The sequence below is a fragment of the Panicum virgatum genome, chromosome 9K (genome assembly GCF_016808335.1).
Source record: "Panicum virgatum strain AP13 chromosome 9K, P.virgatum_v5, whole genome shotgun sequence".
NCBI classification, from domain to species: Eukaryota; Viridiplantae; Streptophyta; class Magnoliopsida; order Poales; family Poaceae; genus Panicum; species Panicum virgatum.
In genome coordinates, this window is record NC_053144.1 from 1929764 (window position 1) to 1987442 (window position 57679).

At 46.8% G+C, this 57679-nt stretch overlaps 4 protein-coding genes across 4 annotated transcripts; 1 reads left to right on the plus strand and 3 right to left on the minus strand.

The window, feature by feature from the left end:
• The first annotated feature begins 7115 nt into the window (after positions 1-7115).
• Positions 7116-9966, plus strand: LOC120648458 (cation/H(+) antiporter 19-like). Its single transcript, XM_039925237.1, has 2 exons — positions 7116-7295; positions 8301-9966. Exons 1-2 carry the CDS (start codon positions 7137-7139, stop codon positions 9747-9749), a joined length of 1608 nt encoding a protein of 535 aa, XP_039781171.1. The 5' UTR covers positions 7116-7136; the 3' UTR covers positions 9750-9966.
• A 4506-nt stretch (positions 9967-14472) lies between these two features.
• LOC120649220 lies at positions 14473-15496 on the minus strand. Its single transcript, XM_039925953.1, has one exon. The coding sequence runs from the start codon at positions 15201-15203 to the stop codon at positions 14829-14831; it is 375 nt and encodes a 124-aa protein (XP_039781887.1). The 5' UTR covers positions 15204-15496; the 3' UTR covers positions 14473-14828.
• Positions 15497-21067: 5571 nt separating this feature from the next.
• On the minus strand, positions 21068-25933 carry LOC120649221 (pyruvate dehydrogenase E1 component subunit alpha-3, chloroplastic-like). The gene is made up of 3 exons (XM_039925954.1): positions 25397-25933; positions 23867-24653; positions 21068-21639 (listed from the first exon to the last, which is right to left on the minus strand). The coding sequence occupies exons 1-3, from the start codon at positions 25607-25609 to the stop codon at positions 21362-21364; spliced, it is 1278 nt and encodes a 425-aa protein (XP_039781888.1). The 5' UTR covers positions 25610-25933; the 3' UTR covers positions 21068-21361.
• A 599-nt stretch (positions 25934-26532) lies between these two features.
• LOC120649222 (DEAD-box ATP-dependent RNA helicase 3B, chloroplastic) lies at positions 26533-33585 on the minus strand. The gene is made up of 10 exons (XM_039925956.1): positions 33187-33585; positions 32541-32674; positions 32025-32436; positions 31295-31393; positions 30278-30502; positions 29335-29712; positions 28847-28990; positions 28221-28316; positions 27653-27972; positions 26533-27198 (listed from the first exon to the last, which is right to left on the minus strand). The coding sequence occupies exons 1-10, from the start codon at positions 33544-33546 to the stop codon at positions 27123-27125; spliced, it is 2244 nt and encodes a 747-aa protein (XP_039781890.1). The 5' UTR covers positions 33547-33585; the 3' UTR covers positions 26533-27122.
• Positions 33586-57679: the final 24094 nt, after the last annotated feature.

A 57679-nucleotide genomic window follows, 5' to 3' on the forward strand; every position in this document is an offset into this window, starting at 1 on the left:
GAACTTATTATGTTTGTGGGTTCCATAATGCTCGTGAAATAAGGGAAGTTCTTGCGATTTTTTTTCGTGATTTAATGAAGGACAAGTAACGTGCGGTAGGAGTTAGCGGCCGAGATCTTGCCGACGATGATGACGAATACACGCTCGAATAGCTCAAAATAGGTCCCTGCAAAAATAAAAGTCCGAGAAAAAAAAGGGGGGGCCTGTCGCCCCCCCAATGGGCGACAGGGGCCTGTCGCCCGAGGGGAGGGCGACAGGCCCCTGTCGCCCGTTCGGGGGGCGACAGGTCCCCCGCCTTTTTTTTCTCTCCAGGGACTTCGTTGCAAATTTGAAAAAAAAAATTACACATTGGGCCTGTCGCCCTATGGGAGGGCGACCGGGGTATATTTTTGAAATATTTGAAAATGGACATATATTTTTGAAATTTTAATTTTTAAAAAATATAAAAAAGAAAAAAGTCCCTTTCTTTCAGGACAACTATTTGGGCCCAAAGGACAACTTGTTTTTTTTTTGAGAATATCAAAGGACAACGGTTGTACAGCCGATATATACTGTACAAAGGATTACTCCTCTTAACTCTGTGATGGCCCTTAAAAGGAATTGTATCAATTAACTCTGTGATCGACTGCGAATTGCGGAATTAATACACGGCAATTCTTCAGATTTTCTGGGTACTAGTTATTTTATTTTGGATTCTGGACAAAATAAAATAGTGCAAACTGCAAACACTGCATTGGCAGCTGTATAGCACTAATGCTCGTTAGAGTTCTCTTTGGACTACAAATGCGACAGCATGTAGTTTGCACTGAAGAATGGGCTGCTGGTGCAATCCTTTCCATCATCAGATATTCAGATCTCGCTATGTGTTAATGTGAAATGTAAGGTCTCACCGCAGATCAAGGCATGGAAATGATGAACCATGTAGGAGTACTTTAGAGAGAGGTTTCAGAGTTTCCTGCTTGCAGTCTGAATATCTTTGGTCTGAATACCAAGAGTAAGAGTAAGTAACAATGCTGTGTGATGGTTGGATTGTGGTGAGCATGTCATGAGAATCCACCCGTAGACGGCCGGCGGGTCGCCCTGCAAATAGGCTCAAAACCAAGCTATACCTACTCCATTCTATTCTCATAAGAGAAATTAATATTAACCACTTCACTTCAAATCACCACCACCACACACTAGCCCAATCCAAATATTTCAGCTCATAATATAACAAACTATTAGCCAAATTATGGTTACAACCCAATAAGAACTCGTTTCCCAAAAGAATTTTATAGTGTAGGTCTTACCACACTGTTTTGCATTGAGTAGCTGTTAGTCATATTGAGCCATCTCCAAAAAATTTCAATCAATTTCGACAAGATTTTATAGTGTGAACGCGAAGTTTTATTTCTAGGGTCCGGATCTTGATGTGGGGCCCACATGTAGGTCTAGCCACACTGCTTTGCACGGAGTAGCTGCCAGTCATACTGAGTTATCTCCAATAAATTTCGGTCAATTTCGTTAAAATTTTATAGTGTGAACGCGAGGTTTTATTTTCAGGGTCCGACTTTTGACGTGGGGCATACGTGTAGATCTAACCACACTACTTTACACAAAGTAGCTGCTCGTCATACTGAGTCATCTCCACCAAATTTCGGTCAATTTTGATAAAATTTTATAGTGTGAACGTGAGGTTTTATTTCTAGGGTCCGGATTTTGACTTGGGGTCCATATGTAGTTCTAGCCATACTGATTTGCACAGAGTAGCTGTTAGTCGTACTGAGTCATCTCCAATAGATTTCGGTCAATTTTGACAAAATTTTATAGTGTGAACGCGATGTTTTATTTCTAGAGTCCGGCTCTCAACGCAGAATCCACATTTATATATAGTCATATTATTTTGTACAAAGTATTCATTTCAACCCACTCCAATCCATATTTACGTAGAACCCACTCCGCCCCACCCTATTATCTAATACTCTCTCCGTTCCAAATTGTAGGTCGTTTTAGTAAATATAGATACATAGATTTTGTCATGTATCTAGACATAGTGTTTATTTATATGTATAGCAAAAATTATGCATCTAGATTTTTCAAAACGACCTACAATTTAGAACGTAAGGAGTACAATCCATTTTAACCCATCTAAACACAATTCATATTAAAATCCAATCCATAAAACTCATTTTAACCCAACCCATTTGCAGGGCGACCGGCGGGCGCCGCTGCTATATTTGTCCACGAATATCTCGCTCCGTCCGTCAGGTACAGTGATCATCTCCAGGCCTGGAATTAGATAGATTATATAGCCAGCTATCTAATACCACCTCTAATCCATCCATCAGATAACCAACCTACTGACTTGATCTCCTAACAACTCAAACCACAATAGCCTATCTCAGACTGATGCTTTCTTGCGCTGATGACCGCTCTTTTTTTTCCTGAGCCTTCTTATCTTCTGATAATTTTTTCCAGGAACAGGGAGATACTGCGCCAATGACACACTGAAAAACTGCAATAGTATAAAGAAATGAGTGGTATAGATAGCAAAATTTCAACAGTCAAGGCCACTAGAACATCACATACCACTGCTGAGAAACTCACGAGAAAGCTCACAGCTTGAATCAAAGCTCTCCTGAGGAGTGGTCAAGGCACCCCTGGTCGTTGAATCGAAAGTCGGATTATCGAGGACCGCATTAACGAAGACCCGTAAATGTCTCTTAACCCCAGACTCTTCAACGTCGTAGTTGTGCTTGTTACAGATCCTCACAAGACCGGCAGCAATCTTTTGTGACACATAATCTACATGAGTCCCCCCTTCAGTAGTTGCAAATTTGTTTACAAAGCTGACCTGGAACAAAAAAAAATGTTTTTGTAACTGTAAACACATCATGATACGCTACTTGCTCATAGACCCACCAACCCGCATTTACCTGCTGGAAAGTTCCTTCACTTCGAGCCACACACACCTCCAACTGATCATTAAACCGTTGGTGGACACTGAAAGAAAGAAAAGCCCAAATGATTAGACATATTTGTATGAGTTTCAACTTGCAGACATAACAACATTCAAACTGAAGTTTGTTTGAAAAATTATCACCGAACCTTGGGCGTCCATATCTGACTGTGGAACCAGTGCAGAGATATGGATAAACGGAATATGGAAATCTCTCACACCAAATCCTCTGGCCATTAAACATAACCCGTACGGTCATGCCTAGAAAGCCTACCATATCAACAACTCTCTTTCTCATGAGGGCCATGACATCATCATCAAGGTGGGTCATGTGAAACTTGGTAAGGTCAGGCCTGAATGTTATCATTGTCCAATTAGCCCCCAGCAAGCTAGTTGTGATCTCAGGCTCTGACTTCTTTCCCATATTCTTTGAGAAAATCTGCAAAATATCCAAAAGTGACACTATGCCCTGTATGTGAACCTAAACGGTAAAAATATTGAATCACATAAGTCTGCTCCGTACTACTTTCCAATGGTTGAGATTATTAATCTGCCTGCGCCTATGAACCATGGATTCCTCCAGCCGCATCTAGCCCACATGATTGTTCTAATGTCATAAATAAGTTTAGATGGGAAGGTTTGCTGAATTTTGGGCAAAAGTTGATGACACCCTCAACAAAAAAAGGGGTCAATATGCACACTGAACTATAAATTCAGCACCTAACTAACTGGTCTACCAGAGCAGAGCAAAGTTCATTTGGCGTGGCTTCAGCATGAAAATATGTGCAGGTGCATGAAGGAAAGTGGCATTGATGATGACCTTTACTGTGCCGCGCACTCTCACACCATGGGTGATCAGGTGATCTTGGTGCACCCAGCCTCGTGACCCTAGGCATCAGCTAGGTCCTCGCATTCTCTTGGCTGAGGACCAGATCTTTTGTGAACATAAACTATGCTGCTGGTTCTAATACCATATCTTTTATGATCAATAATTCTACTGAAAAACATATCTCACTCTCTCAACTGCTGGACTGAAAGAACTCTAAGAGATCTCCAGCAGATTACTCATATCAATTACCTAAGGTAATACCAAAAACATGTTCTACTGACAAGGTTCTAAATAACCGGCTATAGCCACCGCTATAGCCTTCGGAAGAGGAGAAAGCTACAATATTCATCTCTTAGCTCTAAAAGGCAAAATCCGCTAATAGCTGGCTATATCTCGTTATAGCCGCTAAATTAAGGTTTATTTAGCCAGCTAAATCATATAATTAATCTCTATTTATTGTTAGTTTAGTATTGAACTTCGCATTTACAAAATTTAGTATTTCGTCAATGATGTAACAAGGGAATGAAGCCCAAGGCATACTTAAGTATATGAAAATTTCTTGATTTTATATTTATATGTAAAATTACTTATAGATTTATACATGGTGGAGTAGAAATGCATAATTGTGAGAAGCTTCTAGAGCATTAGAGAGTATACATAAACTATGGTTACCATGCTTCATGGTGAAATATGAAATACTCTAGAAATTAGATATTTGTATGGTTAGATAAGTATGAGAAAAATTCTAGAGTTAGATATTTTGTAAAGAAGTGTGTAGAAGATGAATACATGGCAAAATCATATGAGTCGTGGAGTTCTATAAATAGGGGTGCTTTCCTCCCCTCTTGCCATACCATGGATAAGAGGTCTCAAGTAGGAGATGGCAAGGTTGGCATGTAGTGTAATAGTGTCATGGTATGGTAGCTACATAAAGAATGCAAGAGTTCTGTGTTGTATTAAGTTATGGTGAGTTAGGTTCCCATATAGAGTTAGCTATGGTCGTCAATTTCTCCACACATGGTATTTACAGAACCGCTAAATGAGTTAGCTAGGATATAGCCCGCTATAGCCTTTCATAGCCTCTACAAACACCAGCCGCTAAATGTTTTAGCCCACTATTTTAAACACTGTCTACTGATGATGGGAGTGCTTCAGCAGATTACCAATCCCATCACCAATACCAAAATGTTTAGCGTGATCACCAAAACACACCTTCCTCTCACCCAAATGAAGGGGGTCACTCTCTCTACCCTAATCGACAGTATTTTTGGTAGTCTGGTGTAGCGTTGACCCTTAAAAACCAAAAAACTGATATTGGTGAGGGATAGAGGATATGTATAGTTCTCATTCTGTTCTTTTTAGTGTTTTCTGAACCCAGGAAATACTGGAAAAAGGAATACTGGTGGATAGATTGTGAAATATAAGAAAAAATAGAAGCCTTTGGAATTCAGGTGCGATTCTAGTATCCAAAACTAAGAAAAAGAATGTGATGAAAGCTAAAGGGGACAACCGAAGTATGTTACCTGCTTGTACTTGTTCTGAAGGCGACTGTCGACGGTCTCGATGATGAACTCCGTGGAGAATAAGTTGGCCAGGATGACCCCGTAGCTGTTTCTCCCGCCGGCGATATCTTGGCAGTTGCTGAGGTCGCCGAAGATCATCTTCGCCATGTATGCGCCATCCTCCAGGTGACACTCAATTGGGACGCCCTGACCACTATAGTAGACGCAGATGCGGCAGTCAGAGACGTCGATCCCCACAGAGAGGGAGTCCATGCGCGGGTCGCGCTGCTTATTGTCGGCAACGTAGACGAGGATCTCATCGAAGATGTTGTTGAGGCCTGGTACATATGTGACCTCGCGGTGCGTCATTGACCTGCCCTCGAGAACCCACATCTTTCGCGTACACTTGTCGACCGAGACGATGTAGTCCTGCGGTTGCAGGAGGATGCGCTACCGCGGAGTCTTGCTGCCTCCGGACATGGTGACGCCTGGGGTAACAGCGGCTAGGGTTCCTGGCGCGACGCACGCAGGGCCTTGTGACTCCTCTCCGAAACTCCCTTGTCTGAAGCCTCCGGCTAGTCGCGGCAGCAGCGGTGGGCGGCGCGGCTAAGGTTAGTCGCTCGCCGGCCGTCGAAGCGAGAGCGAGGCAGCGGGTGATTTGTGCCGAAGCAGGAGAATGCCTAGGAAGAGGGTGGGGGATGGAGAGAGTTACCCATTTGGGGCTTGGGCCTTTGCATTCTATTGGGCTTGGGCCAAGCCGGCCTTATTGTTGTGGTGCGTGTGGGTGAAACATTGTTGCTTTCAGGACAACTGTTTGGGCCCAAGGACCACTGTTTGAGAAGGCTACTAAAAATGATTATCTCCTTAAAAAAATGGCTATCTCTGGTCAATAAAATAAATGTGAGCACGCTGTTACGATTGTGCAAACAAATAGTATATGAAGGAGGTGAAACCTGGCAGAGATCCATTGCCGAACTTGTATTAATTAATAGAGAAGAGTTACAATCGGCCTAGCCCCAAAACAAAAATAAAAGCTGTACAGCCAATATATACAAAGGATTACTCCTCTAACTCTGTCATGGACCTCAAAAGGACTCGTATTAATTAACTCTGTAATCTACTGTGAATTACGCCATTAATTAATTCTTCAGTTTGCTGGTACTAGATGTTTTGTTTTGGATTCTGGACAAAATGAAATGAAATATATAGTGCAAACTGCAAACACTGCATTGGCAGTTGTAGCACTAACGATCGTTAGAGTTGTATTTGGACTGCAAATGCGACAGATCAAGGCATGGAAATCTGATGAACCATGTACTTTAGAGAGGTTTCAGAGTTTCCTGCTTGTAGTCTGATTATCTTTGGTGTGAATACCAAGAGTAAGTAACAATGCTGTGTGATGGTTGGATTGTGGTGAGCATGTCCATGAGAATCCACCCGTAGACGGCCGGGCGCCGCTGCTATATTTGTCCACGAATATCTCGCTCCGTCCGCCAGGTACTGAGGTGAGAGAATTTTCACCAACGAAGCTTATGCACAGTCCATCCACCCATCGCTCGCTCGTACAGTGATCACACGTGTGCACGCTTGCTGCATTGGTTATATTTGAACACGCACGCCTCACCCGCGAGAGAAGACAGCTTGCTTTCTTCTTCCTCGCGCTCTCACCACCGGCAATAATCTTGGCCGGCCGGCCGGCCCGCCTTGCGGCCGCGCTTGCATTGGCGACTAGCAGAGGCCACCGTGCGGGGTGCGTCTGTGTTTCAGATTGCTTGGACTCGCCATTATATTGGGAGGGGAGGGAGAGGGATCGGATATGGTGGCCGCGGCCGGCGGGGAGGAGGCGTCGTCGGCGCTGTCGGTGCCGATGAAGGCGACGTCGGAGGGGGCGTGGCAGGGGGACAGCCCGCTGCACTTCGCGCTGCCGCTCATCACCCTGCAGGTCTGCCTCGTCCTCGTCCTCACCCGCGGCCTCGCCGTCGTGCTCCGCCCGCTCCGACAGCCGCGCGTCATCGCCGAGATCATCGTAAGCTGGCTCCTCATCGATCTGCTTGTTCCTCTTCATCAGCATCAGGATTATTGCAACCGAATAATTAAATTGTATACGACGTGTATGCAGCGCTAGCTCTCGATCAAGATCTGCACGTGTTTTATTCCACAAAATTAAATTGTCTTGCAATTCGATTATGTCATTTTTTTTTATCAAAATGACATTTTAGAACTGGGATTTTCCTTATTCGAAAATGTCGTTTTGATATAAAAAAAATTAAAAAGAAAGCATAGGTGTATATCTGTATTTCCTAGTACTTGTCCATTACGTTCCTCATAACGTTTCATAGAGACTGGAGTATTGCAATGCGTTGTCAAGACCCAGAAAAAATGCTGTCTGTAACTGTGCAGTGACTGAACTAGTCAAGCTTTATTTGCAAAATAATTAATTTTTATTTTTAGAAAACTACAGTCAAGCTTTGGGCCCCACGGTAACTGCGAGTTGCTAGGAAATAATCTCGGTTAGCCATCTTCTACTTTTACCTTTGCCTACTTTTGGAACCGTAATACCCCTGCACCATAGTCTGCCGGTCACCCAAATGCATGCCCTCTGTCAGTACACCATTTGTGGCATGCAATTGACAAGCCTGTATCATGATTCATAGTTGTAAACTTTTTTCAGACAAAAATCCAGTCAGGATTCAAGTTATAGTTCAACATATGTTTTTTTGGCAGCATAATGAATTTGATTTAGAATACAACTGAATAAGAATTACGGAATAATTTAAATCATGACCTACATATTTGCACACAGAAAGACCCTACAAGTCTAGAACAGCTTGAAGTGCAGATGATTTTTCTTCAGCAACAGTGGCACCACTTACTTCATGCTGAGTCTTGCTATTTAAATCCATGCATGCAAATCTGAATGTTGGTGCCACTGACTGACTGATGATGCTCCTGTTACTGCTCGAATTCAAGTGTGGGAGCAAACGATAGTTTGTGCGCTCACAGCTGCAATAATGAATCGATAGCAATGCAGAGCGGCATCCTCCTCGGCCCGTCGGCGCTCGGCCGGAGCAAGGTCTTCCTCAACCACGTCTTCCCGCCGGAGAGCCTCACCGTGCTCAACACGCTCGCCAACATCGGCCTGCTCTTCTTCCTCTTCCTCGTCGGCCTCGAGCTCGACCCGGCCTCGCTCCGGCGCACGGGCCGCAGCGCGCTCGCCATCGTCGTGGCCGGCATCTCCCTCCCCTTCGCGTTCGGCGTCGGCTCCTCCCTCGCCCTGCGCGCCGCCATCGCGCCCGACGCGCCGCGCGGCCCGCTCATCGTCTTCATGGGCGTCGCGCTCTCCATCACCGCGTTCCCAGTGCTCGCCCGCATCCTCGCCGAGCTCAAGCTCCTGACCACCGACCTGGGCCGCATGGCCATGTCGGCCGCGGCTGTCAACGACATCACGGCGTGGATACTCCTCGCGCTGGCCATTGCGCTGTCAGGCTCCGGGTCGCCGTTCGTGTCCATCTACGTCCTCCTCTGCGCCGTCGGCTTCGTCGTCGCCGCCATCTTCCTCGTGCCGCCGGTGCTCGTCTACATGGCGCGCCGGTCCCCCGCCGGCGAGCCTGTGAAGGAGTCGTTCATCTGCTCGACGGTGGTCATCGTTCTCGCCGCCGGCCTGACCACAGACGCCATCGGCATCCACGCGCTGTTCGGTGGGTTCGTCATCGGCGTCCTGATCCCGAAGGAAGGAGCCTACTCCGACGCGCTCACGGAGAAGATGGAGGACCTGGTGTCGTCTCTGTTCCTGCCCCTCTACTTCGCGTCGAGCGGGCTCAAGACCAACGTGGCCACCATCACGGGGGCCAAGTCGTGGGGCTTCCTGGTGCTGGTGATCACGACGGCCTGCGCCGGCAAGATCGGCGGCACGGTGGCGGCGGCGCTGCTGATGCGCGTGCCGGCGCGCGAGGCGCTCGCGCTGGGGCTGCTGATGAACACCAAGGGGCTCGTGGAGCTCATCGTGCTCAACATCGGGCACGACCGCAAGGTGCTCAACGAGGAGGCGTTCGCCATCCTGGTGCTCATGGCGCTCCTCACCACCTTCATGACCACCCCGGCGGTGACCGCGGTGTACCAGCCGGCGCGGCGCGGGCGCGGAGCGTCGTCGTACAGGCACCGGACCGTGGAGCGGCCGGACGCCGACAGCGAGCTGCGGGTGCTGGCGTGCTTCCACGCCAGCCGCGGCATCCCGACGCTGATCAACCTGGTGGAGGCGTCGCGCGGCACGCGGCGGAGCAAGCTGACCATGTACGCGATGCACCTGGTGGAGCTCTCGGAGCGGTCGTCGGCCATCTCCATGGTGCAGCGCGCGCGCCGGAACGGGCTGCCCTTCTCGAGCCGGCGCGGGCGCGACGGCGGCGGGGAGGTGGTGGTGGCGTTCGAGGCGTTCCAGCGGCTGAGCGCCGTGCAGGAGTCGCGGCAGCACAGCGGCACGTGAGGGTTTAGCTAGCTTGCTTGTGGCTGCTAGTACGTATAGTAGTAGTGAACCTGCAGTGATGATGTACATACGCGCAGATTAAAAAGGCAGGAAAAGAAGTATAGTAGTAGAGCATAGCGTACACGGTACACAGATATAGATAAACGTATACAGAACTGATAGGTTAAGGTAGCATCGGGGTTTCTTAAAGAAAGCTGCTCCTCCTCGCTTGTCCGCATTTCACGCCTCATGAGGCCCTCCGCATGGGGACGCGTGGCACAAGAGGGCTGGGAGAGCTGCGCGCAACTTGGAACCGCGCTCTATCCACTCTCCCTTCTCTATCCTCCTGTCTGAACCAATAGTGCCTCACTGTTCTCTCTTCCCTCTCTCTCTTTCCTCTCTGAACCTGTAGTGGTGCTAGCAAACCATGTTTGGTTGACACCACAAAGTTTTTTCATAAAAAGACAAATGCATGTATGGAGTACTAAATAAAATTTATTTGCGAAATCTTTTCACGGATTGGTGTAATTTTTCGAGACGAATCTAATGACAATAATTAATCCACGATTTTGCTACAGTGATGCTACAGTACCAAGGGTCATGCAGGTGGTTTTGTAATTAGACTTTATTTAATACTCTAAATTAGTGGTCAAAGGTACAAAAAGTTTTCATGAAATTTTTTTCAGCCCAAACCAAACACGACTCCAGCGCAGCTATTTCAGTCTCCATTATATAGAACAAAATTAAGTCAACTACTAAAAATTTATTCACCATGGTGAATGTGCACTAGGAAAATTTATTGTCTCTTCACCCCTGAAGATGCCCAAGAGTTTCATCTAGACCTGTAGTAGAAATTATGTATTTGCTTTCTTCAAACAATTGAGCCCACGTATGAGTTGTATTCTAATTTGTGGGAGATCTGAATGAATATGTTTTGGCCTGATGTGAGTTTGAGATGACTAGCATAATGCCATTGCTATCGAAATGGTGATGATTTTGTGTTTGATTGCAGAAGATGCAACGACAAAGAGATAAATATAGTCAAACAAATTCAGATATACACATATTCATAGGCTAATTTTGATAAATTGCAAATATTTATATTAGTAAAAAGTTAATAATTAGAGTGCTTATATATCATGCTCATTCGCCAACCACCTTTATATTACTTTTGATGAGGCGCGCAAAGCGCGCTTTATGTTCTAGTTATCTAATGCCCCAGCCGGTTGATTAAACTGAAGCTGTTCTTTCTTGTACGAGTGTTAGTGAACAATGAATGAATGGGCGTGAAAAACCAGGGACGTCTGAATCTGCATGTTTCAATGTTCAGTCTTGAGCACCATGGCGAACTTTGGGATGGATTTAGTCGCTCAGGGTCAAGTGTTGAGCACCGACGAAGTCTCCGTCGCCAATCAGATCCTCCTGGCCTTTGGGCGAGGAAGGGGATGGGCTTCCGATGGCCCATCCGGCTAGGGTAGCCCACTTCTCATGATACGGCCCAATAACGAGTTACCCGGGTCGAGGGGCGCAGAGCCCGCCCACGGGCCGTCGTGCTTTACGTTGGAGGTGGCCCGGCCCACCAGGGCTGAGTGCCGGATTGAGGCAGAAGCAGGAATCCAGCAGCAGCAGCTGATGCTGAGCAGCCTGAACGAGCGAGGTCGTCGGATCGGACCACCGCCGGTCAAGTCAGGGCTGCGCTGGGCGCGTCCAGAACACGCAAGTCGCTCTGGCAGTCTGCTTGACTGGATCTGTGCTGGTGCCTCCACAGCACTGCACAGCGTCGCTCTCTCCTCCGGCGGCTCCGGTCTCGAGTCTGCGCCCGGAGCTAATGCGATGTGGTCCCTGAAATGAAATCCACGCACATCTCTGCTCTGAGACTGCAGACTGCAGCAACTGTAGTAAATGCGGGCCATGTCATGGTGCCGGCAGCAACGGCAACCCCGCGGCCACGGCGGGCGGAAGCCCCCTAGTCCAGTCGTCCAGCACTAGTCCCCGACGAGCTTCATTACCGGAGTCCTGCACCAACAAGCAGTAATTACCCGCTGACAGGTGGTCCCCTGCCCACTAGCTCGGATGGATTTCAGAGACCCAGCTAGTCAGCCACCTGCTTGGCTGCTACCGCCCTTGCATTGATCAACCTTGTTCTTCCCATGCATGAGGGATCGATGAACGGAAGCCATAGATCAGATGCGGTCTCGGCTCGGTGTCAGCCTGACGTGTTTGTACTTTGTAGGAGAAAATGCAAATGTTTTGCGGCAGTTGTTTCTTCTTTTTTTTTTGCTTGGCTTAGCTCTGAAGATTTCCTGGCTGGATTCACTGGTCTAACGAAAGGGTTTTCTTTAATATCTCTTTGTTACTCCTTTAACTTTTTTTCAACATGATTACTCCTTTAACTTGGATGCGTTCTGCAAATGGAAGAAAGGGCGTCGCTGGGGCACTTGTGTCTTCCACCAACAGCCTTCCCATTTCTTGCTTCTACAGACCAGCAGCAGCAGTAGTTCACCCAAAAGTAACCCGCGAGCAGACCTCGCTAATCTGCTCTCACAAAAGCCCTAGATGCACTCCAGCATATCTTCCAGCGCTCGTCATTTCAAACCGGCCGCCTTTTCGTTTCCCAGCCTAGCTTTCGGATTTGAATCCTGTCCCTGTTTGTTTGACTCTCCAAACCTGAATACTTTTTTTTTTGAGACATCCAAACCTGAATACTTTAGCAACCAGCTTCTAGACTCCAGGACCCCGGACCACCAGTTCAATCGTCACTGGCTTTTCTCCCCACTGTTTGGAAACACATAACGGTACGGCACCTGCCCTCCCTACCCTTCTTAATGGAGCGTTTAGTTCCCAAAAATTTTCATCTCGAAATTTGTGCCTCTCTTTTGGACATTTGTATGGAGTACTAAATGTAGTTAAACAACAAAACTAATTGCACAGTTTGGATGTGCACGGCGAGATGAATCTTTGGAGCCTAATTAGTGCATGATTAGCCATAAGTACTACAGTAACCCACTTGTGCTAATGATGCGGTCAAAGGCCTCAAAAGATTCGTCTCGCGGTTTCCAGATGAGTTCTGAAATTAGTTTTTTAATTAGTGTCCGAAAAATCTTCCCGACATCTGGTCAAACTGTTGATTTGACAACTAAAAATTTTTGGTTTGGGAACTAAACGCGCACTAAGTTCTCTGTCAAGTATCAACAATTGGTTATTTATCAACGATTGACACACGGCAAAAGAAGATGCCAAGTGTCAACGTCAGGTTCTTCTGGACCCCCGGTACCTCATCCCAGGATCAAACCATCGTGTCATCCATAATGGTTTCAGACTAAACAGATCAGACTGATTGGGAAAACGATGCGAGTACTAGCCCTACGCAGAAGCATCAGGCATCAGCTGTACATGCTCAATATCTCATCCTCTCATGGGTTCATGGCTTACATCAGGCAAAGCATCATGGAGGGCACGCTGCAGAGACGGCTACGGCTTTGGTGATGCACAAATCCAGCTCTGATTAATCCAGCATATGTTCTTTAATCATGAGCTACGGACCAGGGCAATCATGGTGATCAGCTTGTGATCATGACTGAAACTGAACCCCACTGACGCTGGAGTGATGGCACTGGTAATAAGATACTAATGAGCACTACTGACATGCTAGATTCACGGTTAAATTAGATCAAAGCTCACAGATCTGTACTGTGTTATTGGTGGTTGTGGGGCTCATATAGATGCTGCCAATTGCTCCCCATTAGTTCTTGCATTACTCCAATTCCAGAACAAAAATACAGTACCACTGTATAAGCCATAAAGCAGCTTTAAGATGGCACTGGGAAATCTTCAGACATGTACCGAAGATACCCATCATACCGACGAAAGAAGCCACTCCCTATATGCAAATGCAAATGCAAATGCAAATATGCAATGCAGGGGATCGGACGGTAGCAGGCGAGGCGTCCTGGTTCCTCTTCATTTCTCAGTTGACAAGTGGATACAATGCAACATTGTCACTTGGACCTGAACCTTGTCACTGGACAAGTGGCTGCTAAAAGTTTGTTTCACCTACAATTTTCTGAACAAACCCATCGATGTTTACAGATGATTGTGCAGGCAGCCAATTCATGTTCAAGACCAAAACTTTTGCGCCTTGGAGACTGGATGAGTTCCTAATCTGTCACGAAATTCACTTTGTTGTTGGAAGGGAGAAGCTGACAATGAAAAGCAAAAGGGCATCATGGAAAGGGGGCACGGTGAAAGTTTTGAGAGATGAAAAAGCAGCCGTGTTGGCCGTCACCCATCAGCAATGCAAATCCCCTCCCCTGCATATCCTTCCTTCTCTGCTCAGCCTGCCTGCTGCTGGCCGCTGTCTTTTGACCGCGACACGCACTTGAAATAAAGCTGGACACGAAGCGTGGCTCGCCTCACCACCTGCTTCAAAAATCAAAACTACCAGCTTTGAGACCTGAGGATTTGACTGTGCCTTTCTAGGTCTCTGCAAAGAGGACATCATTCTCCTCTCATCCTGTTTGCATGATTGAAGAACGGAATCTGATCTAATGGTGGTCTCAAAGATTTCATTTTAAAAAAAATCAAAGATTTCATATTTTGCACATGGGTGGAAATTAAAAGGGGCGTGATTTTGCTTTTGGTGCCATCCCCATGACAAGCCTCGTACGTACATGGGCCATAAGGACAACCATCATTACTGAGAAACTGACTGAAAATATGCACAAATGTAAGAAATGAGCAGAAGGAATCAGGAACAGAAGAACTTATACATAGAAACTTATTCGAGCGAAATACACAATTCATTGATAGAGAAAGAGAAGTAGGCAGGAAAATATATTTTAGACAAGGAGCGAACGGCGATGAAAAATGAAGGAAAAATAAAGAACAAAAAAACATGAACACCCTTAATTAACACTCTTTATCCTCTCTAATTAGGCTCGACTACTAATTAATAGCAACAACTCCACAGCATAGAAGTTAACATGCGGCGGCTAACTCTTGTCTAAGTAAGCTTCTTCTCTCGTTTCGTTTCACACGCCAACCTAGCGAAGCAAAGAATGCTTCGAGCTCGATCCTGCTCTGCCTGTGCTCCGCCGCGCACTACCAGAAGCACACGGACGCGGCGGCCGTCGTCCGGGCCTTGCCGGCGCCGGAGAGGCGGCCGTAGCGGAAGTTGGTGGAGCGGCGGGACCGGCGGCGCGTGGCCCAGCCGAAGCAGAGGCGGAGGCGCGCGCGGAGGCGGCGGAGCCCCGTGGCCGCGGCGCGGCGCAGGCGGCGCAGACCCGCCCAGACGACGCGCCTTGCGCGGGCGCGCGGCGAGCGCGGGACGTCGGCGTCGCGGGAGAAGTGGTAGCTCCGGAGGAAGAGCTGGCGCCGCTCGACCTGCCGCTCCCACCGCGCCATGTACTCCAGGTACGGCCACGGCGCCACGCCGGCCGTCCTCCCCGCCGGCACGGACGCCACGCTCACGGACATGGCTGGCGGCACCGACACGCAGGCCTCTTCCTCGGCTGCTGCTCCCCGCCGCCTGGCTCGGCTCTGCCTCGGCGCAGGAGCTGAAAGATGCGAAGCGCGCGTACGGTGGCGCGGGCAGGAGGAGCTTGCGATGCGATGTGCGTTGTGGAGGACGTGGAGGAGGAGGAGAGAATTAATAGGGGTGGCGCGGCGGCGAGGAGCCGAGGCGTTTTGGCTGCGCTCGCTGGTCGCGGCCTGGGGAGGAGAGGGAAGGGAAGTGCGGCAAGCCGGCAAGGGGAGATGGTTGGAGTGGGAGCCTGGGAGGGGAGGGTGGGCGGCTTTATGGTTCCTTGGACGTTTTGCTTGCAAATGGGTCTTTTTTTTTCGTTAGTTTTCTAAGACGGTTTTGAGATGAATTGAAAATCGAGTTTGACATGAACAATCATGCGGTTTTTGATTCATCATAGAGTGACGCGAGCTCTTTTGTACCTTTTGGTTTGTATTTTGTACTCGTGTAAATTCTTACCTTATGTCCATAAAAAAATTGTGGTTGTCCATGTATAGAGGAATATTATTTCACAAAATAAGATAACGACTCTACCTCCGTTCCAAAGTATAACAACTTTTTGACTTGGTCAAAATCAAACATCTTTATCTTAGACCAATAATATCTCTACAAATAATTACTTTTAAACAGAAAAATTACATGTTGTGATAGTTGGTTTCATTATAAATAAACTAATATCACTTTTACGTTATCAATCTTTACGCTTTTTTACCATATACGGTTAAAATTTTTAAAAGGTTTGACTTGAAAAAAATCTAAAATTAGCAATATTCTGGGATGGAAGTAGTACTGTGTATTATACAAATTTGGTAATTTACAAGAGCGAGCAAATCATTATTCAATAAACACCAGCCACTTACCGTTCATATTATCACGTGATAAAAATATTGTATACATATTATTTAAATAAAAACACAGGTACTTGGCGGTGAATCCTGTTCTGCAGCTCAAAGTAGTCAAGAAATGGCGTGTTTTCACTCACGCAGCGCAAGAAGTGTGAAAGAGGTGCGTGAAACTCGTTGCAAGATGCAGGATGGAGTAGAGTAACACCACGCGGAAGTAGCACGTTTGGGTGGGTCCACCAACCACGACTGACAGTATGGGTATGACTTTTCCCTCTAATATCCTTCTAAACCGTACGGAGAGGGGGGAAGAACCGTTGGATGGGACAGGGTTTGACCCCCTCCCAGCTCCCACATGATGACACGAACAATGTCCTGCTCCTGCCTGCGCCTTCACCATTCCCCCTCTGGGGATCTGTCTTTTGTGGATTCTCCAAAATCCGCATGCGTAGCCCTGACAGTCTGAATGGACTCTCCTCTTTTACGATCATCAGTGACAGCAAGTGGGGGATTTGTGCAGAAATGAAGCAGCCCGTCTGGATGTCCAAAGATAGAATTTTTGGCAAGCAAATAAACACCTTCTTGGCAAGCTTCTTCGTATTATATGGTTGTAAAACACACGAGCCGGCGGCTTTGTGGCAAACGAGCATGCGCTAAGAACATTTTTCAAGCTTGTTTTTTTTCCTACCCCGTCTGGAACGTAGCAGTACTGCTCTTTTATTTGCACGCAATTGTCTTTCCTGTTTTTTTTTTAAAAAAAGGTTTGGATCATTTCGTGCCAAAATCCTGTTGTTTCTTCGGTGTATCCTTGGGACTATACTTGTTGCTGGTGGAGTACTGCTGTCTGCTGGTGCTTACATTGCTAGTCCTATTGGCTAGTATTGCATTGCTGCAGGGCAGCAGGCAGGGGTGTGGATGGACATGGACGCAGACACAGCCACACAGGCAGCAGGGACCAAACGGAATCTGGCTTTGACAATCGGATGCCGCACACGCCCAAACAGTCCGTCCGTCTTGGACGGAAAGGTTGTGGCGCTAGTACGGGGCTGGGCGAAAGGAAAGGAGGCCGAGACTTTGGCCGCCGCCGCCGGAGCCGCCATCTCACCGCCGCCGAGGCCCGAGGAAGGATGAGTGGATGACGATCTCCCGTGGGCCGTGGCCGCGCACGCGCCGGCGACGACGACGGAGTGGATCGCCAGCCTTGGCCTCGCCGGCTAAACTATTCATTCACCGGCGGATTCCCAAGGGCAAGGCGCACGCGTCGCGTCCGATCCAGAGCACGCACGACCCACGACGTGGCTAAAGCAAGCAATCACGGGGTTTGGGTTTCTTTCGCTGGACGCTGCCGCAGTAATTGTGGGGTGATCGATCCATCGGTCGATCGCGTGCGTGGACGGCGATCGATCGTGCGCGGAAACATACGGTGCATGGCGTCTTGTCTCAGCACCAGCTAGTTTCTCTGGCAACTGGCATGCTGCCTTTTCTTTTTCTTCCCTTTTCTGGCTCTTTGTTTAAACGATTTTGGCTCTACGAGTATATTAAACATTTAAACGGATGTGAGCAGCAGCAGCCGTGTACTGGTAGAATGGTTTGCTGTGGATACTCGTATGATGAAGGAATGATTAGCCCATCCATTTTTTATTTTGAAAGCTAGATTAGCCCATCCATGATGATGGGGAGCTCAGGCATGCAAATGGCTCGGCGGCTGTGCCTTGCTCGCTGATGGTACGTACAACGTACTAGATGGACGTGTCATCCGGTAGCGGCATCGCGCTCACGTTGCTGATGTTGTACTAATCTTACAGCAACACTCCAACACGTTGCGTGCGTGCGCCAAAATTACCGCTGCTACAACATTCCATGATTTCAAGTGGCAGCCGCATTCCATGATTATGACATGACTGGTATGGCCTTCCATTTTTTTAATTACTCCGTACTGGACCAAAGGGTTTGTCAATGTGGGGTATCAGAATCGGACGTACTAGTACGTACTGGTAACTGATTTCGTGCACGACCCAGCCTCATTACTCTAATCGCAATCAGCAAAAGAAGCGTACTTAGTAAACTATTGGTATGGTTACTACTAGCTATCAGTATTCTACTAGACGGACGGCTGCGTGCGTGCGTGAGTAACGTCAAGTACGTGTTCCCCAGAAATTCGATTCCACGTCTTGCACACAACGGCACCTAGCATAGCAGCTCCTGCAGATCCAAGTCAACGGCCCCTGCTAATCACTCTCAAACAATACACACGGCTAAATGGCTAATTAATAGGCCTCTTCTCAGCTCACTGGAGTGCGCCGGCGGGCAACCGCTGACACTAATCCAGACCCAAATCTGCGTGCTAGCAAGCAGTGCTAGCTTTCTTCTCACTCTTGGCTTACCTGTACCACGCAGACGTGTGTTGGAGCCTGAAAAGACAATCCTATCGTATCCATCGTCGATCATACATGCATCTCCATCACAGATTCACAGTGACACAGTTGACAGTCTTGTCACGTTTCTGGAAATTCTGGCTTGGGCTTTGACATCCGTGAGCACGGTGACGCAGCTGCACGACTGATGAAGGTCACACACTCACACCGGATGAGATCTCAATCATGTTCAGGAACAGTGACATGCTGGGTCATCATCAGAACCGGCAAAACTCGGCACGCCGTTTGGATTCTTCGCCCAATGATCCGCTCGAGGCGACGGCGCCGTCGCCGTCGCGTTTGGCCAGCCGGCCTCGCACGGAGCATGGCTGACGGCCCTGCGAACCGCCGGTGACGAGGCGGAGATGCCTGCAGCCCGGGCGGGCGGGGGGAGTGGTTGCCGGCCGGCACGCGGGTGGGCGCGGTAGTACGACGGGGCACGGCGCGCGCCGCGTGCTCGCCGTCACGGGGCACGGCGCGGGGCTGTCATCTCTGGCTGCGGGCTGCGGGCTGCGGCTGCGGCGAGCGCCGTGGCGAAGCCGTCCTCATGTTGGTCTTAACTGTGTGGACCCTTCCTTCCCCTGCGCAAAATAAAGCGCACGGATTCGGGTGACGAGACGACAAGGAAGGCAAGGACCCGCCGCGATGCCTGCCGATCCTGGCCAAGTTGTCCCCGCGCACCGGCCAGGCCAGGTCAGCCGCATGCTCGCGTTTGCCACGGCACTGCCACGATGCCAAACCAAACAGGTGAGTCATTTTGTTTGTTTGTGGCTCGGCTCAACACCGATGGATCTTGACCGGACGCGGACGGGATTAGCAGTAGTTTCTCATGTCTCTTGCTGCCTGCCTGACGGAGGAGTTGGGTATGGCCACCCACCCCATCGACCAGACCAGACCTTTTTCTGATACCACCACAACGGCAGAAGAGGAGAGAAGAGAAGAGGAAGCTCCTGCCTTCTGCTGCCCAAGGAACGGCGACCCCGTCATCGTCAAACACAGGCGTCGCGCGTCAGGCTGCGGCGAGCAGCGCATCGCCGTACGGGTGCCGAGCGGCAGCGAAACCGATCGGGTTCAACGCGTGCGTGCGTCAGCCTAGTTGCAGGCTTCTGCAGCTTTGCCCTAACGACCAACTAACCATCAACTATCCTGTTTGGTTGCCTCCCGTAAAAATTTTGAAAAGACATCTCTCTACATTTGAAGTACTAAACATAGACTAATCACAAAATAATTACAGAACTCGTCTGTAAATCGTGAGACGAATCTAATGAGCTTAATTAATCCGTCATTAGAGTTTATTTATTGTAGTATTATTGTAATAATTTAACATCTAATTACAGTCTAATTAGGTTCATTAGATTCGTCTCGCCATTTATAGACAGCAGTCGCAATGCGTTTTTTATTTCGTCTAGATTTAAGTCTCCATGCAAATACCGGAATTTTTTTTGGAATTTTGGTTTTTGCAAACACGGCCGTGGCTGCCTCAGTACATGCTTTTACCCTTCTCTCCAGACCCAAGTCGTGTCGTGAGCCGCGACGCCATTGACAAGACCCGAGCTTTTTGCAGGGCTCGTGTCGCGCAGATGGAGAGGACGAGCTGCCGGAACAACCGGTGGTGTGAGGATAACCTTTTCTACGACAATCTCTGATAATAATATCTGTTCGTAAAGGTATCAGACTCTGATGCTTGCTTTACCGTCAAGAGATGCAAGGGGACATTTGCTTGTTCACATAGGAGTTCTGAAAGAAACACAGCAGATTGCCGGCCCTTGAGAAGAACATGTCCAGCCTTGGGGTGGTGTTCAGCAGAACAGGGAGAGCATCAGGTTGTCAGTTAAGTAGAACGCGATGTCAGGAGATGCGAATGGGCCCAACGTACTGCCAAGGCCCAGGAGGAACAACCCAGGAGCTTTGGGTCCCTTTGTGTCGGAATGCCGTGTCGCTGTGTGCGCGTGTGAATGTTGCCCAAGAGTGGCATGATGTATTGATGTATGTATCGAGAGAACACAGAGAGCAACTTGCAACGGCATCTGAACTCGTGAGCGCTATCCTTTCAGTCTGTTCTTCCTCAAATCCAATCTACTCTTCTGGCCTTGATTCCTCCTCTCCTATCCGCACTAACTGCTGCTAACAGAGCACACCGTATCAACCTCCTTCTAACTTTTTCGACATTGGTATTTCCTATTGCATTTGAAACTGACTTTCAGAATATGACCTAATCCTGCTTACATTTAGTTAAACAAGCTCAGATAACATAAAGGAAATAAACAGCTTTTCAAGTGAGCCCAGATTCTCCAGATAACAAAACATCTAGCCATGCCTGCTTCAAACTTTAAACACTCGAGACGTTTTTGTTCTTCAAACCACTGGACGCTATTTCTGCTATTTTCAGGCATGTCAATTGTGACACCTCTGGAACTTTTACCTCAAGTAGCTAAGATGTGGTTCGGTAACCAAAAGTTTGTGCAAAAGTTCCCAACAGAGAGAATAAAGATTATTGTTATTATTAGATTAACAAAACATGGAAAACACACAAGTAATATGTTTCTTCACTGCCTCAGAATAGAACTGGAAATGACTCAAACTAGAGCTATAACTTTCTCCAGACCATTTCACATACTTCCCCATATATGTGGACAATGAGCTGTCCCTGAACAAGTGGAGCTAGAACACATGACATAAGCTGGGACATCAGTTAAGCATTCGAATAAATTACACCGCAATATCGAACACACGCCTATGAATCAACGAAAATGAACTGCCTTATGCATACAGCATCCTTAACATGATATGGGTTCAACAAAACTAGAGAACCGAAGGACAAGAGGTACAGAGAGCAGATCAATCTTCCATGAAGGCTCAAACTTGAGCCGTGCCTTGTGTGAACTTGGGATCCTCACATCTATACTTTCCATCAGGGCCAATACCAAAGCCTTTGGGGTCGGCAAACACATTCTCCAATAATTGGCTCCGTGGAGGGTGTGGGCTTGCATCGGCAAACTCAACAGCCTCCTCAACAACGTCGTCAATCTTCTTCTCAATGCTCTTCAACTCAGATTCAGTTCCAAGGTTCTGCTCAATGATGTACTTCTTCAAGGCTGTGATGGGATCCCTTGCAGCATAGTGGGTTTTCTCATCTGTGCACAGAGAAAGTGATGGAATCAGTTTAACAATTCGGCAAACCAGACATTTGTAGTGATGTACTGACGTGACCGATGGAGCATTGGAGCCAGTATGCCCAACAATTCAGTTGACATATTACATACATGAATCATGATAAAAAAAATCATGGTCAAATTGTTACTACATAAAAGCAATTCAGTTCAGTGTACAAGTTAACCCAAACTAGTTAAAGCATCACAAACCCTCAAAAGTGAATGAATATTGACAGTCACCAATCTTAGAAACCTTAATTCTACATTTAGATTATTTAAAAAAATCGAATGCATAGCCAAGTATTTATTTGAAACATATCCTACATCTTTTTCACACAAAAATATATATATCAAATCTCACCAAATCTGTCGGTACCCTGTAACAGGGATAACCACTCCTACTGCGGCAAGGCAGGACTCGCGTAGTCATCCGTAACTACGCCATAAGGGGCGGAGCAGCCAAGCCCCACGGGTCCGGCTCTTACCTCACCGGGCCAACAGCCCCGGACCCGCTCCCCACTCTGGGGCGGGTCCGGTGACGCCACGTGTCCCTGAGGAGGGGAAGCTCCGCGCCTTAACAGCCGGGGGCCCCGGACCTCCCACGGGGTCCCGGACCCCTCAGCGGGGAGGGAACAGACACCTCGCCTGGGCAGGTCCTGAGCCGCCACGTGTCCGCAGGCGCAGGCGCGCGCGCGGCCACGAAGCTTCCTCGGGAAGACTCGCCCACCTACCGCGTTCAATACGGGAGACGTAAGTGCGCTCTGCCACAGCAGAACCCGAGGCGACTTTTGCCAGGCTGCACTGTTGATCGCGCGTTATCAAGGCACACAGTGCAGCTGCTGGCGGCGCCCACGCCACGCATGTCAGTCTGCTACGCCAGTTGGACACGACGGCTTGCCTTCGCCCATCATGACGCCTACGCGGTAGACCCAACAGTCTACGCCGCAACCTACACTACCTCAACGGGCGCCTAGCCGATGGGACATGTGAATCCACTCCTCGGTCAGAGAGTCCACAGGGCGATGAAGCGTATCCGGGGAGAGATTCTCAACCACTGTAGCACCATTAATGCCTTCTGCGCAGTATACTATACATCCGCGTTGGACCCACCTGTCGGGGTCTCAACGCCTGTGTACGCGTCCCCTTGGGCTATAAAAGGGAGACGCCCGTTAGAGAATGGGGGCAGAGGATAGATTCATTCTTACGCAAGAGCAATACAACTCACAGTGGATGTAGGGTATTACGCTCTGGCGGCCCGAACCACTCTAAATCCTCGAGTGTTCTTGTGTTCTTGCTCCCTAGGTAGACCTGCCGAATCGCTTAGCGCTTCTCCGAGTACTCACCCTCTGGGATTAGGCGGGTGCACTACGCCACCCGGCTGTGGGTCTCCACAAACCACAACAAAATCTTATGAAGATCAATACAAGAAGCGAAATCAAAACAGATGGATTGATAAAATTGTACCCCATTAGAGATTAAAAAAAAGAAACGGCTTAACTCATATGGCTCCAAAAGTTCAAGTGGACTTTTGGAAATGGAAAAGGAATATACAGGACAACTGGTCCCAGAAACCTATGAGGTGGGCAACAAGACATCCTAACCATACCTAACAGGATGTTGACATATCAGATAAGATGACTGAGATGACGATAAGAAGCAAGAATCTGAGAGAAATGTTTCATTCACCAGTTCAATATATTCAAACAAGATTTATCTAACTAGTTTTCATCAAAACTATCTTACTAGCCACGTCAGCATTCCAATCCTGTAAGTATAGACTACGGTGCTAACAAAAAAAAGGGAGCTTAACTAAGTCAGTACACATCGACACAACAAAAACCTAAAATTTCTAACCATTTTTGCATGAATGATTGACATTGTAACTGCCTTCAATTTCCAGGCATTGAGTTTGATACTACTCTTAATCCTATAACATAATATTATTACATGATCCACTCATTTGTGATGTCAAATTGCCACTAAAACAAGATCACAGCACAGTGCAACATATATTATATTTTCATGAGCTTTAATGCCAGTTGAAATCTAGTGCATATGACTTCAACTCAGATCAAGATGAATCGTTCAAAGCAGACTACTACAATTTTGATGAAAAACTAGATTTCATTTTCCATTTGTCCAATCAGCCTAGTTGATACCAGAAATTGTCACTAGTGAAGCAAATATGAAACAGGAAAGTAACCCTTACCAGGCTTCCTGAGCTCATCAGGGTCTGCAAGAGAGTGACCTCGGAACCGGTAGGTTTCACACTCCACTAGGGTTGGTCCTTCACCTCTCCTTGCCCTCTCAATTGCCTCCTTAGCAACCTCCCTGACCTTCAGGACATCCATACCATCAACATGCACCCCAGGCATTCCAAATGCTGGTCCCTTCTTCCAAATCTCTGGGTCTGATGTAGCCCTAAGGTGTGACATCCCAATTGCCCACAGGTTATTCTCCACAACAAACACGATAGGAAGCTTCCAAAGCTGTGCCATGTTCAGGCACTCAAAGAACTGCCCATTGTTACAGGTACCATCTCCAAAGAAAGCCAATGTGACATCAAGCCCATCAGGACCTGACTCCTTGAGCACCTCATGGCGGTACTTAGCAGCAAAGGCAGCACCAGTGGCAACAGGGATGCCCTCTCCGATGAAGGCAAAGCCTCCAAGGACGTTATGGGGGGCAGAGAACATGTGCATGGAACCACCCTGTCCACGGCAGCAACCAGTGGCCTTGCCGAAGAGCTCAGCCATAACAGAACGGGCTGGGACACCCTTGGATAGCGCATGGACATGATCACGATATGTGCTAACAACACAGTCAGCCTGGTTTAGAAGCTTGATAAAGCCAGTGGAAACTGCCTCCTGGCCATTGTAAAGGTGGACGAAACCAAACATCTTGCCACGGTAGTACATTTGCGCACACATGTCCTCAAAAACACGGCCAAGAACCATGTCCTCGTACAACTCCAGTGCCTCTTCCCGTGTCACATCCTGGGGAAAAACGACGCACCTTGAATTAAAAACAGAACACAGTATTCCGCACCGCAACTTGGACAAACTTGCAGCAACAGAAAGCTAAATAAAATATTTTTGGTATCTAAGCACTACTATAGGTGCAGCATTTGAAGCTAGATATTGCACAGTAGTATCAGTCCAGTTCTGGTTGCAAGTGACTGACACCTCAGAATTGCAGTCACAGGCATCACTAGAGCCAAATGGTGGATCTGATTAAAACAACGAGGTGAAAACTTTGATTCAGTTTTTAATCACTGACTTATCAACTAAACAAAGGGCACGATTGAGAGCATAGGATGATTCTTACTATTGTAAAAGTACAGGAGAGCTCTAACACGATATTCAGGAGGCCAGGATAGCATTTTTAAGCACTACTATTTTTCTATTTTCAAAGTTGGTCGGTAAATTTGTGAGATTTACAGCTCTGAAGTGAATTCAGAACTAGGCATCCAGATACCTGAGCAGTTATAGTGCCTCCCAAATTGTGACCACGAAAGCACTATGGTGTAATCAGTGATCAATCTAACCGTGGTTGTGGTTAAACTTAAACCACATAACGCATCTGAATTTCACACTCATAGGGCGCCCAAGATCCAATCACGCAGCACAATTAAACTGTGGAAAGCGCGCAGGATCGGATTTTCGCACCGTGGCAGCACCCAAGATGGTTTCTTTTTTCCTGAAGCAAGATACAGCAAAATAGAGGAGGATTTCCTCACCGGATGCGCGGGCGCGGCCTTGTTCCCAGGGAGCACGTCGGAGGAGACGGCGAGAGCGGTGCGCAGGCGCGGGTGGTGCGCCCCGCCGCGGCGCAGCGCCCTGGCGGAGGAGGAGGACGCGGCGCCGGCGGGGAGCGGGGGCGCCCTCTCGCCGCCGGATCTCGCGGCCACCGGCGCCAGGAACTTGGCGGCGGTGAAGGACGCGGCCGCCATCTCTCTCCTCTCCTTTCTGTCTCCTGGCGCGGGGGACAATGCCGTGAACGAGGAAGAGTTCAGGGAGATGGCGGACGCGGAGGCGTATAAAGGGACGAGGTGGTGGGCGGCGGAGAGACCGAGGAAGACGGGAGGGGAGACCGGGAGAAGGGGGTTAGGGAAACAAGGCTGGGAGGGCCTCGCTGGGCTGGACGGTGGCGGCGGCGCTCACGCTCGCTCGGCTTTGGAGGGTCCGCCCAGCCCTGAGCCCACGCACCTCGCTCCAGGAAGGCCACAGGGCCCTTCTCTCTTGTCTGCACTTCTGCGTCTGTGTTATGCGACCGCGATGCAAAACTTTGTTATTGACTTGCGTTTGCTCCAATGTGAACGAAACTAGGGATTTTTCGTTTCGTGCATTCGTTGAAACTAGGACAAGTTTATTGCTGCGATGTGTCTTGCGCGTGTATCGTTATATTTTATAGTTTTTAATAATAAATGTATGATTGGAGGAGTCGTCAAGAAGTGCTTTTACGTTGTTCTTTGGAATAATACACAGTTTACAAAGTGGGAAATTTGGCAGATCTTACCATAGTTTGGAAAAGGGAGAACTGATGCGTGTCTTTATTCGAGAATCGTTGTTATATATATTTCCGTTCAATCTGATAACCTCTCATAAAAAACAACGAAAAGGTTAAATAAGAGCAGCATCGTTTTCTAAGGAGTTTGTATATAAACCATGAAACGCATACTTTGTCAACATGTTAAACGTGCCCCTCGAACTCCAGGAGGCGTGGGACTGTGGTCTACTGGTCTGTGGGAGTAATAGGGCCACCGAGATCATTTTACATCAACACTAATATGCCTGGAAAATCTTTGAACTAGCAGTACATGATAACTAAAGGCTTTTGTAGTTAGGACAGAATACAAGTTAAAGAATATAAATCTCCAAAAGGTTAAGGACATCAATGACATCATTAAATTTAACAACCCCTAGCTCAACACACAATCACAAAAGGTTATACAATCTTCCGAGAAACATCCGGGATTCATGCCCCGATTTGATAATTTCTCAAGACATTTAACAATATAGTTGACGAAATTCTAATAGTAGCCAACGATTCTGATTGCGTCTGAGCGTCTCTGTCGAAATGGTGTAGCAGCAGCAACTGTACACGGTTCATGTGTTGTTACAATTCTATTGAGGTCCTCAAGAAGCAACAAAAAAAAAAAGAGAACATATCCCAGTAGAGTAGAGCCCGTTTGACATGAACTGAAGGAACTCCTTTGGTAATAACTGGTAGTCAGCATGCCAAAATCTTGCTCAGACGTAACGACCAAACAAAACTGTAGCCACCGCACGGTGCGTCAGCCAGCAATAATCGCAGCTGGCTATCGGACGTATATTGATCAGCAGGGGTGGGGTGGGCTTAGACCTCTTGCTTTGCGTGTTTGATTGTCCAGCTGCCTGTTGGAAGCCGATCAGCCCGAAAGGAGCGACCCCATGCGGCAGGAAAGAATGTGTCATCTCTATCATCTACTTGTTTGGGCAGTCTGACGCACGGTGACCGGATTCGCCACAGTTGAAGCAAGCACCGCTGAAGCTTCTGTTACTGCAAATGGTGGAAGATCATTAGCTTTAGAAACAGATAGACCATCATGTAATGGGCTACAGCAAGAGCTAGCAAGCTAAACAGGTTACTCCACTGGTTAAAATTAATTAATAATTATACAGCATTAGGTTCCATACACACACTCCAATACTAACAGATACCAAACAGAAGTATATCGTGAGGGTACCAAACAGAATATCACGAGGATGAAAATAGCGTACGACACGGGATGCAGCATATTCTGACAGGAATTGTTTTGTGAGATCAGCTTGTTTCATATTCTCAATTTCTCATCATGCATGGAGATTTTGATGACTGTGCGTCCTGATTATGCATCTACTTCATGAAGGAAATGCCAGGTCGCTCTAAATGAACTACCTAAGAACCAATGCCTGGATAGTGTACATCTAGAATTGCAACTTGCTACATTATCCCAGGATCTTCTGAAGCTTACCTCTCCCTACCGCCGAAGGATGATGAGCGGCCACCAAAGGATGGTGAGCCACGGCTACCGTAAGATGAGGAGCGGCTACCAAAGGATGAGGAGCGGTTTGATTTTCTCCCACCACCTGACCAGTCATCATCTGTCCAGCTATCATTGTCAGATCTGAAGCTTCGGCCACCACGGCGGAATCTATTCTCACCGTCTGAATCCCAACCACCCCGGCCTCTTGCACTGCCACCACCCCTGGACCGCTTGTTCCTAGAACCTCGGTCGTTTGAAAAGCGGCCATAGCTATCAGAAGGAGGTCCATCATCTTGCAACGCAGGCAGCTGAAAGCAGGAAACAATAAAACAGCCATCGCCAACTCACTCACAGACCAAAATCACATCCGAAATAAGAACAGCGTAAATATGACGCACTATAAAAATCAATGCAATTTAAGCTGGCTTGATTGGAGATAAAAAGACAGTAAAAAGGTATATCAAAATACTGAGACTAGACTTTCCTGTTAATGTCAGCTAGCATTTTTCATAACATAAATTGGTCACGACTAACGTGAAGAAGCTATATCAATTACCTTTGAAATTTTGGTTATGGTGTTTCCTGCAGGGAGTTCCATGGCGAGCAAATCCTTTGCAATCTCCTCAGGTAAATCAAAGACTGCTCCTTGGACCTGACACGATCAATAATGATAGACCATCAGTAATGATAGACTAAAAAGTGAAAATTCATTAGGACAAAAAAAATACTATAAACTACATTCTGCACTACAATGTCATTAATTATTATGCATGCAATTTTCCTTCTCTTAAGGTAAAAGCTAGATAAAGTATCAGCACAATTAATTGCACCGGATGCCCCATCCAAACCAATTTGTAGGATCGAAAATAATCCCAAGCAGCATAACTGTGGCACAATATGCTTTCATTTCATAATTGAAGTCCAAATTGGGTTGGAATATCATGCCAAGCTTTACACAGATAAAGAGCAAAAGCAAATGAAAATGAGATACACAGGGAGCGGCTTAGATATGCAGAAAAGGCAGATTTTATACAAGAAACTATCTTGGTGGTGCTCTGCATGCTACTAGATCCAATGCACATAATGGTGAAGATATGCATGCTGAGGAAGTAGTAAGAGACACCATCTTAAAATGGCAGAAACAGATGCCAAACAATCTAACGTAGAAGGGGGAAAACTCACGTTCTCATCTGCTGTTACGTATATTTTGCCAACTTCATCTGCAGCAGCTGAATAAACATCAGATAGAAAACCAGTAACAGATCTAGGAGAAAAGAAGCCTCTTCCGTATCCTGGATCTCTAGTTAGTTGCAACGTCACCCATCCCTGCATTTCAATAGAGGAACAAAGCATGTTTGAGGGCATCATCCATAAGAACAAAAACACAAGAAAAGACAAATGCACAACAAAAACTGTGGAGCTTTTTCTAGATGATTGCTTGATCATCTGTTGCAAATTCATAATATAGAAAGTTTAAGTACTGATGGTTGGCAGTAGTAGTCATATAACATCAGCCAGATAATATTCACATCCAGAAGTAGAAGCCAGAACAACTGGATCAACTCGACAGTGGAACATATGTGATGTATGCCTACTTATGCAGCTGACCTCAATGGTAGGTATAGACGTATGGAAGAACAATGCATGTTTAATTTTCTCCCACTTCTTACCTGCTCATGACTGATCAGAGAACGTGAAGAAGGTGGCTGAGAAAATCCACTCAGATGTGCCAGTGCAGAAGCAAGAGCATGAGGTCCTAGTTCTTCTGTTAATCTCTCAGCTGCTCCAAGGAAGTACTGAGTCGACTCTGGGTGCACCCCTTGCAATGTAGCAATGACATGCTCAGCAGATGACTCCAGAACTTCTTCCATGGATGGAGGGCTTATAAACTCAAACTTGCAACCAACATCACGCTCAAGTGACTTAACTGTCCTTTTCTGGCTACTTGTAAACATCAAGATTGCAGTTCCTGCTTTCCCAGCCCGTCCAGTGCGTCCAGAACGATGGACAAAAGTTTCTGGATCATTTGGCAATTCGTAATGAATAATCTGCATAAAAAACAAAACCTCTTGTTAATTGTCCAGTATGTGCCTACGGTTCATTTCAAATACTGTCATCGAATAAAGTAATAAAAACAGTATCACGCAAATCACAAGATTACCAACAAAAAGACATCAGATAGGGATGCTATTAGAAAAAATTTTGATGTTGCAATATGAAACCCAATGCATGCATGCCAAACTAAAATACAGAACAGCACTTATATTTTAGTGGCAAGATGAAATCCTTGATTGCTAGATTCCTGTCTTCCTGAATTGCCAGGTGAAATGCTAAGTGCTTTGAACTGCTTGAAGATATAATACCTTGTCCAACACTGTAAATATTAAATGAGTTTGAAACTCGAAATTTTAAATAATTATCTTTTCCAGAAGAATACATGCTAATAATTTGGTAGGAAAGATCTTTTATACATAGTTATATATTGAACATTTGAAAATTCTCAATAGTTAACCATCACAGCTCCAAGATAATGAGATAACATGTGTTTGCACTGGTGTTTTACAGAATTACTGTATCTAGAATCAGGTGAAGTAAAGAGGAACGCGAACCCACCAAATCAACATTTGGTATATCCAGACCACGGGCAGCAACATCAGTTGCCACTAGAACAGTAAATTTCCCTTGACGAAAGCCATTTAGTGTCCTCTCACGCTGATGCTGTGAAATATCACCATGGAGTGCCTCAGAAGCAATACTGTTTGTCAGTGCCAATGAAACCTCGTCTGCATCCCGCTTTGTACGAGTGAACACAATGGTTTTCCCACCCTTTGCATAAACCTGACAAGAAAATATATGGATAAGCATTGACATTGATTAAACAACACAACTTATCCATGCAATAGATATGTGAAAGTGACCAAGGCTCAGCAAAACTGAATCCTTAAATGTTAAATATGCATGGCAGATACATGGATGAAATTGTGTATAAAACAGACAGAAGTAAAAAAATTATACACGGCAGTTACAGATTTCATGATCTACTGAATTCCAGGGCCTGGAGACAGGCAAACCATCACAAAATCCAAATGGTGAAATTAAAAACCAACACAATATTCACAAATCACGATAACAACAGCACGATGATAACCAATTAACCATTTACTAGAAGTACCAGGGTACAATAAAGTTTTCTCTAATCAGCTTTCAAAATCCGAATTTGCCAACATAAAAAATAAGTAGCACAAATACTTTTTGAAAATACTAAAGCCAACACTCTGTTTCAGAAGCACAAATCATTTGCAATTTCAACCATTAGTGCTAGATTGAGACCTAGCAAAGTAGCAATATCAAGATTTTTTTTATACATAGAAGAATCAGCTTATACCAAGCTAAAATGAACAAAGTAACCAAAGAATTCAAGGAAAGTAGAAATGGTATTCATGGAAAAGTAATAGTACCATGTAAGAGTAAGAATTATACTTATATGTTTATGATGATTAAACAAAAAAACATGCACGTACTAGCTGTCTGTACCATTTACTTTATCCCAAGGATTAACAAAGTCAAACATAAAGGTGAGAAGAGGGGAGGGAGAAGCATTTCAAAATTCCATGAGCTGCATTAACATACCGTAATTAGATCGCTGAGAATGGTGCGTTTTGATGTCGCTGTCAGTGGGATAGCATAGAGTTTGATTCCTTCAGCAAGCTTTTCATCTTGATCACCAACCTAATTGAACAAATGAAGAGACACAATAACTTATTAGGGCATAAAGATACGAGAAAATTCGGCCATAAACATACAGATGTGCCACAATTGTTTCACAAAGGAACCAACAGGGACCTTCAATTGCAAGTGCAACTAAACTGCTCAAATAAAGACTTAGCATCTAATACACCCCAAGGCCCCAGGGTACTGTATTGACAAATATCTAGATTCCAAAACCAGCATGAGCCATGAATAAATTGTTGTAGTGACAGGAGTGTCCTAACTGCTAGTCAGCATTGCACAAACAAATGCATATAAATTCGTCCTTTACTCCTTCAGAGAGTTTTCATTAGAAAGGGAGCAACTAATTTATTGCCATTTGCATCGATGCATCATGAATAAGATTAAACCTGATTTTCCAGCTGGCATATGGCATAAGAGAACCAATAGCATGGTCAAGTGTTATGGCTAGAATATGCATCAAATAGCATGCAACATGACCATAACATTGACATGTATGACCAAGTTAACATGATAACTGCAACCACATGTAAGAAAGCTCTTATAGTAGATGACATAAGCTTAGCTTTGTCCAACTGTGTAACAAAAGAACAGGAGAAATAAGGACAGAAAAGGCATGAGAAGGCCATACCAAGTCAATTGTCAAAGGGTTGTTCAAGTACCGCCTGGACAATTTATTCACCCAACTAGGCATCGTCGCAGAGAACAGCATGCTTTGCCTCTCTGCAGGCAGCTGTTGTAATATTGTTTCCACATCTTCCTCAAACCCCACTGCAAGCATTTGGTCAGCCTCATCAAGGACTAAATACTGAACTTCTCCCAACTGGAGGCTTCCACCATTTATCAAATCAATTATGCGACCCGGTGTTCCAACAACAACATCAACACCACGCGAGAGGGCGTTCTGCTGGACATTATACGAAACACCACCATAAACACACACTGTACTGATCTTGGATGCTGATTCCTTTATTTCCTTCTCAACTTGTTTGGCTAACTCCCTGGTAGGTGCCAGAACCAAAACCCGAGGAATACGACCTCGCCTGCCAAAATTGAAAAGAAATAGTCAATGTGCTGTGTGGATGTCAAGTACCGACTAATTCTAGTGCAGCACAACATAAAGATGCATAGAAATATGAATAGGTACCTTGTACTCCGGCCATCGTCCTCCTCCATTAATCGCTTGATCATGGGTATACCAAAGGCTAGTGTCTTTCCAGTTCCGGTCTTCGCCCGAGCAATCAGGTCACGGCCCTCAAGAGCGGGAATCAACACAGCCCTCTGGAGGAGACAGCAAATGAGCAAAATGCAATATAATTAAGCAAATAGGCACCATTGTGCCTGGGTTGGGCAAAACATGACACATAACGTGCAATTCAAAGTAAAACTAATTTATCTGGCTAGTTTCACAAGCAGTAGTAAATTTAAACAGAAATATCTATCATCTACGCACACTAATTTGACAACGAGTGTATGGATATGAGTTAGTAGGCTAAGAGTCAGTAAAGACTAAACCACTAGAATACAGCATTCCCACTTTCAGCACTAAAATAGACACGCTCCGCTTATCCCGCCACTACCACTATAGTATTCCCCAGGAGACAAGAGGCTCCAATTGCTGGGCGATACAGACAGGCACCGCACCACGAATTTCAGAAACAGAAACCAAATTCCCCAAATTCAATACCCACTCCATCCCCTCCCCGTTTCCTCCCGATAGCTAATCCTGCAGCGGCACTTGGCCGAGGAGTTAAAAGCAAGCGAGTAAAGTAAAATAACAGAGAGTATTTCACCTGGATGGGGAAGAGGTGCGTAATCCCGCGCTTCTCGAGCGTGGCGACGAGCTCGTCGGGCAGGCCGAGCCTGGCAATGGCGAGCTCCTCGTCGTCCCCCTGGAACCCCTCCAGCCCCTCGTCGGCGTCGCTTCCGTAGGCGCCCTCCTCGTCATCCTCGTCGTCGCTCCCGAGCTGGAGCCGCTTGAAGGCGTGCTCGCTGAGCACGGAGTTGGGCGAGGCCACGGCCCCCGCCGCCGCCCACCCGCGCCGCCGCAGCGCCCAGCAGCGGACGGCCGCGGCGCGGGGGCGGGCGGCGCCGGAGGTGGAGGTGCTAGGGTTGGAGAGCGCGAGCGCGGGGAGCGTGAGGAGGGACGCCATGGGGGGGGAGGGAGGGGATAAGAAATGGAATGGATGGCGTAGAGGAGGGCAGGGAGCGGGGAGGCTTTATAGGGCGGTGGTGGATAGGGGGGTTTGCGAGGGGTTTTGGGCTCGCCGGCTGGATTGGGGGCGACGAGGAGCAGCCTCGTTCACAGGATGACAGCGTCGTCGCGTAGCTCTACGGTGGCCTGGGGTTTGCTCTGTCTTGTGCTCGTTCGATTCTCCGAAATATCTGTGTGGGATCTGGACGGGGACAGCCTGCCCTGCCACTGCACAAGTCGGCTGGGGCTCGTGTTTGTGACCTGATCAGGGTTTTTTTTACCGTCCGGTCCGACGAAATCGCCGCCCTCCGATTCCGGCAAACCGGACAGATTTGACCAGTTATCGGAAAAAAACAGTCAAATTCAAATTTCAAACAAAAAATGGTAGTTCAACCGGTTTCCACCGGTTAGACCGGTTTACCGATCCGGTTTGATCGGTTACCGGTCGGTTTGAGTGGTAACCAGCCAAATTCAAATTTTTTTCTTTTATTGGTTTAAATTCAAATGCCCGCAAAGTATACTAAATGAATGTTTGTATAACATGTTTTAGCCTAAATGAATCCTCCAACCCTCTTTTATACTACTTTTATATTAATACAATGTATAACATGTTTTACATTATATTTGTATACTTTTATATGCACGCTTTTTTTTAACTTCAAATGCTCGCAAAGTATACTAAATGAACGAATATTTGAAAAAATTTGACACCATTAGATTCGTCGCAACCTGAAGTATTTTTAAGAATTTTTTGAGAATTTTTCATTTTTTTGAATTCAAATTTGAATTTTAAATTTGGGCCGGTTTGAAACCGACCCAAACCGGAACCGGTCCTGACCGGTAGCCGCGGTTTTCGGACCGGTTCCGGTCGGTTTTTTTAACCCTGGACCTGACGAGCTTTTTTCTGGTAGATGTCAATCAATTTCTAGTGTAACGATAATTCCTGTAAACATCTTTAAAAGAAAGACAACTCTTGTAATAGCGTAATAATGGTTACATAGCAATCTATCAGTAAAAGTGGTTGAATGAAATTTGGACCACTGGATGCGAATGAAATTTAGCTCGGCGCACAATTACATGCCCAATCGTCCATGCCACGAACACACGAGAAAATATGCTCTATCCTTAGAAAAACAGCAGTCCGGTCACGGTTTTTTATGTCTTGTCTAGTGATTTTCGGCTTTTGATATGCAATGGGCCAAGTTATTTTCGAGACCACGTCTTCTAGGCCTGTTTTATAACCGTGTGTTTGGTTCCGGGACGCGGTGGGTTGGGTTGGTTCCGTTCCTCGTTTTAGGGATGGCTCCAACTTCTACTATGTTTGGTTCATTTTTTAGTTTGGGTTGGGTTGGTTCTAGTTTTTTGTTCGGTTGGTGGAGTAAAAAAACAGAGAACGGATGACGTTAGATACCGTTATACTACTATTCATTGTGCCCCATGTGTAAGAAATAGACCCACATGTCATCCCCTTCTCTCTCTTTTTTTTTACTTTTTCTTCTCCCTTATCCTCTTCCTCCGGTCTTCCCTGTGCCCGACCTCCATGCGCCCCGCCTTCCCGCCGGCCCCCGCCATAGCCCCCGCCGCCGGATCTACGCGTGCCGCCGCGGCGCGCTCGGCCCGCCGGCGTCCACCTCGCCCGCCGACCCCGCCTTCTTGCCGGCCGCGGCCGGATCTGCGCGCGGCCGCCGCCGCGCGCTCGGCCCGCCGGCCCCATCCGTCGCCTCCTCGAGCCGGCCGCCGGCGTCCACCTCGCCCGTTGACCCCGCCTTCTTGCCGGCCGCGGCCGGATCTGCACGCGGCCGCCGCCGCGCGCTCGGCCCGCCGGCCCCATCCGCCGCCTCCTCGAGCTGGCCGACCACAGCCCCACCCTCCCGCCGGCCGCCGCCATGGCCTCCGCCGCCGGTGCCCTTCTCCACCCTGGCCGCCGCCGCCGCAGGCTCCCTCCTCCCCCTGGCCGGCGCCGGCACCCTCCTCTTCTCTTGGCCGGCGACAGAGAGACGGGAGAGAGATGGAGCAGAGAGACGGAGAGAGACGCCACCGTCAAGCGGAGCGGAGCGGACTCGTCCACTAGATTTCGGCGGACGGATCCAACCCCCATCTTCACCGAATATTCCCTTCTTGGGTCCGCTCCATCCCCTGCTGTCTCCATCCAAACACTCCAAAAAAGGGTCCGACCCATCCAGGTTGGACCCCTTCTCTCAACCAAACACACGGTAAGTTGGCCTGCCCTAGTCTGGACCAAGCTAACGCAGCGGGGGCGTTCTAAGCCTGTTTTATAGTTGGCCTCCGTTAGTCTGGGCCGAGGTAACTCAGCAGGCCAATTTGTCAATGGACCACTCCGAATTGGACATGTCCATGGGCTAGATTGCTCGGCCTGTGAGGTTGGTATCTTCACGATGTATAAGCGAGTGTTCTAAGCAACTTAGCGCACCATGATTTTGCTCAACAAAAAAAAAAACCTAAGCGCACCATGATTGATAAGACTAAGGCCTCGTTCGGTTGCAGCCGGAACGGCCCGGAACGAGGCCCATTCCGGGCTGATTGAAGCAGCCCGTTTCCATTCCAAGCCTGTGCCGGAATAACTGTTTGGCTAGATCCGGTCCGGAATGAAAATAGGTCCTGAATGTTGTTTCCCCTCACTCAGGCCCGGAACAAAACCCCATGTCCTCTCCTCCGGACCCGTAGGAGTCGCGCAGCACCGGCGGCACGAGAGGCGACGAGGCGGCGGCGCGAGGTGACGGCCTGGCGGTGCGCATCCCCGACGGCGACCATCTCCCGTCCAGAGGCAACCTTCCCCGCCACCTTCTAGCCGGTAAGCGCCGCCATCTCCTTCTTCCCCTCTCGTGTTCTTGATTTGATCTGGCCCGGTAGAGAGGAGAGTTGGTGGAAGAGAGATGGGGACGGGATCTGGGCGACCTGGTGAGACCGGCGGCGGCAGAGTAGACGGCTACGTGCTTCAGCCTTCTTTGGGCTGAGCTAAATTTCTCCTGATCAGCTGATGTCTGTGTCCGTTCGCATTGCATATGCATATCAAAACATAGGATTCAGCGTTTAGAGCAACTCGCTTACAACGCCCACATTCTCATCACACAAGATCAGCATTGCATCCTCAAAGCAAGTGGGCAAATATGGTTTCAGCAAAGAACACAGATACTCCGTATGCTTTTAAGAGAAATCATCTATGTCTTCCCCAGCTTTAACCTGAACCGACCTCTCACAATTTTAAGGATAAAATGATCCGTGTCTTGAAGGTAAATTTCCTAATTGGAGTGTCATGTGATGTACGCAGTTCACGGCTAAATTTTCAAATGTGGTTAAAATTTTAGCTTAAAAAAGGAACCATTGCTACATATATATTGACACCATATTCTTCTTTGATTAAATTTTTTTAAGCATCTTCTTTGATTAGGATTAAGATACCAATTTCCGAATCTGTTTTTGTCTGAAAAATTCTGATTTAAACTGTGCCTATAATTCTTGTTTAATTTTATAAGGGTGGCATAATTATAAAAGTTCCATACCTATCTAGGAGCTAACTAGCATTACCAAGCAATAGTTGTTATGCTGGAGATGAGTCCATATTTAATATACAGGAGCATCTGTTCCTTTCTTGAGTGCGGTATTTTCTTAGGGGGTTGTATCTTATGATATAATTTATACCTAACATTTCTTTTCTCTTGTGTGACTATTCTTCCTTTTTGTTTTGCAGTGATATAATTTATACCTAACATTTCTTTTCTCTTGTGTGACTATTCTTCCTTTTTGTTTTGCAGTGAACTCTTGTGTGACTATATTCAGAGCTTGTTGGTGTATTATGTGTGAAGCGTCCCCTCATGAGAGAAGACTTAAATGTGATACAAATATCAGTCCCAGGAGGCTGATAATACATTTATTACATCAGATGGTACATCACCGTACAACTCTACGCGGTAATGGGCAGTGAAGCGCCACTATCGCGAGGATAACAACTAAAACCCATACAACAACATTAACTACGAAGAGGTCATCAGAGTCTTGCGCCATACGGAGCTTCCTGCGGGTGACCCTATCCACAAGCAAGGTTGGGTGCAGGACGGAACCTCTACTCAACGTCTTCGGGAACGAAGTCTAGATCTTCCTTTGTAAAAATTAAGAATGGGGTGAGTACAAACGTACTTAGCAAGTCCAACCACACCCACAGAGGGGTATGAACAGAATATAATGCACAGAGTAAATCAAGGATAAGGCTAGGGTTTAATTTGCGAAAAGCAAGTTTTTATGCAGGGGATTCATTTGCAAGAAAAGGATTTTTAAAGCAACTTTCTCACACCGAGTAACACGTAGGGTTGATCCACACAGGATCCAAGTTTTAAATTTCTACCAGACTCCTCATCCGCCGTAGCACACGGCACAACTGCCGGATATTTTTTCAAAACAACTCACACCAGCCCAACCATTTCCAGAAGAAACACTAGTTGTGTGACCAAACCGTAACTCGCCCAGTACCGTGGGCACGGCTATTCGAATAGATTTTAACTCTGCAGAGGTGTGCAACTTTACCCACAAGCGGGGTACCACAACACGATCACCTTAGTGTCGGTGAAGATCCCAACATAGCCATTACCCACCTTAGCTAGACCTGACTAGCCACCACGGAATCCACCAAGGGGCCAGTGACCTATCACCAAGGTTTAACCGGGGCATAAGTCACACAGAGCTTATCTCTTCTCCTTGGTCATCCGTTGCTCTCAGCTCTCCTGATGGCTTTCAAACTAACTAGTGGGGTTTATGCTAAGCCATTGCCCATACAACGGTCGAGTGGTTTTCACAATAGTGGAGTTAGGCAAGATGACACACCAACTCGGTCCTTAATTGTGACAAGATGGATATCTCCCTTCCTTGCTCAACCACACATGTACGAGCACACCATTCGGCAATTCACACAGAAGTGCCATCCATCCCATCTAACTCATATTTCAAAAATTTCACATTTTCCCTTCCCACACACTCACATATTTTCCTTCTATAAAACAAGTTGTACCGTGTTCGAGGTCATAAGCGTTCTAGCAGCGATTAACATCCAAACAGAATAAATCATATTCAGACATTAATCTAGGTGGTCAAGGAATGGTTATGTCACAGGACAGTCCTAATAATACCGATCAAGTGCACTAATTAACACTTAACTCAGACCAGAATTACTGCACTCAACCAGTACACTCAGACCGCCTGCTGTAACCAGGATCGGTTGCACAGGAACTCTCGCCAAAAGACGAGCACAGATGATTACCAGCGATAAAAGCAGTTTAAAGACATTTACAAACCGAGTTTAACAGAAGCACCAACTTAAACTACAACAAGTGTTTACAAGTCAGTTTTACAATTCAAAACTCAGAGTTCAAACGCAGCGGAAAACAATTTAGAGTTGAAAACAAGCTTTAAAACAATACGATAGATAACGTCGACGACAGAAGACGAACTTCACATCTTGCCCACTGATGTGAGGCTCACCTGCCTTCACTTCACGGAGAAGACGGGACCCACTCGACCGTCCAACCTGGAGGAAGAGGCTGACCACTCCAGGACACACTAATTTCCTCGAAGACTTCCGGAATACAACCTGCTCAAAAGATATGGCAACAACAAGCCTGAGTATTCTAATACTCAGCAAGACTTACCCGACCATGGGTATACTTAGCCCATTAACTAGACATGAAAGGCTTTTTGGCTCTGGAGTTATTTTGCTGAAAAGCAGCTAGCACTAATCCTTACTTTCAATATTTTAGCGCCAATTGAGTTGACCCCTATAACTTAGGTTTGCCTAGTACTCTAGAGCATACATGGTTGATCACATTATCTTTTCAGCTTACCACAACCAACATTCTCAGCTTAGACTCATTCCACTTCTTTACTACGATGTGACAGAGAGATCAAGGTTCTCATATCCGCGAGTCACGGCGAATCGATTCGATTTAACCTTGCAATGTGGACCTAACCAACACGGCACGTATATGCCCCGTCGGGCTATACACACCAACCCTTCACATATGCACACCGAATAGGCGAACTGCCCTGCGACCCGGGACTGCTAGCCCCACCGATACCAACGAAGGGTCAGCCATGAGTTTGTATACTAGCTCCACTGGTGAAGACAGTATCAAGTCCGCCTACCGGGGCACATATGGTACTGAGCTTACCGGTTTCGACTACCTCCTACTCCCGGCATGCGGTTAGTACTGTTCAATCCTCGATCAGTAGTGCCAACAACGGTACGGTCCTCAATCGACACAGGCGGAGGCTTACTTTCCATAACTTCCATATCCATAACCAATGCATCTCCGCCCGGTCTCCATTTTTCCTTTCTTTTTCTCAAAGATTCATTCTCCAGCAACTTTTTCATAAGTAACCAAACCTATATCTCGCGAGTGACAGGAATCACTCGTCTTCTACCGAATCCTAATTAAGCATTGCAGTACGAACGACCTGTATACTAGTAGAGTGACTGAGGAAACCTAGGGATCATGCATCTAAGGTTCCAATCAACTCCTAGAAACTTAAATGCACAATAATTATATAACGATTATTGAATACTGAAATTAAGGGTCATGCACCGGGGCTTGCCTTGCCAGCCAGCGGGGTTAGCAACTTCTGGATCTGGCTCGACGGCTGCTTCGGCTCGTGGTTCCCCTGCTTGCGGCTCCTAGATTGGCTCAGCGACCAACTCGTAGACGGCTTCGCTCGTGACGTCTACACGTATGAAAAAAAAGATGCCATGCAAGACTTAAAATGGTGAAATGAAATGATGCAGGGCACTCAGAATGCAATACGGCAATTAAACGAAAGAAACAATTGGCAACGATTTATTAGAGATTTAATTATGAACAAGCAAATAGAACCAAATATTTCTCAAGTGCAACCTATTTTGATCCTAATGCAAGAATACATGGGCTAAGCTGGAACCAAACCACTGTTAAAAAGGTACATTGCGAAAAAGAATTTACTTCATAACAGAAAAAGTAAAACTGTGGCTAGGAACTAAACACTTGCAAATTCTTAACCTGCAGATATGACATAGTAACAAACTTTTACCAGCATGGAAATAAATTGGTACCACATGCAAGAAAAAAAATATATTATTAACAATTATTGCGAAAAGAAAACATTTATTTTGCCCCTAGCCATAATAAATCGAGCATAAAAGATTTGCAACCTACACAAAGCTTCTACACATGGAAATTTTTTCAGTGCACTAGCCGTTCAAAGAGTAAGCTACTGCCAAAGTTTCACAATTTTCAGAGCAACAAAACAGCAGAAAATAAATTAAACAAGCTTAAGCACAAAACAAAATCTAATAGGGGCAAAACTGACATTTAACATGCATGGGTATTTTTTTCCTCTGAAGATCTTGATTTAAGTAAACTAACAAAACTTAGTTTGCATTTTTAGCATTTTTCCTTATTTTTTTATGTATTTTGCAAGCTTCACATGAAATGAAACAAATTCACACGACAAAACTACAGTAGCAAACGAGCAACACAGTCACGCCATGGCCACCAGGGCCATTGCCGGCGGCGTGGCGTGCTTGGTTTGCTGGCTATGGGCCAAGGCGGCTGCGGGGCAGGGCAGCACGGCGGCCAGGGGAGCTCCGCGGCCCCAAGGCGCGCGGCGGGGGCGCCCGGGCTCGCGCAGGAGCAGCCCGCGGCGTGCGCCGGCGGCACAGTCCGGCGACCACGACGGCGCGGCGGCGTTCCGACACCGGCGGCGCGGGATTTGAGCGGGGAAAGGGATGGGGAGAAGGAGGAGGTCGCGAGGAACCTCACCGTGCGCTCGAATCGAGCTGAGGAGGGCCGGGAGAGGGAGCTCGACGGGAGGGGCGAAGCTTCGGGCGGCAACAATGGTGGCCGCGGTGTTCTGGGCGCCGATTTGGCCGGGGAGCGGCTCAATCGAGCTCGAGAGCGGCGAGGGTGGTCGGAGCGACGAACGGCGACGAGCTCTGCTCGTGTTAGGGCGCGGCTGCGTGCTCCACAGGGGTGAGGAATGGGGAACGGGGAGGCGAAAACGGGCACGACTCCGTGCGGATAAGGACGGTGCGGGAGCACGACGGGCGAGGTTCGTCGGCACGACGCGTGGCGACGCCAACGTCGATGGCCGGCGGTGCACTGACTAACCGGGGATGCACAGTACCAAAGTTGAACTCGTTTGAATGATTTTGATCAAAGTTTGACTGCCCAAAACTCCAAATTTCATATGGGAACATGAAATTTGGCCAAAATAAAAGTTGTAGAGGGATAGAAGGTCTACAACTTTGCTTTTGGGCGAAAATTGATTTGGAGCTCGGATCAACAAGAAAAACATCGTCGAACACGGCTAAATCAATGCTTACCGCGCGATCTTGATGAACGCTAATGATGAACTTAAGTCTGTAATTAGCAATTTAACCCGCGATTAGCACCTTGATTAACACAGGGGTGTTACAGCCTTCCCTCCTTAAAGGAATCTCGTCCCGAGATTCAAGCATAACGGAAAAATATAAGACAAGAAGGTTCAAGTGTGAAGTACCTTGATGCGTGCTTAAGAAATCAGGGTATTTGGCCTTAAGAAATTCCTCTTGCTCCCAAGTGGCCTCATCTTCCAAGTGGTTGCTCCATTGAACCTTATAGAACCTGATAGTAGTGCGACGAGTCATACGGTCCTTGCGATCAAGTATCTTGATTGGACGCTCAGGATAAGTGAGATCAGATTCTAACTGAATTGAGTCACTGCCAATAGCTTCAGTTGGAATTCTCAAACACTTCTTCAGTTGTGACACATGGAAAATGTTATGAATTGCCGAAAATTTTGCTGGAAGATCCAACCGGTAAGCTACTGGACCACATCTTTCTACAATTGGGTATGGGCCAATGTAGCGAGGAGCTAGCTTTCCTTTTATCCCAAATCTTTGCACGCCTTTCCAAGGTGATACTTTTAAATAGACATGGTCACCGACTTCAAAAACAAGTGGGTCACGCCGTTTATCCGCATAACTCTTGTAACGGGACTGCGCAATCTTCAAGTTTTCTTGAATCAGATGAACTTGTTCTTCGGCTTCTTTAACCATGTCAGGTCCAAAAATAGTCCTCTCTCCAACTTCGGACCAATTCAGTGGAGTACGGCATCGACGACCGTATAAAGCTTCGAATGGTGCCATTTTAATGCTTTCTTGATAGCTATTGTTATAAGAAAATTCCGCTAACGGTAAACATTGATCCCATTTCTGTGGATAGGCTAGGACACATGCGCGAAGCATATCTTCTAAAATCTGATTGATTCTCTCCGTTTGGCCATCTGTTTGAGGGTGATAGGCTGAGCTATGGATCAATCGAGTTCCTAAACAAGTATGCAATTGTTCCCAGAAGCGAGCAACAAACTGGGTCCCTCGATCTGATATGATAGTCTTTGGCACTCCATGTAAACATAAGATGCGATCCATATACAACTCGGCATACTTCTTTGCTCGATAGATTGTTCTAACTGGAAGAAAATGTGCGGATTTGGTCAGGCGGTCTACAATGACCCAGATCGAATCATAACCCTTTTGAGTTCGGGGTAAACCGACAATAAAGTCCATGCTGATGTCTTCCCATTTCCATTTAGGAATACTCAAAGGTTGCAACATTCCAGCTGGTCTGAGATGACTAGCTTTGACCCTACGACAGATGTCACATTCTGACACATACTTGGCAATCTCTCTTTTCATCCGAGTCCACCAAAACTGTTGTTTGAGGTCTTGATACATCTTGTTGCTACCAGGATGAATTGATAGTCGAGAGGTATGAGCTTCATCAAGAATTTGCTTTCTGAGTGCAAAATCCTTAGGCACCACTAATCGGTTCTTAAACCATAACACATTCTCACTATCTTGGTGAAAACAACTTACTTTCGAATCTCCTTCTGATAATCTCCTCTGAATTTCCTTTATTCCTTTATCTTTCTTTTGTGCTGTGATGATTATATCACGAAGAGTAGGAGTGAGTTCTAGATGGGCCAGCGTGCCATGTGGTACAATGCTCAAGTTCAGCTTTTCCATTTCAAAGCAAAGAGACTCGCTTAATGGTATAGCTGAGATGCAATGACAATGAGCTTTGCGACTTAGCGCATCTGCAACTACATTCGCTTTACCAGGATGATAATGCACTTCAAGTTCATAATCCTTGATCAGTTCCAACCATCGCCTTTGGCGCATATTCAGATCAGGTTGAGTAAAAAGATACTTAAGGCTCTTGTGGTCAGTGTAGATGCGACAAGGACTACCCAAGAGATAATGCCTCCATATCTTCAGAGCATGAACTACAGCAGCTAATTCCAAATCATGAGTTGGGTAATTTTCCTCGTGGCGTTTGAGTGACCTAGACGCATATGCAATCACTCGGTTCTCCTGCATCAAGACACAACCAATACCAATACCAGATGCATCACAGTATATGTCAAATGGTTTTGATGTATCAGGTTGAGCCAGGATAGGTGCAGAAGTTAAAAGCTTTTTCAGAGTATGGAAAGCCTCTTCACATTTGTCACTCCAATGAAACTTGACACCTTTCTTGAGTAGCTCGGTCATAGGCTTAGCGATTTTTGAAAACTCTGGGATGAATCGACGATAATACCCAGCTAATCCTAGAAAGCTGCGAATTTCTTTAACTGATGTGGGAGCCTCCCAATCCAACACATCTTGAACTTTTCCTGGATCAACTGAAATACCCTCTGCAGATATGACATGGCCTAAGAAAGGAACTTCTTTAAGCCAAAACTCACATTTGCTGAATTTTGCATACAACTTGTGCTCTCGTAGACGTTGAAGAACAATGTGAAGGTGCTTGGCGTGCTCTTCTTCATTCTTGGAGTAGATCAAGATGTCATCAATGAATACCACAATAAACTTGTCCAACTCAGGCATGAAGACCGAATTCATAAGATACATGAAGTATGCCGGGGCATTAGTCAATCCAAAAGACATGACTAGATACTCAAATAAACCATAGCGAGTGGAGAAAGCAGTCTTTGGAATGTCCTGAGGTCTGATCTTTATTTGATGATAACCGGATCGAAGATCTATCTTAGAGAATATCTTAGCTCCGGCTAACTGATCAAAGAGAATGTCAATGCGAGGCAATGGGTATTTATTCTTGATGGTAACCGCATTTAGAGGCCGGTAATCAACACATAACCTCAAACTTTGGTCTTTCTTTTTCACAAATAAAGCTGGGCATCCCCACGGTGATGAGCTTGGACGAATGAAACCCTTATTCAGTAGGTCTTGCAATTGTACCTTCAGTTCTGCCAATTCATTTGGTGGCATCCGATATGGCCTTCTAGAGATAGGTGCTGTACCCGGTTGGAGTTCAATAACAAACTCAACGTCCCGATCAGGTGGCAGTCCAGGTAAATCCTCTGGAAAGACATCTGAATAATCGCACACTACAGGTATCTCCTCTAAGCTTTTACCCTCCACTTTATTTATGGTTGTATTGTGTGCCTTGAACTTGGTCAAAAATAACACCGTAGAACCATGTGCACTTGAATTGATATGAACAGCATGTGCCTGAGTATCCAACACAACTCTATGTGCCTTCATCCAATTCATACCCAATATGATATCAATCCCTTGATGTGGGAGAATGATAAAATTGGTCAGAAAGATTCTCCCAGCCAAGTTGATTGGTACCTTTCTTGCCATTTGGTTTGTGATTATTTGACCACCTGGGGATTGAATTTTATATGAAGTGTTCATGCAATCAATTTTTAATCCGTGCCTATCTGCACAAGCCTTGCTAAGAAATGTATGCGAAGCACCAGAGTCGAATAGAACTCTAACTGGATGATCATTGAGGGAGAATATATCTTCCATCACGTGTTCCCCTTCTGGCACGTCCTCACAAGTGGTGTAACTCACACACCCATCCTTAATATACGACATCTTCTTTTTCTTATTTGTATTGCTAGAGCCTTTTCTCGGATTGGGTGGAGTACAACAGATATTCTCTGAGTGATGGCAACCCTCGGCTAGGTGATGCTTGCACGGGTCAGGGTGGGAGCGAGAAACATGCTGCAATACTGGTTTCTTTTGCTCCAACTGTGAAGGAGCCACATGTTCAGACACCCCCTGTCGTAGTTGATGTTGAGTTTGGGAGGAGCTAGTGGATCCCAGGCGTAGGCGTTGCACCACATTCCCAGGAAACCCAATAGGTGATTTCTTCCTCTTTTTCGCCTTTTCATGCTTCAGCATCACATCTTCTTGGAGAATAGCTTTACTGACCAAGTCACTGTAGCTGGTAAATGTTCTCACTGCTAAACGCATGAATAATTCAGTATTTAACCCTTTCTGGAAACAATCTTGCTTCTTTTCATCGGTATCTACATGATGTGCAGCATATTGCGCAAGATGATTGAAAATATTAGCATATTCCATCACTGATTTGTTGTCTTGTTTCAGATTTAGAAACTCCTCCACTCTCACCTTTATGAAACCTTCTGGAATATAATGTGCCCTAAAAATCTCTCTAAATTCTGACCAGGGAATCTGTCTCTCTGTTGGTTGCATAGCTGAATGACTAGCCCACCATATCTTTGCCGGGCCTCTCAGCTGTTGCGCTGCAAAGGCAGTCTTGTCCACTTCTGTGCAATTAAGAATGCCAAACTTGTCCTCCATGGTGCGAATCCAAGCATCTGCCTCAAGGGGATCATCGGCTTTGTGGAACAGAGGTGGTTGAGTAGCAAGAAAACCGACGTAGTCAGTTTCTGCTGGTGGTGCTTGTCGGCCTCTGCCAGCATTGATTTGCACTAGTTGCCTCAACAATTCGGTCTGCTCATTTCGGTCGGCGATAAGAGCCGCAATAGCCTGAGTCAAGGAGGGAGACGGTGGTGGCTGTGCTCCTTGACCCTCATTTCCACGGTTAGCAGTGTTGTTATTTCCCATCTGCAAAAACACCATCCCTTGGTTAGCCATTTCGCTAGCGGGACTAATCCATGCAATAAAGAATGTGCATAATTAATATGAACACACAGCATGAATCGTTCCCTTCGCGATATGGTTCACCAAGAGAACAAAATGGTTTGCTTCAGTTGAAACCGCATCTAATCGGGTTGAACAGCAGGTTGGTAATTCGGCTAGCTATAACGTTGCAGTCTTAAGGTTGCACAACTATTTACTACGAAGCGACCAACCAACTGTAAAATGCAAGATGCATGCTCGTTCTATCGTTCTCACCCAAACAATTACCAATTATGGTATACGAAGACGACTAGTGGCACAATTACGTACTCTCCCTATATATACTAGTCGTTCCTACGATCAAGGATTCATAACGTGCTTACGTAGTTAGTGTTCATGCAAACAAACCAAGATAACAAGAGATAGATATAAATATCCATTTCTGGACCCTTCGTGCCAGCACACACGAACAGCCCCCATGTGTCCTACGCCACACGGGTAACGCATATGCAGTTTCCCACATATTCACACATACATTACCATCCACTATAGAGATGGCACCCAAACGTTCGCCGCTGAATGGGCAGCGCTGCATACGTCATAACAACGTATTCACTTCCCGTACACTCGCCTTACGGGACATCCAAGGGTAGACGTGTCCCAAGGGTCACGGTCATGGCCAACCGCATGACAGGTTTACATCTCGTAACATTGCCTTACGAAATGGCCGTGATCACAATCACACGGCATGAAATCCGCACTTCATATCAGGCGGCAGATAGCGACAGGCTCGTTTGAATTGAGCCTTATCACCTCCTCGTATGCTCATCATACGGGACCCGCGCACGTATGAAACACGTGGGCTATTCTAAGGACTACCAGAATGCTTACCTTGCTTACCTCAGCGTAGGTGCGTCGTTACCGAAGTAAGGTTTAACAAAAAGTAAAAGCTGGAAGTGCTGGAATAAAATAGATACTTAGATGCCACCTAACTTATAGAACATAATTAGGGCATACGAACTATCTACTCTATTCCTTAGCGCATCAAGCGTCAACTTTTCGAAAACCCGAAATTTTTGCAAAACAAAGTTTACTTAACATAGTTAAGTACACCAGTAATCACCCCCATAGTGCAATTAGCTCTGATGCCAGCTGTCACAGGACAGTCCTAATAATACCGATCAAGTGCACTAATTAACACTTAACTCAGACCAGAATTACTGCACTCAACCAGTACACTCAGACCGCCTGCTGTAACCAGGATCGGTTGCACAGGAACTCTCGCCAAAAGACGAGCACAGATGATTACCAGCGATAAAAGCAGTTTAAAGACATTTACAAACCGAGTTTAACAGAAGCACCAACTTAAACTACAACAAGTGTTTACAAGTCAGTTTTACAATTCAAAACTCAGAGTTCAAACGCAGCGGAAAACAATTTAGAGTTGAAAACAAGCTTTAAAACAATACGATAGATAACGTCGACGACAGAAGACGAACTTCACATCTTGCCCACTGATGTGAGGCTCACCTGCCTTCACTTCACGGAGAAGACGGGACCCACTCGACCGTCCAACCTGGAGGAAGAGGCTGACCACTCCAGGACACACTAATTTCCTCGAAGACTTCCGGAATACAACCTGCTCAAAAGATATGGCAACAACAAGCCTGAGTATTCTAATACTCAGCAAGACTTACCCGACCATGGGTATACTTAGCCCATTAACTAGACATGAAAGGCTTTTTGGCTCTGGAGTTATTTTGCTGAAAAGCAGCTAGCACTGAATCCTTACTTTCAATATTTTAGCGCCAATTGAGTTGACCCCTATAACTTAGGTTTGCCTAGTACTCTAGAGCATACATGGTTGATCACATTATCTTTTCAGCTTACCACAACCAACATTCTCAGCTTAGACTCATTCCACTTCTTTACTACGATGTGACAGAGAGATCAAGGTTCTCATATCCGCGAGTCACGGCGAATCGATTCGATTTAACCTTGCAAGGTGGACCTAACCAACACGGCACGTATATGCCCCGTCGGGCTATACACACCAACCCTTCACATATGCACACCGAATAGGCGAACTGCCCTGCGACCCGGGACTGCTAGCCCCACCGATACCAACGAAGGGTCAGCCATGAGTTTGTATACTAGCTCCACTGGTGAAGACAGTATCAAGTCCGCCTACCGGGGCACATATGGTACTGAGCTTACCGGTTTCGACTACCTCCTACTCCCGGCATGCGGTTAGTACTGTTCAATCCTCGATCAGTAGTGCCAACAACGGTACGGTCCTCAATCGACACAGGCGGAGGCTTACTTTCCATAACTTCCATATCCATAACCAATGCATCTCCGCCCGGTCTCCATTTTTCCTTTCTTTTTCTCAAAGATTCATTCTCCAGCAACTTTTTCATAAGTAACCAAACCTATATCTCGCGAGTGACAGGAATCACTCGTCTTCTACCGAATCCTAATTAAGCATTGCAGTACGAACGACCTGTATACTAGTAGAGTGACTGAGGAAACCTAGGGATCATGCATCTAAGGTTCCAATCAACTCCTAGAAACTTAAATGCACAATAATTATATAACGATTATTGAATACTGAAATTAAGGGTCATGCACCGGGGCTTGCCTTGCCAGCCAGCGGGGTTAGCAACTTCTGGATCTGGCTCGACGGCTGCTTCGGCTCGTGGTTCCCCTGCTTGCGGCTCCTGGATTGGCTCAGCGACCAACTCGTAGACGGCTTCGCTCGTGACGTCTACACGTATGAAAAAAAAAGATGCCATGCAAGACTTAAAATGGTGAAATGAAATGATGCAGGGCACTCAGAATGCAATACGGCAATTAAACGAAAGAAACAATTGGCAACGATTTATTAGAGATTTAATTATGAACAAGCAAATAGAACCAAATATTTCTCAAGTGCAACCTATTTTGATCCTAATGCAAGAATACATGGGCTAAGCTGGAACCAAACCACTGTTAAAAAGGTACATTGCGAAAAAGAATTTACTTCATAACAGAAAAAGTAAAACTGTGGCTAGGAACTAAACACTTGCAAATTCTTAACCTGCAGATATGACATAGTAACAAACTTTTACCAGCATGGAAATAAATTGGTACCACATGCAAGAAAAAAAAATATATTATTAACAATTATTGCGAAAAGAAAACATTTATTTTGCCCCTAGCCATAATAAATCGAGCATAAAAGATTTGCAACCTACACAAAGCTTCTACACATGGAAATTTTTTCAGTGCACTACCCGTTCAAAGAGTAAGCTACTGCCAAAGTTTCACAATTTTCAGAGCAACAAAACAGCAGAAAATAAATTAAACAAGCTTAAGCACAAAACAAAATCTAATAGGGGCAAAACTGACATTTAACATGCATGGGTATTTTTTTCCTCTGAAGATCTTGATTTAAGTAAACTAACAAAACTTAGTTTGCATTTTTAGCATTTTTCCTTATTTTTTTATGTATTTTGCAAGCTTCACATGAAATGAAACAAATTCACACGACAAAACTACAGTAGCAAACGAGCAACACAGTCACGCCATGGCCACCAGGGCCATTGCCGGCGGCGTGGCGTGCTTGGTTTGCTGGCTATGGGCCAAGGCGGCTGCGGGGCAGGGCAGCACGGCGGCCAGGGGAGCTCCGCGGCCCCAAGGCGCGCGGCGGGGGCGCCCGGGCTCGCGCAGGAGCAGCCCGCGGCGTGCGCCGGCGGCACAGTCTGGCGACCACGACGGCGCGGCGGCGTTCCGACACCGGCGGCGCGGGATTTGAGCGGGGAAAGGGATGGGGAGAAGGAGGAGGTCGCGAGGAACCTCACCGTGCGCTCGAATCGAGCTGAGGAGGGCCGGGAGAGGGAGCTCGACGGGAGGGGCGAAGCTTCGGGCGGCAACAATGGTGGCCGCGGTGTTCTGGGCGCCGATTTGGCCGGGGAGCGGCTCAATCGAGCTCGAGAAGGGGTGGTAGAGCTTTGGGGCGAGGTAAATCGGCTTGGTGTGCGAGCAATCGAAGCGGAGCGGCGAGGGTGGTCGGAGCGACAAACGGCGACGAGCTCTGCTCGTGTTAGGGCGCGGCTGCGTGCTCCACAGGGGTGAGGAATGGGGAACGGGGAGGCGAAAACGGGCACGACTCCGTGCGGATAAGGACGGTGCGGGAGCACGACGGGCGAGGTTCGTCGGCACGACGCGTGGCGACGCCAACGTCGATGGCCGGCGGTGCACTGACTAACCGGGGATGCACAGTACCAAAGTTGAACTCGTTTGAATGATTTTGATCAAAGTTTGACTGCCCAAAACTCCAAATTTCATATGGGAACATGAAATTTGGCCAAAATAAAAGTTGTAGAGGGATAGAAGGTCTACAACTTTGCTTTTGGGCGAAAATTGATTTGGAGCTCGGATCAACAAGAAAAACATCGTCGAACACGGCTAAATCAATGCTTACCGCGCGATCTTGATGAACGCTAATGATGAACTTAAGTCTGTAATTAGCAATTTAACCCGCGATTAGCACCTTGATTAACACAGGGGTGTTACAGGTTATAACAAATCAAGTGGTGGCTATCCAACCGGGTTTTAGAAGCAAAACAACATGCAGTTTTGAAAACATGCCAATAGGTTGTGTTTATAAAACTGGGACAAAATATGCTTCAAAGGATGAGATTGGACTTGCCGTTCTCAAAGCCTTCCGGGAAGTCTTGATCGAGGTACTGTCCTTCGGGTTCGGTGTCGCGGAACTGGTCCTCATTCACTTGCTCGCAGTACCGCTCGTCGACGGGTTCTCCCTCGTTCACACCGTGATCTACGACGCACGCAAGCAAGCACACAATCAAGAACAAGAAATAAAGGTTTTATCGATGAGCTCGAATCGGAAACAATTAAGATATGGGTATAGGAGTAATATTTTTGGGCGGTTTTCTAATGGCACGACCGAAATTATGTTAGAAATGGCGTGGTTGAATTTTGGGAGAATTAGAGGATGTTTGGCGCATGAAATGATATGCTAAAGGAGTGGTTAGGATCTAAACCGGGTTTCAAGGGCCTATTTGCAAATACTTTTGGGAGAGGAAAGGTCCTTATTGGAATTTCTGAAAATATCCATGTCATATTAGAAGGGCAGGGGCCTAGGTGTAAATGTTTTGTAAAGTGGAGGGGTCATCTCTTTAAATAGGGAGGACAGGGAGGGTTTCTTTGAAAAAGGACTAGAGAGAGGTGGGAGGTTTCTTAACAGAAAAGGAGAAAAGGGAAGGGGCTTTGGGCAAAGTTGCCCCTCATCTTCTTCCTCTCGACACACAGGCCGAACAGAGGAGGGCGCAAGTGTGTGTGGGGGGGGCATGGGCCGGCGGCCCTCGGGGCGCGATGGAGGCCGGGAAGTGGGGGAAAACGGAGAGGACGCCGAGGGGGTCCGATTCCCCTACTCACCTCGAGCGGAGGCGGTCTGTGAAGGGCTGTCCACGGCGGTGGGCGGAGGTGGGCGACAGCAGCTATGGCGGCGGCGCTGCCGGGCGTGGCGTCGACGAGGAGCGACGCACACGAGAAATGAGGGAAACAGGAAAAAAACAGACGGTGACTGATGCGGTTGCCGGGACGGCGGATCGCCGGGGGATTTCGGGAGATTAGGAGTTCGGACGGAAACGATTCGAGCTCAGCGACAAAAAAGTTTTGAAAATTATTTTTAGCGCGTGATTTAATTTGGTGAATTTTTTTAGGATGTTACAAACCTTCCCCACTTAAAATGAATATCGTCCTCGAGATTCGGCTGGTTCCTAAAGAGATGGGGAAACTCCTTCTTCAAAGAATCTTCGCGTTCCCACGTAGCTTCATCTACTCCATGCCTGCTCCACTGAACTCTATAAATCCGTACTTCAGAGTTTTTTGTCCTCCTAGTGACAGTGTCCAAAATCTTGACAGGTACTTCCTGGTACCGAAGGTCTGCTTGTAGATCTATTTCTTCTTCCGACACATGCTCTTTCTCAGGTATCCTCAAACATCTTCTTAGTTGGAATACATGGAACACCGGGTGTATATCTGACATTCCTTCTGATAGCTCCAGACGGTATGCTACGGCTCCGACTTTCTTCAGAACTCGGTACGGTCCAATGTACCGAGGGGCCAACTTTCCTTGTACCTGAAATCTTCGAGTTCCCCGAATAGGTGAAACCTTAAGATAGACGAACTCTCCCGGGTTGAAGCTTACTTCTCGTCTCTTTTTTGTCTGCGTAGCTCTTCTGTCGAAACTGGGCGGCCTTCAGCTTTTCTCTAATCTCGGCCACTCTTTCTTCTTCTTCCTTTATGAGTGCGGGTCCAACTAGGATGCGTTCTCCAACTTCTGACCACATCAGGGGAGTTCTGCATTTTCTCCCATAAAGGGCCTCGAATGGGGACATGCCCAGACTTGCTTGATAACCGTTGTTGTATGAAAATTCCGCATAGGGCAAACTCTACTCTCAATCCTTGCCATAGGTAAGTACACATGCTCTCAACATATCCTCCATAATCTGATTTACCCTTTCTGTTTAGCCATCCGTTTGCGGGTGATAAGCGGAGCTAAAATCTAATTTGGTGCCCATGGCTTTATGCCAGCTTTTCCCAAATCTAGAGGTGAATTGGGTCCCTCTATCTGAAACAATTCTGCTAGGCACACCATGTAACTTTACTATATTTTCCACATAAAGCTTAGCTAGCTTTTCTCCACCGTAATTGGTCCGCACGGGTATGAAATGAGCCGCTTTAGTGAGTCGGACCACTATTACCCATATGGAGTCATTTTCTTTCTGTGTTCTGGGCAAACCCACTACAAAGTCTATTTCTATCTCATCCCATTTCCAAACCGGGATGGGTAGGGGTTGCAACAATCCTGCTGGCTTCTGATATTCGGCCTTGATCCTTTGACAAGTATCACAATGGGCGACAAACCGTGTAATATCTTCCTTCATTCTCTTCTACCAATATTTTTGTTTTAAGTCCATATACATCTTGGTGGATCCTGGGTGGATGGAGTAGGCCGAGTTATGGGCTTCATCCATGACTATTTGCCGGAAGTCTCCTTTCTGGGGCACATAAATTCTATTTTTATACCATAAAGTTCCCTCATTATCCACTCTAAAATCCGGTGCCTTATTTTCTCCAGTCTGCATTCGGATTTCCATCAAGTCCTTGTCCGAACTTTGGGCCTTTCTGATTTTATCCTCCAGAGTGGGTTGAATGTTCATCTTGCGAATGGAACCTCGAGGGACAATGTGCACATTCAATTGTGCCATTTCTTCCTGCAGATGGGCATCCTTGGGTCCATAAGATTTCCGGCTTAAGGCATCAGCTACCACATTAGCGTTGTTAGGGTGGTAATGAATTTCTACATTATAATCCTTAACCAGTTCTAACCACCTTCTTTGTCTTAAGTTCAAATCTGGCTGGGTGAAAATATACTTCAGACTCTTTTGGTCGGTGTAGATCTCACACTTATTTCCAATTAGATAATTTCTCCAAATCTTGAGGGCATGCACTACAGCTGCAAACTCCAGATCATGTGTTGGGTAATTCTGCTCATGAGGCCTGAGCTATCGGGAAGCATAAGCTACTACCTTCCCGTCTTGCATGAGTACACAACCCAATCCTTGTTGTGATGCATCACAATAAATGACAAAATCCCGGTGAATATCTGGTAGGGTTAGTACTGGGGCGGTTGTCAACCTTCTCTTCAATTCCTGGAAACTCCTCTCGCAAGACTCCGTCCAAACAAACTTCTTTTCTTTCTTAAGCAGCTCTGTCATGTACCGGGCTATCTTGGAAAATCCTTCAATGAACCTCCGATAATACCCAGCTAATCCAAGAAAGCTTCTGATTTCACTAATATTGGTTGGTTGCTGCCAGTTGGAGACTGCTTTGACCTTCTCAGGGTCCACTGCTACTCCTTCTGCGGTCAGAATATGTCCAAGAAAAGCCACTTTCTCAAGCCAGAATTCACACTTGCTGAACTTGGCATATAACTTATGTACTCTCAGCTTTTCCAATACTACCCGCAGATGTTGCTCGTGTTCCTGGATACTCTTGGAGTAAATAAGTATGTCGTCAATAAAGACTATGATAAATTTATCTAACTCGTCCGTAAACACCTTGTTCATGAGGTTCATGAAATAAGCAGGTGCATTAGTTAATCCAAAAGACATCACGGTGAACTTAAACTACCCGTAACGGGTGACGAAGGCTGTCTTTGGGATGTCGCTTTCTCTAATCTTGAGCTGAAAATATCCTGACCTCAGATCAATCTTGGAGAAGTACTTGGCTCCTTTTAGTTGATCGAAAAGGTCATCAATCCTGGGGAGAGGGTACTTATTCTTGATGGTAACTTCGTTCAGTGCCCGGTAATCTACACACAACCTCATACTCTCATCCTTCTTCTTGACAAATAGGACTGGGGCTCCCCATGGCGACGAGCTTGGTCTGATGAAGCCAATTCGTTGTAGTTCTTCCAGCTGCTTATTTAATTCCGCCAATTCAGAGGCTGCCATCCTGTAGGGTCTCTTGGCTATAGGAGAGGTTCCAGGGACAAGATCGATGACAAACTCTATATCCCTATCTGGTGGCATTCCGGGAAGTTCTTCAGGGAAAACATCTGGGTATTCGTTTACTACCGAGACTTCTTCCAAGGACTTGGCTTCTATGCTAAACACCATTGGGTCAGATCCACTTCTCCGGGTATGGCAGGTCACTCGTACTCCTTCTGGGTTCGTTAGGTGTACCACCTTGTCAGTACAACCTATGAGACCATTGTGTCGGCTTAACCAATCCATTCCAAGGATCACGTCTATTCCCTTAGACTTAAGTACTACTAGATCTGCTAGAAATTCTACCCCACTTAAATTGATCCTTACCCGTAGATAACCCAGTTGACACTAGATGTCACCTCCAGGCGTCCGGGTTAATAGGGGTGTTTTTAGTAGCACTGTATGCATTTTATGCTTACCCACAAAGCTTGACGATATGAATGAATGTGATGCTCCAGAATCAAATAATACTGTTGCAAGAGCTGAGCTGACTAGGTACTCACCGAGCACTACGCCCTGAGCTCCTTGAGCCTCCTATGCGTTGATGTGGTTGACGCGGGCTCATCCAAATGACTGCTGGGGCTGCCTCATCTGCTGACTGTTGTTGTTGGTGTTGTTGTTGTGGGTGGGCACTCGGTTGGCACCTGACAGAACTGGCCTTGGTCCATTCACAGAGTCGGAGAAGGCTGAGGCTGCCGGCTTGTTGTTGGCATACGGGCAGTTAGCAATTAAATGCCATGTTTCTTGGCAGTTGAAACAGGTCCTAGCATTGTTGTTGGTGGTGGTGACTTGGCTGGCATTGCTCTGCGGGGCCTTCATGGTGTTCTGGCTTCTGAACTGTGTGTTAGGGGCTTGTGGGCCTGTCACTTGAGACTGGGTCCTATACTGCATTGGGGCCTGAGATCTTGGTGCAGTATAGCTGAAGCTTCTTGGTTTCTGAAAGCGGTCTTGCTGGCGGGCCTTGCTTTCCAGAAACTAGCGCTTGTTATCCTTCCTTTCTTCAGCTTTGGCCCTTTCCGTGAGAATGGCCTTGTTCATTAGAGTGTTGAAGTCCGGGTAGATCTGAGGGGTAAGCAAGGTCCGGAGTTCTGGGCTCAATCCATTCTTGAACATGTCTTGCTTCTTTTCATCATTGTCCACTTCTTCTGGTGTATATTGGGCCAGCTCCATAAACTGGTAGGTGTACTCTTCTACTGACATGCTTCCTTGCTGCAGTGCGTGGAACTCATCCGCCTTGCACTTCATGGTGGCCGAGGGGATATGATAACGGCGGAACTCCTTCACAAATTCCTTCCAAGTGATGGTGGAGGCATCTTCGGCTGTGGCACAGTAATTCTCCCACCAGGCTAAGGTAGTCCCGGTGAGTTCGTGGGCTGCCAGAAGAACTTTGTCTCGATCTTGGCATTCGAACGGCTCGAGCTTTCTCTGGATCACACGCAACCAGTCATCTGCATCCAAGGGTTTGCTGGATCCGGCGAAGGTGGGTGGCTTGGTCCTCTGAAAGGCTGTCAGCTTGTCATTCATGGTCTATTCTCGAGAAATTTGCAAAAATGGGACTGCAAACATTGGCCTTTGCAGTTTTGCCATTGATCCCATATTTCATAGGCACAGATGGTCCCACCGTGTCATTCACTGGGAGTGGCAAATTCACGAGTGGTCAGTGTTTGTAGTCCTAATATTGCACTTTTTTCTCTGTTCTCGTGGCCGTTTATTGACGAGGGCATTGGCCAGTGTTCCAGTATGAGGGTCTGGTTGTGAATTATCTGTGCCAGGTCCCCGAGGGGTGGTGGTGGTGGCAGCGGCACTTCTCCTTGATTTTCTCCTCCGTTCTGGCTCATTTCCTGTTCTTCTTGAAGAGGGTTCTGTCCATTCCAGCGGTTGCAGGGGTCCGGTTGCGGGAGGCCCTCGTACCGCTTTGGGAAGCCATCTGTAGATTGGGTAAAGTCTTAGTGAGATTAGGATTAGGATTAAGTGATGTTTAAGTTGTTTAATTTGTATTTTTGAAAAGGCAGAATCTACCTTCTGCCGAAAAGCACACAAACTAACAACGAACACACAAGCTAGCAAGAAACAAGCACAAGCAACTTTATTACAGCGAGGAGGGCACAACATTGGTGCAAGGCCAAAACGCGTACTACACGACCGGGTACAAAAGTCACAACTAAGGGTACAACTTAGGCCAAAGGGGCCGGGAGGGTACATCACTAGGGTGGCATCGGGCATTCTACTGGCGGGGCGAGCCTTCTTCTGGAGCGGAGTGTGCAAGTAGTCCTTGCTCGCCATCCTCTAGGTTTCCATTTTCCAGGGGTTGCGCAGCAGCTTCTCTTTCAACGGCGGCAGTAGACCCTTCAGGATTCTCGGGTGGGGCTTGTAGGGTTCTCAAGAGTGGTCCCCATCCTATGACGGGCGCCCCGAATAGAATATGGTCTTCCTAATTGCCGGGACTGGCGTTCCACTCCTAGTCCATTCTTGCATACACCGGTCCTGGGCCTGCCTGAGGCTCTCCTGGGTAACCGCTTCGCTGCTGACTGCAGCTGCGGCTCTTGCCTCGGCTTGGGCTGCCCGGATCTGTTGCAATCTTAACG

Excerpts from the sequence above, each read along its gene's own strand:
- LOC120648458 (XM_039925237.1), top strand. The coding sequence starts at position 7,137 with ATGAAGGCGACGTCGGAGGGGGCGTGGCAGGGGGACAGCCCGCTGCAC. Across the intron at positions 7,296-8,300 it reads GCGTCATCGCCGAGATCATC|AGCGGCATCCTCCTCGGCCC; the intron begins GTAAGCTGGCTC and ends ATAGCAATGCAG.
- LOC120649220 (XM_039925953.1), bottom strand. The coding sequence starts at position 15,203 with ATGTCCGTGAGCGTGGCGTCCGTGCCGGCGGGGAGGACGGCCGGCGTG.
- LOC120649221 (XM_039925954.1), bottom strand. The coding sequence starts at position 25,609 with ATGGCGGCCGCGTCCTTCACCGCCGCCAAGTTCCTGGCGCCGGTGGCC. Across the intron at positions 24,654-25,396 it reads AGGCCGCGCCCGCGCATCCG|GATGTGACACGGGAAGAGGC; the intron begins GTGAGGAAATCC and ends GTTTTTCCCCAG. Across the intron at positions 21,640-23,866 it reads TGATGAGCTCAGGAAGCCTG|ATGAGAAAACCCACTATGCT; the intron begins GTAAGGGTTACT and ends CTCTGTGCACAG.
- LOC120649222 (XM_039925956.1), bottom strand. The coding sequence starts at position 33,546 with ATGGCGTCCCTCCTCACGCTCCCCGCGCTCGCGCTCTCCAACCCTAGC. Across the intron at positions 32,675-33,186 it reads CGCACCTCTTCCCCATCCAG|AGGGCTGTGTTGATTCCCGC; the intron begins GTGAAATACTCT and ends TGTCTCCTCCAG. Across the intron at positions 31,394-32,024 it reads ACCCTTTGACAATTGACTTG|GTTGGTGATCAAGATGAAAA; the intron begins GTATGGCCTTCT and ends TTGTTCAATTAG.